Genomic DNA, 61,180 nt, shown 5'->3' with positions numbered 1-61,180 from the left:
AAATATTAAGCATTTAATCCGTATTCCGAATTACAATTAGTTGTATGATGTTTCGCGGTCCCCAATCCCTGCTTGGCCGTTGTTAAGAGTTTTTGTCTTGTGCGTCATTCGTTTGTTTCCAATTTACTTTCAAATGAGCGAGAGTTCAAATCAGTTAAACAATTGTCGTGGTGGCGGAAACAAGATAGACAGCAGCGTGTCCTGATCGTGAAACGGACGTGGAGTCCGCGTACATTATGTACGGAACTCGGCTCACGTAACCGCTTGGTCCAATCACAAAACAAGTTACATTTTTGTGGGTGTAACTTTGAAGCTGAAAAATGTTAAGCGAGCGCACGAGCGTAGCAGATCACAACAAATATGCGTTGTTATTTAGGAATCGTGTTTCTGCAACGCCTTTGTTCCTGTTTTGCCCACGACCGCGACGTCAGCACTCCGTTGTTGCGTCAATATTAAGGGTTTGAAGGGATTCGGGTTCATAAGTTCCAGACTTGTACTTGTTTTTGGCCTCTGACATGCGGAATCTTAAAAATCCTGCTTGCTGTTTTCGTTCAAAATAGATTTAACGAGCTTTGTTCTAAAATACCAAAGTGCGGTGAGAAACACCTTTTGTGATGACAGTGGCTGACATTTTCAGCAGAGAAGTGCTTGACAAAACAAAATAAACTCACTTACACGAGACAACACAAATATGTTTTTAGAATGACTAGGAGGTGATGAGTTTAAATCGTACACTTCCATGTTTTATACAAACTTCCTGGCCACAGGTTCCTTTTGTTTGAGGTTACGTTTGTTGCGCTATTGGAGTTTCAAATTTCATTTCCATTATAGTTTAATCACCGTAATAAGACGAATTTGTTTTTTTTTCATTGTCGGTGCGCATCACTAAACGACCAATAAGCTACATGCGGACACAGGAGAATTTTCCGTAACCGACGAGACAAGAAGTTCAGCTAAATACAGTACAGTTTACACATGTCAAATGGTTTCCAACAAGACAACTTACACGATTCTTTGCGTGGAAATTCCGACCGCCATCTACAAGTTGTGGTGGCAACTTCGCGTTGTTTTTTGTCGCGTAACCAATACAAAGATTACGTAAGGTTCCGGCCTTGAGAGTTGTACTGTCCTCGCTTTTGCACCTAATAAAAGTGTGTTCACAGTTTACAGAATACGCGTTTGCGAAATATTTGGACAAATATATAGAAAATAAGGGTAGTGAGAGTTTTTTTTAATTTGTACTCTTTCACTCGTTAAATGTACACTTACTTTTATTAGTTTTCGTTTCATACGAGCCGGAGTATGTAAGTTTATGCAGCCTCTGTTGTGCACATTTAGAATTTAAGTGCCCTTTCACAATCGTTAGACAGAGAGATAGCAAATCATATAACCGTATGTGATCATTTTATAATTTAAGGAAATGGTAGAACTCAAACCCAAACTTACTTAATGATTGTCGTACTAACCGACTTTCCAGATAGCATCAGCATGTAACAGCGACTAATATATTTTTCGCTTCCCCAATTAACAAAATTCTGCAGGGGTCCAACGATTTCTGCTCTGTCATTTGCCAAAACCACTGTGACGTCAAACACACGGTACCGCTGTTCCGAAAAAAAATGCCTTCGGTTGCATGCAAGCGGTTACTCTACCGGAGAATCCACTGACGGCGAGTCCCACGATTGTATCTTTTCGCTTCTACGGACGTTTTGAGGATTGGAGAGTTGAATTTTGGCATTTTTAACAAATACGCTATATGTTTTAGTTAAAGAAGCGTCTCGGGTGATAAGTATCTGTGGGTAGAGTAGTTACAACAAAATTAAATTAGTTGAGAGTCATGTAAAATGTTCAGAGATCTTGAAACTGACTATTGTAGTATAATGACAGAGAGTATGTTGTGAAGTGTTTTTTTGTAATTGCTAATATTGTGGATAGTTTTTTTTGATACGGCAAGCAAAATGAGGTCTTTTTGTATTATGTTGGTTGTACATAAGTTGATAGACGCCGTTTAGGATTTATACTGGTAAAACGTTACTTATAAATTAAGATATAAATATAACGATACATAAAAATAAGCATGTCAAGTCCAGCAACAAGGATGGCGGCTTTTGCGATGGGATATCTCAGCCACTGCGGAATGCTGGCAGCCACTGGATTACCGTACTGGTCGCAAAGCAACTGGCAGGTAAAAGGCGATATTTCGAATTTTACGCAAACATACTTTCGGTTTTAAGGTAATATGTGTTTTATTGTACGACATTTTTCCACGACGAAAACAGAATTTATCGTGTGTTGTTGTGTTTGGGATAAAATAACATAACTGGTGAGTGAAATTATACAGCGGCGTTGTTGTGGATTATGTTACAATGCATGTTGTCAATTTGCTACAACTATGTCGGCACGTCACTAGATTTCATTTTAAATAGGAAGTATATATGGGTAGGTAATTTTAAAGACATGTATCTGACGGTATGTGTCCTTGTGAGTGACACGAGCGCAAAATGTTACCCTGACTGGGGTGGTGCAAATAATTTATCGCAACACGTACTTTGGCCTTGGGTAATCGATATTTTTAATTGGTTCAGGCGAAACGTTGTTGACACATCTTTGCGCAAACACGCAGGTGCGATAATTGACCTTAAGTACCGTCACGACATTATTACAAATTAACCAGACTGCGCGTTTATTTAGGAAGCCTGGCGTTATGTGTTGTTAAAAGGGTACACATCCGTTATCGTTATCGGGCACAGCGTCTGTATGTTCGCATTGAGGCTAAGATGTTGCGCAATACCAGTTTTGTACCAAATGTATGCAAAATGCTCTTTTGTAATGTTAAAAAAGTCCGCAATTCAATAAAAATAACAAGGAAGTTGTAAATATGTGTCTAAAGATAAATATTTCAGTAAGTTTCCTTTGCTGCTCTTTTCTAGGATACCTGAAAGGAAATAAATAGATTAATGAGACCTAAAGGTCCGAGTAACAAAAACCTTTCTTCGTCTGCTATGAGTCGCAGCTATGATGTTTTATGTCACCGCTAGATGGGGCTATCAAGCGGCTGTATTGAGTGCGAGACTCTGATTCGCAAACATCGGTCATGATGTCAGATTGGGAATTTTGTGCCGAAAAGGTTCACCAAAAGATTATATTTTAGATTTCAAATCCTCTGTACGGACGGATGCCGACGTTTAACGGAATCTGGTGGCAGTGCATGTCGATGAAGACAGGAGGTTTCACATGTAACCATTACGGGAAACCGACTATTTTCGTTGAATGTAAGTGTAGTATGTTAAGCATTTTTAATTTGATAAATATAAGGTTGATAAGACTAAAATATTTTAAATGCTTTGTATGTAAAACGACAACAATTACAAAATATTTGGTAAACGCATTTTGCCAGCTTAGATGCTGGTTTCACGTTTTTAAATAAGGGAAATAAAACCCCGGCACTCTCCACCACAAGAAACCAAACCAAAGTTTAACACTTGACTCTCTTCAAACTTTGTCTTCGCTCTTCAAACTTTGAATTTTCTGCTGTCGCAGCGCCATCTCGTGGTCGATATCTTTAGCATGCAACAATTATTAGTTGACACACACACACAAAAAAAAATCTTCACTGACCACGCAAAATATCACAAACTAATTTAAAAATGTGGTTGCAATGCAAAACACTTTGAAGAAAATTACAAACAAGTGTCGTATCTTACAACAATATAACGTTTATCACATTTAAAAATTACAACGCCTCAACGTTTACAAATATAAAAGGGACCAATACCAGTCAAGTTTAATAAGATATAGCTTGTCTAAATCTCCCCTTTTCAGTCTGATTTCTACTATTCACCGAACATTTCTTGGATGATGATTGATTGCTGGGTTCTGTCACGGGCATTGCTGGGCAACCACCTTTTTATGGTGCAACTGACTGCGTGGTTGACATAGAGAAGTCTGCAGAAACCAAAATGGTGGCTACACCAAATGATTGACTAAAAACTGAAGTAGGCAGAGTAGCCTGGACGACTTTATGCTGGCGAAAGTCCTTACAAATAAAATAATTACTGGAAAGTGAGCATCTTTAGCTGTCGGAAAACATGTTACTAAATTAAGTTATTGCGCGATGGAAACAGAAGTTTTATTTTTCAAAATTTTTTGCAATCAAACATTTCGTTTGCAAATAAACATTCAGTGACGATGAACGCAAGTTGTATGACACAGAAGTTTTAGCACAATTTTTTTCCTCCACTTGCAGTTCACTGATACATCATTTTAAACAGTTCTGTGTTTATGCAGAAGGTAAAAGACTAGTGTAGCAGTAGTAGTAGTAGTATAGTAGGTCAGTTTTAGTGTTGCTTGTGTAGTGTTGGGATTTGCGCTGAAACTGAATGTTGGGTTATATAAACAGATACTGAGGTGTCGCCGAACCATGGTATTTGTTGATGATCCTGTAATAAGCTTACGAACCTAATTCTCTTGATGACGCACTCTTTCAAAAATACCGACTTTTGTATTCAAAAATGCACACTGTGATGCGCTTGTAACGGTTAAATTATAAATTCCATCTGCTACGACCTACAAGGTCTCATCAGTGCAGCTTGGTGTGACTATAAAGAATCTTGCCGGCCAAACGGTCAGGCAAAGACTTCCACTTTGTGGTGACTATACTTTCACTGTTATGTGCTCCAAACTATGTGAAACCATCAGGAAAAAAACAGGAGGAAACAGTATGGACAACCAAAAGCTATAGAAATAATGCCTCTAGGCCCCGTGTCACTATAATATACAAGCATGGGGCCAATAACATGTATTCAGTGATATGTATAAACAGTTGGATGCAGATGGCCACTGTTTCGACCTTTTCCAGTAAAATTATAGTTTAATGTTCAGTACTGTTGTTCTATTCAGAGGTGCCAGTTGTGTATTAAGAGTAAGATTGCTTCCAATACAATGACGTACGACCAAGGAAATGAGGACAAACACGGAGGAAAGAAAAAAGCCATCTGTGGTCTTGGACTCATGTGGGCGATGTTTTACTTTATCTGCTGGATGACTCTCTTTCCCGACTGGACTCATAGCGCTTGGCAGCTGGAGGAAAATCTGATGGGAAGAATGAAGAGATTCAATGGACTTTTCCTCCGCTGTGTGAGTCCTTCCGAGGGCGCCTTTAAATGCGATAACTACGGAAAACCTACAATGCAGTTGGGAGGTAAGTGAGAAAGTTGCAAGACTAAACGCGTGCCCGGCAGTTGTGGTGATCCTGCAGAGCAAAACATTGGTGGTTCCTTCACAGAACTGACACAGGGTGCATGGATTCAGTTGAAAATTGACGAAAAACTTCTTTGATAAAACCTTTGATCTACTTCTAAATTTTTCTTTTAGAGGATTAAACGTTTTAGAAGAAGTTTTGGATGATCATCTAACAACAATTTTTAAAAACCCTTATTCAGCTTTTATTGCTGTAAAAGTTCAAAATCTCTGTTAAAAAAAACAACTATATCCTGCATTATTAAAGTGGCAAAACGTGCCTAAAAATACAAAGAAAATGCTTTTGAAGAAAATGATTTTTCCATGGTGAAACTCGATTTTCTTCACGTCTGTCTTTATCTGAAGCTAGGCAAACAAAAGTAAAGATTTCTTCTCCGCAAAGCACACAATGAAAAGCAATAATCTTCCCCCAGTCGTGTTAAATCATTCGTTCTCCTGTTTCCCGGCAACTCCAACACGCCACTTCACCAAGCACGACACACTTCTAGAAAAAATATAACCGCTAAACAGACCGATTCAGTAGCTTCATTGAAACGATACCGACTCAACCGCCTGTGTGGGATATAATGAAAAAGGTATAGTACATAGATATTATTGGCGATTTCATGCTCTATGAGGGCAAAAAATAAGGTAGTGGATTTCCGAGTTTATAGTGGTTGGGTCTCATTACTCAGTATTGCTATGTGTAAATAACTCACATTTAAAATCGACAGGTTTGTTCATTTAGAGGCAGCAAATAATGTTACCACCAGAATATAACAGGCGAATAAGAAAACGTTGTTCATAGATGTAAGAAAATTAAAAATCCAGAAACAGTACTGCTTGTTGTTAAAAAATGACATAACTATATAAAAAATACGAATTGCGAGTGAATTCTCGCAGAAATTTCTTGTTTAACCCGCATCTGGTACTTTACGAGTCTTACGTGTTCGGTTTTTGCGAGAGAATTTCAAAATAATGTTTGGAATGTTCTGATAATGTTTAATATTTTATACTGCCACCCCCGTTTAAAATCTTTAGTTTCAGACAGCTAACAAATCAATAATATATTTTTTTAGTGAATTAGTGTTTAGGAAAAAAGAAAAGCTTGTATAAAGGTTTTGCATTTGTTGCTTTTGCCCTTAGTCAAACCCAAACATGGCAGGCGCGGCTTCCACAGCCTGCTACTTTCTTGTAGTTCCTTGTCACCTACTTATCATCTTCATCTGTGCCTTTCCTGATTGGTCGCACAGTAACAGGCAGATCTCGGACGGTTTGCTGGGACGTCTAGCCACATTCAATGGTGTCTGGTGGAGATGTTTCTCACCGAAATGGGGCATTTTTATTTGCAACAACTACGGAAAAGCTGCAATTTACACATCCAGTGAGTTCCGCTTAAATCAATTGTTTCAATCGATGTTTTCAAAATAACAGGGATTGTTTTTGTTGTTTCATGGTCAAGGTAAGTTTTACCGGTGTTGTTTTTTGACCACACCGGGATTACAACCCAGGATGTCCTGGACACGAATCCCGATCAGTTTTTTTACTTGGTATACGGGTGACCAATGCAGGGGTAAAACACTAAACCCCTGCACTCCAACAAGCTGCCAAGTTTTAGTGCAGGGGTTGCCAACGTATGGCGCATGCGCCAGCAGCAGTGGCTAATTGCACGTTTGAAAGTGGCCCACAACCCTGGAGGTAATAAAAGAAATATCAGACCTGCTAGAAAAAAAATACATCGTAAATTTGGGTCTCTTGTAGCTAGATATGGTCTCGCTGAAACTAAATTTAATATAAAATTAAAATACTTGAAATAAAAACAAGGGGATTAAAGTTGTGTCGCATCTGATGAGTTAAAAGTTAAAAAATTTTGTGCATAGAAGCAAAATGCCGTCCACCTCTGTTTTAATGCCACCAAGAAAACACAGCAGTCTGGTTCGTCGTTGCTACGTAACGCGGAACCTGCTGTGTGGCATTGCATTGACAGTGATGTCTTAGCCACGTATGCTAGACCAACGGAGACAAACTGTGCTACCTGCTCTTCGATGATGACTACCTCAAGATTTGCACCTTTTCTTACTCACAAAGCATTGTTTACGTTTCTTATCCTTTTCTTTGCTACTATTCTATTTCTGTTTATCAGCTATCGAAATAATGCATATTTTGTAACCACAGCACTAACATACATTTCAAATACGTAACCCCTGACAACAAGACAACGCACAAAACGATCAAATCTGCTTGAAAATCGATATCCCCAATACAAAACGAAAGCCTCCGAAAAATTACAATTTTCGTACATGAACTACACACATACATAACTTTCAAAACTTAGGCTCATCTGACAGCGAATACCAAGGCAAATTGAATACTTTTTCAAAATTGTCCTGAGTTATTCCCGCTGCAAACAAACAAAATCTTAATGCGGATTACGATTTACTAAATAATAAATGTGCGATTGCCGCATATTTTATTGTGGTCGTTGTGTTTGATCTCTTATGTTTATGTACAAGTAAGTTTCCTCCCTACTTACGTCATGCTTGCTTCAACTGTACCAGTGCTGAGTTCCTTGTTTACAAGGATAGCATTCCAAGCTATGTACGTCATTATGACACATAGGAAAAGTAAAACTCAGATAAACACCATTTTTGCGTAATAAACAAGTTGCAGAGGATCGGATCTTGTAGAAACTTGTCGGTGTGTCGCATACCGAGCTGTGGAAAATGTTGCTCGTACAAGAGCCGACGCAAGAGTTACTTATTAACAAACTCCGTCGATCGCGTACAACATATCAGGCACGTCGCAGTGTTTTGCGATGGATTAGGGGAAAATTTCGTTTGAAAGTAATGGTGGAGTTTGCCAGTTGTTGGCCAGCTATTGTGTATAGTAATATTGAATCAAAGTAACTGTAGAAGAAGAGTGATTTGGGAAGACCTAAACTAATTGGTGTGAAACAGGTTATGTACACGCTAATCAACCAGGCATAATTTATGTTATTTGAAACATTTGTTTGAGTGCGGTTTATTGTTTGCTGCACAACCAAACTCTGGCTTGCGTTTGCGTGATTTATGATGATTTTGGTAGAAACAAAATATCATTGCAGACACGTTGCAGACGGCAAACTTTAATTTATTTCACGGCAAGGCAAATTTTTTCTCAGTTCACGCTAACTACAATTTATTCCGCGCAGACAACAGTACTAAGCTTGTGCTATTTGTGCCAAGAACTCTGTTGGGTTGTAATAATTTTGTGAAAGAACAGGTTTTATTCAACGAAAAATGTCCGGGAATTTCGGTATCGTCGGCTTTCTGATTGGAGGTGTGTCTTTTTCGGGAATCATGTTCACAACAGCTTACTCTGAGTGGTCAAGAAACTCACAAGTAAGCTCTGAACAGTTCCTGCGGGGTCAGTACAGTTACCAAGGTCTCTGGTGGCGCTGTATAAGTCAAAGGGCCGGCTACTTTCAGTGCGACAACTATGATGTGAGCATCCTGGGCCTGGATTGTAAGTCTCATTGTTGTTTGTTGGTTTTTGTTAAAGGTCATTTGGTTTTCAAAATGCGAGATTGGTTGTTTGTTATAAAGGGTGTAAATTTCAAAATTACATTTCGAAAAAACATGTTTCTTGCTTTGAACAAATTACTACGACCGCAGCGGCGCCTTACAAATGCTGTTGCTGCATATCGTGTGAAAACATTTCGTTTAACGTTTACTTAGGGCAGAAATCTTTCTGGAGAGACGCCTTTTCAATCGGCGGTGTTTAACTCGCACATATTTAACCTATAATAATACCTTCACGATTTTTTGCATAGTTTGTTTCCGGGCCAATGAAGTGCAAAATTTAAAACAATGTGGCACTTGAACTTGCGACTGGAAATCAATATCGAGCTTTCAAGCGTGGGTGCTGGGTTATAGGATCGCATGACTCCAACAAAGAACGTATAAAGCTCTCCGTGGAGTGTTTGCACTCTGAGTACACAACTGTAGCGCGTGTACTCATCAAGCGGTCGGATAAGACTAACCGTAAGACATGTTTACCTTACCTGCTGTGAAATAGACGGTTTTCCGGGCTTCTCCTATTGGAGAACAATAACGGTTGGAAAGCAGGTTTCCCATAAAACCAAGCACTATTGTAGCGCGCTTTATTGCGATGGACGTTCCTGTGTAGGTTCTACAAAACAGGAGAAATTTATTGCCCAACTGAAAATTCCATCCACTTTTAAACACTCCCTGTTAATTCTTCAAAGAAATTGGCACGTTGCCGACTGTGCTTTCGTATGGCAACTTAACCTTATAATACACAGCTACGCGGGCGACTTTGACACAATTCGCAACACAGGCTAAATGTCAAAACAAACCGATGATGCACACAAAAACACTTTTACCATCCACACCTTAACCTTAAAAAACAAACAAAACAATGAAACAATGAAACTAACACCAAAAAAACACGAGTGAAAACGTTTTTTCCTCACACTTAATTTTTCGCATTTTCCTCTCAAACAGCTGAGATCCAGGCTTGCAGAGCGCTCATGTGCATCGCCTGCATCTTTTCCTTCTTCGGGGTGGTCATTTCTCTCATGGGTCTAGACTGTACCATAATGGTGGAACCAGGAACGAAGTCCAAGAACCGTGTGTCGCTCCTTGCCGGCGTTCTGTTTATGCTTGCCGGTTGGTTAGCGCATGTTTTTGATGTGATATTTGTCAGCTACGCCGGGCAGTGAGCAACTCTCCGGCGTAGAGACTCCTTCTGTCCACACCAAGTGCTTCAGGTATTTTGTTGCCATGTCTGGATGTAAAAAATGAGACCCGCATTATTTTTGGCAATAAATACGGAAAAAAGTAAAGCATGTAATTTAAAAGCGTTAAGTGCAACATATTTGCTAGAAATGCAAGGCATCCACGCTAGCCGCTAACGCACAAATTGGGTTGTAAAAACAAAACATGTTGATGGGCTTTAGACACATTAAACAAACCCCAGCCGAAAGGCTTGTAAAACTTGTGTGTGAGCACGGCAATTTTGATTGCTACATTTGGTGTTGACAGAAGCAGACGAGAGGTCGTTAGTTGGGCTGCTGGGTCGTCAAACTTATTGCTTTGTAGTGATGAATTTACAACTATACGTCATGGGCCAGGCGGGACTCCCGCTCCATAAAATTTTACCAGGTTATTGACGACCCTTGCACCACGACCTCTCTTTGCCATGACAGGCTGCTGGTGTTGGTGTAATTCTAATGTGAAAGTTATTTTGGAACTGAAAAACTGAAAGTTGTTCGATGTTAAAAAATGATTGTGTAAATTACACTTTCAGCGTTGACACCATGCAGCAGCTTGTCAGTCCATTTTTTAATACTTTGGCCGATTTAGTAATTTCCTTATCGTTTCCCTTCAGCTGATCTCCAAGCGCAACGTGCCCTTATGGTAATAGCCATTGTGACGTCCCTGTTTGGCCTCGTAGTCGGAATGGTCAGTTTAAGATGCACAACAATGGTTGATAACGAAGCCCGCTCCAAGTCCATTATTGGCATCGTGTCGGGGGCCTGTTTCCTATTGGCCGGTTAGAAAGTCACGTGTGGCATGGGATCCAATCCGATTTGGTTTTGCCGGTTTAAATATCTAAGCTCCGCCCGCAATATTTTGTATGTTAGAAAAGCATGGACAACCTTTTTCGGTTGCGTTTATCCCCTACGGAAGTTTGAGGCTTTTCAATCGTTGGCGAAATTTGTTTTTGAATTCCATGTTGCAAGGCAACTTCACTAATTTACGTTTGATTGTTCTGGGTATACGTAAGAACCGGTTTAGATTTTTTGCATATACAGCACAATTTGATGTTGCTGTCTATTTACTCCGAGTCGTATTCGTCTAAAAATGAAATACTATGTTTAATTGTTTACACATGGAATAACTCACTCCATGTAAGGGCACAATCACAGCCGGGGGGTCCTTTGAACATTAGCAAACACAAGGCTGCTTGTTACATTATGTTGCCGAAGGCTTATTCGCGTCTGGGAAATGATTTTGTTGACACTGGCTCGCCTTCTACTAGTGCGTCAGCGAATTCTTACCTCTGACTGAAATGTGTCAATAGTGGGTTTGCTGTATTTCTAAATTGAATTTTAAACATTCGCTCATAAGTATTTTTATACCCTGGTTTAAACTCTTGGACATTGTTAAATTTTTGTGCAAAAGGAAACAGATTATTTGTATTACGTGTAAAAAAAATTCTGTTTCAAATCTGATGCGATGGCAACAAAAGGAAATCACGTGTTGTTCTCGGACAATAATCGAGTCTTGTGCGAAAGCACTAAAAAAGTTTATGGGAATGCAGTAATTAACTTGGAACAAACATTTGTATAAAAACAAAATCGGCAAACCAAATCGGATTTGGAAGTTTTCTGTTTGACCCGGCTTAGCATGGCACACAATTTCAAACTTCGCTTGCGGCACAAACCTAATCGTAAGGGAAATTTCTGGAAAATGACAACATACAAAAAACAACTATTTATCGGATTAAATTTCGTAGAACTAAGTTTTGTTTTCAGCTTCCAGAAATTTCCTTCGATTCCCAGTTCGGTGTGAATTCTGTATCGTTGATCGTGATGTATTATTACACGTTCACACGTGGATTGGGTAATTTTTGAAACATTGCATGAATGCACTCTTTACAATCACTGCACAGGAGTGGCTTGTGGTGCTGCTGTTTCCTGGTTCGCTTGGAAAGTCACCATGGAGTTTTACAACCCACTCTATCAAAACCGCGAGTTTAAGTACGAGTACGGTGCCTGCTTGTACGTCGGCTGGGTTTGCATGGCTCTCGGTAAGTGTTTGTCTAATGTCACTGGTAACGTCATGCTCATTGTAACCTATCAGTTTATTGAGGAACAGGTAAGACAACGTTAAATGCTGGCCCTGGGGGTTTCATAAAAGTGTAAAATTACCACATGGTCAGGAATATCATTAAACTCGGCTCATTAAAATATGATCGTGCCATCAAAAGAATTGCTTTACCCAAACTCCTGCTTCAGTGTGTGCTTTCCAGACAGAGCGCTATTTCCAATAACTCTTGTGCCACGTTTGGTTAATCTTTGCATGCCCCGCTTTGTGTGGTTGTTGTCCTGCTTACACGAGTGAAACGTTCAATTGGATTGGCACGGCGTGTGTTAGCTGATCAGAGAAGGAATTTTTCGCGACTTTGCACGCGACTAAAATAACCTGGGACCCACTTTTGCGCAACTTAAGTTTCTTCCAAACACTGCTATGCAAAAAGCAAATCGATTTTGTAGTATTGATCATCAACAAAGTGAAATTACCACCTAAACATTTCATTTGCGGCATTTCAATATTTTGAAATCACAAGGTATACGAGTACTTTACTAAAAATGATTAGAACTACATTGTTTACATTAAAGCGAATGTAAAGCTTTGCTAAACAACAAGGACGCATCAAGCGATAATGCATTGTTACAAACCCATTTGTTTAAAATCGCCTTTAATTGTTTCTTTCAATGGTAACACGACATAAAACACCAGGTTTCTCGCATGTGCAAAGTCGCGACAAAATGTCCCCCACAAAAAACTTATTTGCCCCAAACAAACGGTCGCAGGTGCGTGCACACTCACCACAACCATCTGGTTTGCTGTGCAAGTAACGCAGGACTACTACGACCCGATGAAAGCCAGTAACTCGTTTAAATACGAATTCGGTTCCTGTCTCTACATTGGCTGGATTTGTGGGGGGATAAGTAAGTTCTAAAATTTCAAAGGGGAGGGGAATTTTTGCGTCGTCTTCCCAGAGCTTAAAACTATTAAATTTCACATTGACTACAGTGTTATCCGAATTTGGGTTTAAGATTTTTTTTTCTAATCTGGATATTTTATATTCTGGCTAAATGGACTAAAAATTGGTCTCAAATATGCCCAAAAATAAAATGGAAAGGTGACACGTCTGTAGATATTCGTAACGCTACCACAAGCTCCCCGAAAAACAAGCTAAACTATACTGAAGAAACCTTTGTTTGAACCGACCAATCAGATTTCATCCAGCAGTCACGTGTTGTTACAGCTATCTTAGCCGGTTTGCTGCTCACTTGCGGCGCATGCGGAAATTTGAGGAGCGAGCCAGAGGAATCTTACCCGTCATATTCGTACAAGCCACCCCAAAGGTTGTACAAAATTTCAAGCAATATAACGAAAATAATATTTTTGACATTAACTGCTACAAGCATAGCAGGTAAAATTGTAAACAAACTATTAACATAGTGGAAAACGTTTGTTAGCAATGCCGTAATATATTCAAAACACTTCTTTTTTAGCGGTATGAAGCCAAAAGACTCCGCTGCCAGGACGGAGTATGTCTGAAAAGTTTAGGAAGAATTTTGTAGTGTACAAATCACACCACTCCCTGTTATTAGATATTGTGTTTGTTTCTGACCCGCTCCATGCTCACATAGACATAGAGAAACATGCCACAGTTTTCGATAAAGTTTTTGGCACATCCGTAGTCTACGCATTGGTTTATGAGATTTGCTTCGAAAAATTATAAACCTGTTTGCCCTTGAGCGCATTGCCAACTTTAGATTTGAGGAGATTTGAAATGTTGTAAACCGGAAAAACAAAATTTGGGTTAAATTTCCTTCGCTTGAAGTGTGGTTGGCTCCATATCTATAAAGAACGTCATCACATTACCAGATTTTGTTTGAAAGCAAAAGCACATCATTAGAAATAAAATGTGAAGTGTTTCTAATTTCGCTTACATGTTGTTTTATGTGAATGTAGTTGCCTGAAAAAAGTTCATTACGCTTTTTCAAATTTTGAACCGTATTTTGATCTGTATTGTGCTTGACTTGCTTCGGATTTTGCAAATAATGCCCCATGCTGTTTTCAATGTATATTTTTGCAATACAGCCGTAAACGTTGCACCCACTGAATCGACAAATCGTGAAAAATGAAGAATAACTGTTTGTATTTCTTAATTTTTATACTTCTATGACACGGTTTGCTATTTTGCATCTTGTACATTATTCGCTTGCGTAGGTGACGACTTTGTTTAACAAATGCCTTTGAAATACAGTTTGTGACAACGTTTGCAAGCAATTTCAAATTAATTTCCTGGAAGATGATGCGTCGGGTGAATACCGCATCAATCTTATAGAAAGTTTAAGTCACCATAATGTTTATTATGAAGATATGAGATTCGAGTCCAAAGAAGTTTATTTAATTCGCTTGGCTTTATTTCACATTTCTAAAATATTTTGCCGCCCCTACACCAGGCAAATGTTGCTTGTTAAAAGATGAATGCTTGCAAAGGGTGCATGTAGCAACGCTTCTTAATATGATGCAATGTCACATACTGGAAGAAAAGTTACAACATTAGGGAGAATTATTAGAGGCCAACTGAAGATTTTCATTTAGTCTCACTCCCCGCCAAAAGATTCGTGTCGGACCGAACATGAAAACTGGCTCATTCACATCCAAACTCGCAACGGAAATTTGATGTTGCTGTACAAACAGCGTTTGTCTTAGTTTCCACCACTCATGCGGACTGTGCAGAGTATGCAAGAGGATGAAAACTGTGATCGGCGCTCGGATCGTAAATTTCACACGGAGCCACATTTCCGCTTCGACACCATTTCCGGTGATTCATATCCCGCGTTCATACATCGAGTTTTGCGTGGCTCTTGGTGTTGTGGCAATAGACGTATAACTGAAAGGCAAAAAAATAAACCTATCAACGCAAGTTGCAGGTTCAGTTAAACGGACAGAATCCAGTGGTTGTAATATGTTTGCATCTCGACTCTCGTAGACAAAGTTTGTATGCTATGACAGGATTGCTTCATCTACAGTTTAGAAAAAGTGTAACAGCAGAACTTTGAAGGCCTGGCACCTCACTGTCGCCATACAGTACGTCGTTGCAAACTGTTTTTTTTACTTCATACAACAAACGCGTGTATTCAGCATGCAGTTAAGAATACACTCACAAAGGGATCACGAACAGATCACGTGACTCGCATGGTGCAGTAGATTGCAAGCCAGAGTGCGAACACGGACACGACCTCGAACACGGTTTCCTATCAAGATAACATGCGTTTGTTGCCCAAGTTGTTGTTCACTGATATGTTAATATTACAAAGCAACTTTAAAAAATTGTGACGCTTTTCACATACTCAAATGTGATACCTGGCAAGACCTGCGCCCATCTATCACCACATATAAGGCGAGCTCTTCGCACAATGAGTAAATTATAACCTAGAATACAGTGAGTGTTTTGTGCGATGATATTTTTTTTAAAGTTGGCCTATTGAGAACCGTTTGGAATGCAAATTGGTTTATAAGAATTTATAAAGGAATATTCAGTTGTAGAAAGTTCTTGCTCTTTCATTTGTTTTTACCCGTGAATTATATTTGCCTTGTTCATAATTGGGGTAAGCATAATTCACTTATAACTGGTGTTTCTGTCTCCCAATAATCTTAAAACTTTTTCAGAAAAGGAAAAAATATAGTCCATGACTTAAGCAATCGTTTAAAGATAGCGCTCATTAAATGCATGTAGTGCTATATGTGTTAAAAATATAATTTACATAAAACTGTTACGTTTCGTCTGTATTGTTCTGAGGCAGTATTTAGCCACCTCCGCCCATAACGCGAAAAGTAGTGCGCGGTTCGACTGGACGCTGGTCACAAGTCTTTGACCTTCAACGAGTCGCGCAAGTTTGTCTGTGGCATTTACGGAATGAGTGGGTGGTGCCACGTTGATAGAAGCAAGTCACATTCAATAACAGTTTGATATTTTTGAACAGGGTACCTTCCGTCTCTTGACGTTTCCGATTTGAAAGCTTTGCGAGTCATTCCGACGCGCGGTACCTCCCACTTATGTTTAAAATTCGTGTGTTTTTTTGCATTCGTTACCTTGAACGATCTCTCCTCACAGGTTAGCTTCAAACCAATGATCATCAACTTTTAATTGTCACTTTAACCATAAACCATTTAATCACCAATTGGCAATTATACGTAAAAAAATATAAGTAAAAAAGGCAGGAAGCCAGAAATTAAATTGATGTTTCCCAACCAGGTGCGTTTGGCGATGTCCCAGAAAAAAACACACTACAACAATGTCGCTCTTGACAGAAAATAGTTTCCTTGCGTAGAAAAAGCAAATCGACATAACTTTTTAGAGATTATTTACAGCGTAGACGATTTTAAGGAGGAGCGAAAACTTTTGTAAGAACGAAATCGTGATAACATAATTGTTGGAAGGTCAGGCAGATTTTTAGTAAACGCCCCAGGACGAGGCAAATTGATTTGGACCAGACACGGGGCCTTTTGCATTAACAACGCTACTTTGTCGTCATCTGCGTCCTATGCAAAATGTTCCACGCTTATCGCTAGCTGTCTTGTGTTGATGTGTTCACATCAGCGTAACTCCCGATGCCCGCAGGGTGAAAAGTGTCTGATTCAGTTTTAAAGCAAATAGTTTGTAAGAATAGTTACTGAAATGGCATCAGTTATCGTCAGGTTTCACCGCAGGTTATTTGCAGGTTTAAGACACAAATACAAACGAGCAGAAGGCACGAGGTAATAGTTTATAGATTAACTACTTGTATTTACAATTTTGAAGTGAAAGAATTTAAACAATTTAGAAGCATCTCTGTGGTCGGAATGGGCCAAAAATGACATGTCCGATTGGGAGTTGTGGTTAATTAAACCACCTTTGAATTCAAACGTTTATGATTCAGGTTTGAAAAAATAACGATTAAAAAAGAGATCTAAATGGTGAATGTTGTTGCTACTTTATATGTGAAACGTGAATTCGCTCACGATTCTGCTCCACCACAGAACCGTAGCATATTCTCCCACTTGTCCCATGCTAAATGTTTGTATGTGTTTCCGTAAGGTTAGTTAACAGCAAAAGTTGTAGTGTTAAAGAGTCCCGCGGAGATCAGATGCCCGCCATGGCCGTAGATCGTTCTACATATATCCTTGCTATTGGAGTTGTTTACTTAAGTGGTTAATGTATTTCACATCTAATAATAGAAACAGAAACCAAAAACCTTTAGTTGAAAAAAGATATGGAATATTACGACGAAACAAAAAGGTTGTTTGAGACTTATTGGTCGAAAGTTTTGGATTTTGTTGATAACGACGAGAAGTTTGTCATATGCGTAGGTATGAAAACTGAATAAGTTATATACAAATAATTGAATAATAACTGCTTAAATTGAAAGAAAATTAGGATTTTGGTTGTGATAAACGATAAAGCATACATCACTAGTGTAAAAATATGTATATGTCATTGTTATCTTCTCTTATACTATGTTTCCATGTCGCGAGTTTTGTCCATGTATTTGGGCCATGTGACCAAATATGGAAGTGACGCAAATGACGCAGGCCGAGTACTTGGCCAAAACGGCTGAATTTTTGGGCCATCAAAATAGGTGGTCCTTAACTGACTTTGGCCAAGTAATTTTTCGGCCATGTAATGACTGCTGCAGGGTTTAGTAGTTTTTTGCGCAGTAAACAGCAGCTTTTTCGATTAATTTAACGCGCGTTTTGCACGGTATTTAAATGAATGTCCTCAGTTACTTACAGCCTCCGTTAATCGCTTTTATTGTGAATATATTTCTTTTTTGATGGGTAGCAAGGGGCGTTTTATTACTTTGCAAGTGGATTATATAGGCCTTTCTCATCCTTTTATGCATGGATGTTATGTTGAACTGCAGTTTTAAATGTAACATTTTGATGGTAAGTTTTGTGCATAAATTTAACTTAGAAAGTGGACAAGAGTGCTGTGGATGCATTGATAACCATATAAAAGTTTTTGCATGTTCATGCAATATATGGTATTACAAATTGGTGAACACAATAGCTTTTCCACATTCTAGATAACTGCATCAGATTAGGTACTTAATAGCTTTGGAGATAAAACACACAGAATGATTTTTTTGTGTCATTTTCCCAGATCCACAGCTAGCACAATGACCAACTGTTGTTGAAATACACTTATTAATTAGTTATGCAAGAAAATGAACTAGAAAATAGTTCTGGAAGTCAAAGTTCATTTAAATTGTTGAACATGCTACATTTCCATTACCCTTGTGAAGATGCACAAACACTCTTAAAAAAGCACCAGGATTAGAAGTTGTGGCCTGACAAGCAAGGACTGTGACAACATGTTCTGACCATTTTGTTTATTTTTTTTTGCAATAAAGCTTTGCCCATTCAACAAATCAACAAGTAAAGGACAATATAAAACATTCATAATTTTGTCCAGTTTTGCACTTGTATGGCAGTAATCATCTCTCTCCAGTGATTCTCAAATATCTGTAAGATTGACAGTGGTTGTTTTTTTCATTATTAGTAATAAAAGTCAAGTTAAACATACCTCTTGTGTTGTTTGGAAGAACTTTGCCAATCTGTTTTCAAGGTTGAACCATGGTTATTGTACTATGCACAAAATTGGAAAAAAACTAATTAAAAGTGCGGAAAGACACTAAAACAACTGCCACACAGTTCGAATCAAACTTTTTTGAGACACAAGCGTCCGATAGAGACGATTTGTCAGGTTTTCGCACTTTCAAAAACCCCGCGACACGATCAGTGAAGGGCGAAAAATTGTTACGCTTGAATGCGTACGCGACATGGAAACACGACCCGTTTTAGGACCAAAACGTAAAACATGGACCAAACATTTTGGGCTAAGCCAAATCGCGACATGGAAACATAGTATTATATGATAAAACTTCAATGAGTAATAACTGCATTGCAGGCACTACATTGGCTGTAATGCTTCCCTTTCTGGTAGTGAGTTTCTTTTTCATGATATTGGATCTCACAGGCAAACCGAGTTGTCTTCTCAAGTACAAAATTCAAAAAAGAAAGCAACAAGTAAATATGAGTAAAAAAGGGACTTTTTATATTCTTTTAGCTGCAAAAGTAACCTCATAACATCGATATATTTTCTTCAACGTACGCATGGTCACAAATACAGTTACATCATTAATCGCACCGCACGCATGCGATATTTCTTAACGCAATGATCGTCTTATCCATGAATCCAGCATTCATGGTCGTTACTTTGAGTAACAGCATGTTTTCCGATGTTGTAGATTGACAAGAAAAGCTACTTTCGCTGTGCGTTGCTCGCAACCTGCAACGAACTGATCACATGCTTCATCTTCTGCCTTTGTTATCCTTTGCTAAAAGCAAGGGGCGTCTCAGCTCTTAACCCACTTCCCGATATTTGGGTTCTGATCATCCAGTTTTATGTGATGAGTTACGCCGACGAAGCGACATTTTACTACGGTCACAGGTATTTGTGTAGAAACGCAATTGCATCAACAGACCACATTTTTACTTTTTTAATATTCGGTAAAATGAGCGCAAAAAGTCTTCCAGACAGGATAAACTTTGGTTTTAAATTTCTAGATTTCTTCACTTGCCTCCATTCTACAAACTCTTTCACAAACAGCATCACAAATGGACTACACCAATCTGTGTGAGCTCAGGTTACGCCCACCCGTTGGACAATTGTGTAAGTGAAAATTTTGAAAGTTACTTTAATTTCGAAGCGTGTGAATAAATGAACTCACTTCCACACGAGCAATTTATTTACCAAATCTTTGACTTGTATTTCCCAAATATTCACCCGCAGCTGCTTCGTTACACACGTTATTTTTCTGCAACGCAGTAAGTTGTGCGTTTTCACACCAGGCCCCATTATAATTGAAACACAGATATATGGAATTCTTGTGTCTTGTAGATCGAGGAGTTTGTCCCGTTTTTCGTGGGAACATTTCTTCTTGGCAACCACATCATACTTACATGGTATTACGTTGCTAAAGGCCAAACCAGCACATTGATTCATCACTCAGGCTACCACTTACCTTTCCTTAGCTCCCCACAGTTTCACGATTTCCACCACTATAAGTAAGTTTGAATCGAAACTATGCTGAAATAGAAAGTAAATCTAGATTGCACTAAAACTGTATCTTGAAGTGAAAGTCCTAACAATACTTGAAGCAACTTTTCTAACGAATTTTATGACGTAGAGTGACTTTTGTTTTTGGTAATGCTGCGGCATCACATTTTATTCATATTTTGGCAACTTTGGTGTTAACCTGTTCACAACCTGAAATGTTTTTTTGTGTGTTGATTCCAGTTTCAACGAGTGCTTTGGCTCAAGCGGATTTCTGGACGGTTTTCATCAAACCGACAAGAGGTTTAGGAAGTCTGTACATAGCAAACGTGACGTCACCTTCTACAGTTTTACGCCGATTGATGTTCTGTTACCTGACGACGAAAAGAAGCAATAGTTTACACAGCGACTTGGACGCGGTGTATAAATGCAACAAGTTACATACAACACTTTTTAACTTTACAATTTGCGGGTGCGACTGTTTTCTGTCTAATTTGTAAAAAAAATAATTTATTTTGAAAAAGGAAGCTTGTAGCAGAGCTGATAAAAGTAGCAAATAACTTTAAAAGTAAGCAATGTCACCAATTCGTCTGAAGTGTTGCGTTTGTTCAGCTTTTAGCTTCGGATTGAACATTTTTGTTGTCGAAAAAACGCTTTATCGAATAAAGTTTTTAATTTCACGCTTGACTTGAATCGTAGTAAATATTTAGCACATAAAGCTTGCTTTGTCCGTCTATTGAAGTGGATTCCCTTCGGCATGGGTGCTATTTGTTGTTTTATAATGCAGGCCTATGCTTATAGAAGGCACAAACTTTCAACGTGAAATATTTTCCAGTCATTGCTTCATTTGGCTTTTTGTACCGCAATTGATGCGAACCCTCGTTGGGATTCTAGTATTTCTAGCATTTTTGTCTTGCACCATGATGCAAGCATTTATAACTCTTTCTCGTTTTTTTAATAACAAACCCATTTCAACGATAAATTGCAAACGGCCCCCAATAGTGTATTAAGCATACGACCTGCTTTGTTTGCGTGTGGGTGACCGATTTATCATACATCTGAAACTACACAAACTTTAAACCACCAGGTATACTATTATACGCAATCGATGTAAAGAATGACATTTATGCAAACGTAGCAATTCTCTTGCCTTCTCCAGCAATACTTGCAACACATCAGTGTCTTTGCTAACCTGGTCACAAAACTATTGCAACAGGTTGAATTTGTTTTAAACCCTAAGTGCCGTAAAATTGAATTGTGTTTTGCTCGGTAGGGATTGGTATATATTGTTCTTATCTGTTCCATATCACAATGATTTTAATGAAGGCTATTCAGAGTAACTGTGCAGTCTTTTGCAAAAATATTTTACAAAGGAGAAAAGTCACTTTACTTATCATAACACGGCTTGCTTTTACGCCAGGTAACACAGTATTAGAAACTCGTTTTGCAGTTACACGCAAACGTAACAAGGCACGTGTGACAACAACGTCCTTACGTGTCAGAGGTAAAGTTGAATATATGCTTCAGGACATTTACGGTTGTTTTGTGTTCAAATTCAAAGTCACAATAATAGATTTTGTAAAGGAAATTATTAACATGTGCGCTACATACCATTTATAATTGTTGTTTTTCAGACGTTTTCCACATCGTTACATCTTGTTTGCCAGTAATTTGCCGATTTCTATGAATGCACATTTTTCTCTACACTAAGGCCGGGTCCACCACACTCACGCTTTGCGCCGGCGGATTGTTTGTTTGTTTGTTTCATTGTCCCGAGCGTACGCCCGCACGCCGGCGTATAATTAAACAAACAAAGAATCCGCCGGCGCAAAGCGTGAGTGTGGACTCGGCCTATGTGTGTTGCAATCCCATACGGTCTGTGACGTAATAATAGGAGTCCAAGTTTTAAGTGATAACGCAACGTGGTTCTGTCCTTTTTGTGTTCGACAACTGTGCAGCACAGTGCTACGTCATTTTTATTCTGCAAAAGGTTTTTTGTGTTGCGAACGAGCATTTTCTGGTGAGTCTATTTGTACATATGTGTGAAACGACTGAAGTACCAAATAAATGTGTAAATTGTAACTTTGGCAAAGTTAACGAGAAGGGGTTGTAACGTTACGGCCAACATAGGTTAGCGTCCAAGATCAGTAATCTGGATAAAATCGGTAACCTAAACACGTGACTGCAGCGGCAAACAGGGCGTGTACATATTTTCATCCAAGGAGGGTAATTGAAATCATTTACCCTATATATTGCACAGCGTCCACGATAGGTAACTTTGTAAACGTTAAGGTAGTCACACCATAGTATACTCTTATGGTAGTGCAACCATTGTCTCCGTCACGCATGACTTCCAGGAGATCAAATGCGACTTTTTGCATACGAAGAGATAGGAAACTAACAAATAAATTGGAATTACTTAAAACGTGGGTAGAGTTTCGAGCTGAATTTTTAGTATGTTAAAGTTAGTACTATATTGATTCCAATAATTAAAAATATTAAATATTTTCTACCCTTCTTTCCGAGGTACGGTGATGTTTTGTCGAACAGTTTTTGGACACCATGTGTAAATTGGAAATTTTAAAGTGCAAGTATACCACCTTATGTAATATTTGGCTTGAGTATGTATAAACATACCTGTGTTGACGTAATAAATCTAGTGACGTAATCATGACGTCAATTTATAGGCATAAATACGGTTATAATGTATCCTATCGTGTAAAAGATGCGTTTTTTTAGGTATTGTGATTTTCATGCAAGATTCAATTCCTAACTACTATGTACATCAACAAATGACCAAAGGTCGAAATGCTTTGGGGCTGCTTGCTCTGAAATAAACTTTGTGAAACTGGTAAAGTTAAGTAGCCTAGCTACCACAGGCAAAAATATTTTTTTGAAGAATATGCATACAAATTTATGTAATATGATATGTTTCATAATCACCTACAGGTTTTTCTATGTGAGTCAGTTTGTTATGTAGATGTAATCTTGTGTGTATTTGCCATACAGAAACATATTTTTGAATTCTTTTAGGTTGTTGTTTACAAAATTCACAGTGTGGAGAAACAAAACTAGATAAAAAAGTTAGCAATACATGATGTGCCTGTTAACTTAAGATTCAAAAATGTATTTTTCAAAGAAGCTTTGGGTTTCATGTTGTTGAAATATATTCTGATGCAAGCATGACATGAGTATTTCCTTTGCAATTGTACATAAATAAAGTATCCTGTTTACTTTTTGTGTGGTGATTGTTTTTTTCTAGACAGGAGTTAGTCATACATTTTGATTTATAATTTATTATCATACACTATAAAACTTACAATAATTTTATAATATTTGAACAAATTAAATGGTTTCATCAGAGACAGAATTCAAATGATATAAATTTGTGGAGATTGGTACAAAAATCTTGCTTCTTTCATCTGAGAATCCTGAAGATTGTCTGAAATATATTACTTCTGTCTTGTTCTGGCAAAATAGTATGTGATAATTTGGACTTACAAATTTAGGCAAGGAAGACAGATTAAGTGGAGTTTTACTTTAAACTGCAACATGCGAACCTGTGACATAATACCAAAATCTACTAACTTTGTTTGGTCACTTTTTAGTTTATGGAGTGCATTGATACATATCCAACACATAAAAATGGTCAAACCCTATTAAAATATTACATCAAGATATAAGATACATGCAAACATAGATTAGCAGCACATTTATAAATGTCTGAACACCCGGAATAACTTCAAAATATAGTCTACTTATGGCAGACTACGTTATTTTGCCTTAAAATGTCTTTCTACAACAAACAAAGCTGTTTTAGCCAGATTAGTACTCACAATCTGCGTCATGATTACGTCACAGTTAGATTACGTCAGCAGAGGCATGTTGAAACACACTTAACAAGAAAAACAAATGCAAAGTGGCATACTTACGCTTTTTCATTCCATTTGCACAAGGCCTTCAAAAATTTTTTCGGAAAAACGATGCGTTATTTCAAAAAAGGAAATGATTTATTTCTTATTTTTTTACCCATTCGAATCAGTATAATACTTGTTTTAACATACTGAAAATTCGTTTTAAAATTCTACCCACGTTTTAAGTAATTCCAATTTGTTTGCGTGTTTCCTATCTCTTCGTATGCAAAAAGTCGCATTTGATCTCCTGGAAATCATGCGTGACGGAGTTTCCCACAGACAATAAAACAAACAAAGAAAATAGGAGCCGTTGCACTACCATAAGAGTATACTATGGTCACACTATACCTTGCACTGTGTCCACGATAGGTAACTTTGTAAACGTTAAGGTAGTCACGCTATACCTTGCACTGTGTCCACGATAGGTAACTTTGTTAAACGTTAAGGTAGTCACGCAATACCTTACACTGTGTCCACGATAGTTAAACGTTAGAGTAGTCACGCTATACCTTGCATTATGTCTATGATAGGTGAGTTTGCTAATAGTTTAGGTAGTCACGCTATACCTTGCATTATGTCAATGACAGGTAAGTTTGCTAATCGTTTAGGTAGTCACGCTATACCTTGCATTATGTCTATGATAGGTAAGTTTGTTAAACGTTAAGGTAGTCACTCTATACCTTGCACTATGTCCATGATGGGTAAGTTTGTTAAACTTTAGAGTAGTCAGGCTATACCTTGCACTATGCCCATGATAGGTAAGTTTGTTAAACGTTAATGTAGTCACGCTATACCTTGCAATATGTCCATGATAGGTAAGTTTGTTAAACGTTAGGGTAGTCACGCTATACCTTGCAATATGACCATGATAAGTAAGTTTGTTAAACGTTAATGTTTATTAACGTGATGGACATAGTGCAATGTATAGCGTGACTACCCTAACAATGAACAAACTTACCTATCATGGACATAGTGCAAGGTATAGCGTGACTACCCTAACAATTAACGAACTTACCTATGATGGACATAGTGCAAGGTATAGCGTGACTACCCTAACAATTAAGAAACTTACCTATGATGGACATAGTGCAAGGTATGGCACACTTTTTTATGTGATGAAGTTTACACACGGTGTTGACGCTGTCGTTGTACTCACAGTGTCACTCTTGCATTTGTACACACGTGAAGCGTGGTGTATTCAATCTTCTGTCGCCCCAAGTTATCGGTAAGCATTGTGTGTGTTACGTCGTAGTGGCGCATTGTATTTTATGTTGCCTGTTTCATTTAGGTGTGCGACAGTAACTGCTTGGACCGTCTTTGTGGTCCAGAGTTTTCCCGGTTCCCAAATAGTTGGTGAGCCTTCTGTGTAGAAACCGTGTTCTAAGGGTCCACGTGTCCTACTTGTCTTTTCGTTTCCTCCCGACGTCTGTATCGTCTACACTTCGAATTCATTCTATCTTGCGTACGAGTGCGTACTGCACATTCCATAACAAGAATAACATCAACTGAGTGAGCGAGTTTGAGGCCCATTAAAGATACGCGTTTTAACTGCGGGAATTCCGCCTCGTGTGACGTTCCGCGCCAAGAACCGGGGCGCGTTCAACGGACGTTACACACATCATTTTGTGGATGTTGTTTAGGCCGACGAGTGTTTCCCAACCGGTGTTACGTTTACCACTAGTGGTATGCGACCGAATTCCAGGAGGTACGCGAGCACCTTTCTGCAATTTTCTCAGCTCTTACTCGGTGGAACGTGCGTTCAGCGCATTTACTACTATTTTGGATGGAAAGAGAAATCTCTTCTTGATATCGTCAATAGAGGACACTTACGATTGTTTTTTGCCCAACATGAAACCTGTTGAGAAATTGATGTCATTGCACCAACCTCACCCATCGCATAATTGAAAAGCAACAAATAAATTTGTTATGTTTTTTGTCCGTTCTGTTCGGTGTTGTTAAATGATTAAGGTATTTGGGGGGCGGTACAGAAAAAAAGATTGAGAAACACTGGTCTAGGTCGTTCTGAGGCAGTATTTAGCCACCTCCGTCCATAAAGCGATAAGTAGTAGTGGGCGGTTCGACTGAACTCGGGTCATTGACGTTCATCGATGTGCAATTTTGTCAGTGGCATTTACGGAATGAGCGGGTGGTGCCTTGACATTTTGGATTTGGAAGCTTCGCGAGTCATTGCGACGCGCGGTGTCTTCCACTTATATTTGAAATTCGTGTGTTTTTTTGCATCTGTTACTTCGAACGATCTCCTCCTAGCGTAGCTATACCAACCAATTAATTTGTCACTTTAACAATACAAAATTCAATGACCAATTAAGAATTATACGATGTGTAAAAGGCAGGAAGCGAGAAATTAAATTGATGTTTCCCGACCAGGTGCTTTTGGCGATGTCCCAGAAAAAAACACCACAACAATGTCGCTCTTGGTAGAAAATATTTTCCTTGTGAGGTAAAAGCAAATTGTCATAACTTTAGTTTAGAGAATATTTACAGCGTAGACGTTTTATAGGACGAAATCGTGATAGTACAATTGTTTTTGTATAAAAGTCTAACAGCTGAAAGGTCACGCAGATTTTTTGTGAACGCCCCAGGAAGAGGAAAATTGTGCGACGCCTCATTTAATGCGAAAAGCCTCGTGTCGGGTCCACGTCAACGATGTCAAACTAACATGCTATATTGGGCCAAATTGTTTTTTTCTTTTTCGAGAAGGGCCAAACTGTAAATGGAAATAGACACTTTAGTATTATAATTCGGGTTCATTGGGTTAGCGGGAAGAATGTGCTGGTACTCCTTGCTTTAACAACGCTACTTTGTCGTCATCTGCGTTGTGTGTGAAGTGTTCCACGTTTCTCGCTGACCACCTTGTGCTCTTGGGTTTACATCACCAGAACTCCCAAAACCCACAGGGCGAAAATTTATTTTTATTTGAATTAAAACCTGTCTGATTCAGTTTTGAAGCAAATGCTTTGTAAGAATAGTTACTGAAATGGCATCAGTTATCGTCAGGTTTCCCCGCATGTTATTTGCAGGTTTAAAACACAAATACAAACGAGCAGAAGGCACGAGGTAACAATTTTTTTCAGAAACCCGCGGAGATCAGATGCCCGCCATGGCCGTAGGTCGCCCACATATATGCCCTTGCTATTGGAGTTGTTTACTTATGTGGTTAATGTATTTCAAATCTAATAATAGAAACAGAAACCAAAAATCTTTAGTTGAAAAAAGATATGGAATATTACCACGAAACAAAAAGGTTATTCGAGACTTATTGGTCGAAACTTTTGGATTTTGTTGATAACGACGAGAAGTTTGTCATATGCGTAGGTATGAAAACTAAATAAGTTATATACAAATAATTGAATAACAACTGCCTAAATTGAAAAATAACTTTACGATTTTTTGGTTGTGATAAACGATAAAGCATACATTACTGGTGTAAAAATATGTAATGCCATTGTTAATTTCTCTTATATGATAAAACTTCAATGAGTATTAACTGCATTGCAGGCACAATATTGGCTATAATGCTTCCCTTTCTGGTAGTGAGTTTCTTTTTCATGATATTGGATCTCACAGGCAAACCGAGTTGTCTTCTCAAGTACAAAATTCAAAAAAGAAAGAAACAAGTAAATTTGTGTGAAAAAACGGGAACTTTTTGATATTGTTTCAGCTGCAAAAGTATCCTCATAACAGCGATGTATTTTCTTCAACGTACGCATGGTCACAAATACAGTTACATATAGTCGCACCTCACGCATGCGATATTTCTTAACGCAATGATCGTCTTATCCATGAATCCAGCATTCATGGTCGTTACTGTGAGTAACAGCATGTTTTCCGATGTGTTAGATTGACAAGAAAAGCTACTTTCGCTGTGCGTTGCTCGCAACCTGCAACGAACTCATCACATGCTTCATCTTCTGCCTTTGTTATCCTTTGCCAAAAGCAAGGGGCGTCTCAGCTCTTAACCCACTTCCCGATATTTGGGTTCTGATCATCCAGTTTTATGTGATGAGTTACGCCGACGAAGCGACATTTTACTACGGTCACAGGTATTTGTGTAGAAACGCAATTGCATCAACAGACCACATTTTTATTTTTTAAATATTCGGTACAATGAGCGCAAAAAGTCTTCCAGACAGGATAAACTTTGGTTTTGAATTTCTAGATTTCTTCACTTGCCTCCATTCTACAAACTCTTTCACAAACAGCATCACAAATGGACTACACCAATCTGTGTGAGCTCAGGTTACGCCCACCCGTTCGACAATTGTGTAAGTAAAAATTTTGAAAGTTACTTTTCTTTCGAAGCGTGTGAATAAATGAACTCACTTTCACACGAGTCAATTTGTTCACCAAATCACCAAATATTACCCACAGATTCAGCCGCAGCTGCTTCGTTGCCGACGTTATTTTTCTGCAACGCAGTAAGTTGTGCGTTTTCACAACAGGCCACAATATACCCCGTGAAACCACCGAGCTCCTGTAGTTTGGTTGGTAGAGCGTTGGGCCTGGTCAGCCCAGTTCGTGAGTTTAAACATCACCCGCAGTTTTTCAGATCTCGCTCCGACTTAATCCAAATTGGCTGCAATACATATATTTTACCTTTAGTTCCGTTATAATTCAAACACAGATATATGGAATTCTTGTGTCTTGTAGATCGAGGAGTTTGTCCCGCTTTTCGTGGGAACATTTCTTCTTGGCAACCACATCATACTTACATGGTATTACGTTGCTAAAGGCCAAATCAGCACATTGATACATCACTCAGGCTACCACTTACCTTTCCTTAGCTCCCCACAGTTTCACGATTTTCACCACTATAAGTAAGTTTGAATCGGAACTATGCTGAAATAAAAAGTAAATCTAGATTGCACTAAAACTGTATCTTGAAGTGAAAGTCCTAACAATACATAAAGCAACTTTTTTAACGAATTTTATGACGTAGAGTGACTTTAGTTTTTGGTAATGCTGCGGCATCACATTTTATTCATATTTTGGCAACTTTGATGTTAACCTGTTCACAACCTGAAATGTTTTTTTCTGTGTTGATTCCAGTTTCAACGAGTGCTTTGGCACAAACGGATTTCTGGACGGTTTTCATCAAACTGACAAGATGTTTAGGAAGTCTGTACATAGCAAACGTGACGTCACCTTCTACAGTTTTACGCCGATTGATGTTCTTTTACCTGACGACGAAAAGAAGCAATAGTTTACACAGCGACTTGAATGAGGCGTATAAATGCAACAAGTCACATACAACACTTTTTAACTTTACAATTTGCGGGTGCGACTGTTTTCTGTTTAATTTGTAAAAAAAATAATTTATTTTGAAAAAGGAGGCTTGTAGCAGAGCTGATAAAAGTAGCAAATAACTTTAAAAGTAAGCAATGTCACCAATTCATCTGAAGTGTTGTCTTTGTTCAGCTTCGGATTGAACATTTTTGTTGTCGGAAAAACGCCTTATCGAATAAACTTCACGCTTGACTTGAATCGTGTTAAATATTTACGAGTAGCACATAAAGCTTGCTTTGTCCGTCTATTGAAGTGGATTCCATCATTCGGTATGGGTGCCATTTGTTGTTTTATAATGTAGGCCTATGCTTATAGAAGGCACAAACTTTCATCGTGAAATATTTTCCAGTCACTGCTTCATTTTGTTATGTAAAAATGGAATTAGAAATTTAGCAAAAATTTATCGCACATTTCATTGTAATTAGGTAATTGCTATTGGCTTTTTGTACAGCAATTGATGCGGACCTTTCGTTGGGATGCTAGTATTTCCAGCATTTTTGCGACAAACCTATTTCAACGATATATTGCGAACGGCCCCCAATAGTGTATTAAGCATACGACCTGCTTTGTTTGCGTGTAGGTGACCGATTTATCATACATTTGAAACTACACAAACTTTAAACCACCAGGTATACTATTATGCGCAACCGATGTAAAGATTGACATTTACACAAACGTAGCAATTCTCCTGCCTTCTCCAGCAATGCTGGCAACACATCAGTGTCTTTAGCTAAGCTGGTCACAAAACTATTGCAAGAAGTTGAAGTTTTTTTTCACCCTTGGTGCCGTAAAATTGAATTGTGTTTTGCTCGGTAGGGATTGGTATATATTGTTCTTATCTGTTCCATATCACAATGTTTTTAATGAAGACTATTCAGAGTACCTGTGCAGTCTTTTACGAATAAATTTTATATAGAAAACACTTTTTATTATAACACGACTTGCTTTTTTGCCAGGTAACAAAGTATTAGAAACTGGTTTTGCAGTGACACGCAAACGTAACAAGGCACGTGTGACAACAACGTCCTTACGTGCCAGAGGAAAAGTTGAAAATATGCTTCAGGACATTTCCGGTTGTTTGGTGTTCAAATTCAAAGTCACAATAATAGATTTTGTAAAGGAAATTATTAACATGTGCGCTACATACCATTTATAATTGTTGTTTTTCAGACGTTTTCCACATCGTTACATCTTGTTTGCCAGTAATTTGCCGATTTCTATGAATGCACATTTTTCTCTACACTAAGGCCGGGTCCACACTCACGCTTTGCGCCGGATTGTTTGTTTGTTTCATTGTCCCGAGCGTACGCCCGCATTCCGGCGTATAATGAAACAAACAAAGAATCCGCCGGCGCAAAGCGTGAGTGTGGACTCGGCCTAGGTATGTGTGTTGCAATCCCATACGGTCTGTGACGTAATAATAATAGTCCAACTTTTAAGTGATAACGCAACGTGCTTTTGTCCTTCTTGTGTCCGACAACTGTGCAGCACAGTGCCACGTCATTTTTATCCTGCACAATGTTTTTTTGTGTTGCGAGCGAGCATTTTCTGGTGAGTCTATTTGTACATATGTGTGAAACGACTGAAGTACCAAATAAATGTGTAAATTGGTAACTTTGGCAAAGTTAACTGCGATGACTTAGAAGTCAGTTCGCTGAACAGTATATAGCTGCCCTTGTTTATGTGATTAGGTTTACACACGGTGTTGACGATGCCTGTATACTCACAGTGTCTCTCTTGCATCTGTACACACGTGAAGCGTGGTGTATTCAATCTTCTGTCGCCCAAAGTAATCGGTAAGCATTGTTTGTGTTACGTCATAGTGGCGCATTGTAGTTTATGTTGATTGTTTCGTTTAGGTGTGCGACAGTAACTGCTTGGACCGTCTTTGTGGTCCAGAGTTTTCCCGGTTCCCAAATAGTTGGTGGTTATGCTGTACTTTGCTACGTGTGAAGTGTACTTGTTTGACACATTGCCTTCTGTGTAGAAACCGTGTTCTAAGGGTCCACGTGTCCTACGTGTCTTTTCGTTTCCTCCCGACGTCTGTATCGTCTACACTTCGAATACATTCTATCTTGCGTACGAGTGCGTACTGCACATTCGATAACAAGAATAACATCAACTGAGTGAGCGAGTTTGAGGCCCATTAAAGATACGCGTTTTAACTGCGGGAATTCCGCCTCGTGTGACGTTCCGCGCCAAGAACCAGGGCGCGTTCAACGGATGTTACACACATCATTTTATGGATGTTGATTTGGCCGACGAGTGTTTCCTAACCGGTGTTACGTTTACCACTAGTGGTATGCGACCGAATTCCAGGAGGTACGCGAGCACCTTTCTGCAATTTTCTCAGCTTTTACTCGGTGGAACGTGCGTTCTGCGCATTTACAACTCTTTTGGATGGAAAGAGAAATCTCTTGCGGTTCGACTGGACTCGGGTCATTGACGTTCATCGATGTGCAATTTTGTCAGTGGCATTTACGGAATGAGTGGGTGGTGACGTCCCTTGACATTTTGGATTTGGAAGCTTCACGAGTCATTGCGACGCGCGGTGTCTTCCACTTATGTTTGAAATTCGTGTTTTTTTGCATTTGTTACTTCGAACGATCTCCTCACAGCGTAGCTATATCAACCAATTAATTTGTCACTTTAACAATACAAAATTCAATGACCATTTGAGAATTATACGATCTGTAAAAAGCAGGAAGCGAGAAATTAAATTGATGTTTTCCAACCGAGTGCCCTTTTGGCGATGTCCCAGAAAAAAACACCACAACAATGTCGCTCTTGGCAGAAAATACTTCCGTTGTGAGGAAAAAAGCAAATTGTCATAACTTTAGTTTAGAGATTATATACAGCGTAGACGTTTTATAGAACGAAATAGTGATAGTGTAATTGTTTTTTATATAAGTCTAACAGCTGAAAGGTCACGCAGATTTTTAGTGAACGCCCCAGGAAGTGGAAAATTGTGCGACGCTTCATTTAATGTGAAAAGCCTCGTGTCGGGTTCACGTCAACAGTGTCAAACTAACATGCGATATTGGGCCAAACTGTTTTTTTCTTTTTCGAGAAGGGCCAAACTGTAAATGGAAATAAGCACTTTAGTATTATAATCCGGGTTCATAGGGTTAGCGGGAAGAATGTGCTGGTGCTCCTTGCTTTAACAACGCTACTTTGTCGTCATCTGCGTTGTATGTGAAGTGTTCCACGCTTCTCGCTGACCACCTTGTGCTCTTGTGTTTACATCACCGGAACTCCCAAAACCCACAGGGCGAAAATTTATTCTTATTTGAATTAAAACTTGTCTGATTCAGTTTTAAAGCAAAGGCTTTGTAAGAATAGATAATGAAATAGCATCAGTTATCGTCAGGTTACCGGTCGCAGGTTATTTGCAGGTTTGAGATACAAATACAAACGAGCAGAAGGCACGAGGTAACAGTTTTTTTCAGAATCCCGCGGAGATCAGATGGCCGTAGGTCGTCCACATATAAACCCTTGCTATTGGAGTTGTTTACTTATGTGGTTAATGTATTTCACATCTAATAATAGAAACAGAAACCAAAAATCTTTAGTTGAAAAAAAACATGGAATATTACCACGAAACAAAAAGGTTGTTCGAGACTTATTGGTCGAAAGTTTTGGATTTTGTTGACAAAGACGAGAAGTTTGTCATATGCGTAGGTATGAAAACTAAATAAGTTATATACAAATAATTGAATAAGAACTGCCTAAATTGAAAAATAACTTTACGATATTGGTTGTGATAAACGATAAAGCATACATTACTGGTGTAAAAATATGTAATGTCATTGTTAATTTCTCTTATTTGATAAAACTTCAATGAGTATTAACTGCATTGCAGGCACAATATTGGCTATAATGCTTCCCTTTCTGGTAGTGAGTTTCTTTTTCATGATATTGGATCTCACAGGCAAACCGAGTTGTCTTCTCAAGTACAAAATTCAAAAAAGAAAGAAACAAGTAAATTTGTGCGAAAAAGAACGGGAACTTTTTGATATTGTTTCAGCTGCAAAAATAACCTCATAACAGCGATGTATTTTCTTCAACGTACGCATGGTCACAAATACAGTTACATACAGTCGCACCTCACGCATGCGATATTTCTTAACGCAATGATCGTCTTATCCATGAATCCAGCATTCATGGTCGTTACTGTGAGTAACAGCATGTTTTCCGATGTGTTAGATTGACAAGAAAAGCTACTTTCGCTGTGCGTTGCTCGCAACCTGCAACGAACTCATCACATGCTTCATCTTCTGCCTTTGTTATCCTTTGCTAAAGGCAAGGGGCGTCTCAGCTCTTAACCCACTTCCCGATATTTGGGTTCTGATCATCCAGTTTTATGTGATGAGTTACGCCGACGAAGCGACATTTTACTACGGTCACAGGTATTTGTGTAGAAACGCAATTGCATCAACAGACCAAATTTTTATTTTTTAAATATTCGGTACAATGAGCGCAAAAAGTCTTCCAGACAGGATAAACTTTGGTTTTAAATTTCTAGATTTCTTCATTTGCCTCCATTCTACAAGCGGTTTCACAAACAGCATCACAAATGGACTACACCAATCTGTGTGAGCTCTGGTTACGCCCACCCGTTCGACAATTTTGTGAGTGAAAATTTTTTAATTTTTGCTTTTATTTCGAAGCGTGTGAATAAATGAACTCACTTTCACACGAGTTAATTTATTCACCAGATCTTTGACTCACAATACCCACATATTCAACCGCAGCTGCTTCGTTGCACACGTTATTTTTCTGCAACGCAGTAAGTTGTGCGTTTTCACACCAGGCCACAATATAGACCTCCTGTAATTCGGTTGGTAGAGCGTGGGGCCTGGTTAGCCTAGAGTCGTGAGTTCAAACCTCACTGGGAGCTCCGATTTGATCCAACTAGGCTGCAATGTCTGGGATGCGAAGCTTGTTAACCTTTTTTTTCTTTCTGTGTTTTCTCTAGGCTTCAAAGAAATTATCTAATCTTAACTGCCGGATGTTTTACTTTTAGTTCCGTTATAATTCAAACACAGAAAAATGAAATTCTTGTGTCTTGCAGATCGAGGAGTTTGTCCCGCTTTTCGTGGGAACATTTCTTCTTGGCAACCACATCATCCTTACATGGTATTACGTTGCTAAAGGCCAAATCAGCACATTGATTCATCACTCAGGCTACCACTTACCTTTCCTTAGCTCCCCACAGTTTCACGATTTCCACCACTATAAGTAAGATTGAATCAAAACTATGCTGAAACAAAAAGTAAATCTGGATTGCACTAAAACTGTATCTTGAAGTGAAAGTCCTAACAATACATGAAGCAACTTTTTTAACGAATTTAATGACGTAGAGTGACTTTAGTTTTTGGTAATGCTGCGGCATCATATTTTATTCATATTTTGGCAACTTTGGTGATAACCTGTTCACAACCTGAAATGTTTTTTTCTGTGTTGATTCCAGTTTCAACGAGTGCTTTGGCACAAACGGATTTCTGGACGGTTTTCATCAAACTGACAAGAGGTTTAGGAAGTCTGTACATAGCAAACGTGACGTCACCTTCTACAGTTTTACGCCGATTGATGTTCTGTTACCTGACGACGAAAAGAAGCAATAGTTTACACAGCGACTTGGACGAGGCGTATAAATGCAACAAGTTACATACAACACTTTTTAACTTTACAATTTGCGGGTGCGACTGTTTTCTGTCTAATTTGTAAAAAAAATAATATATTTTAAAAAAGGAGGCTTGTAGCAGAGCTGATAAAAGTAGCAAATAACTTTAAAAGTAAGCAATGTCACCAATTCATCTGAAGTGTTGTCTTTGTTCAGCTTCGGATTGAACATTTTTGTTGTCGGAAAAACGCCTTATCGAATAAACTTCACGCTTGACTTGAATCGTGTTAAATATTTACGAGTAGCACATAAAGCTTGCTTTGTCCGTCTATTGAAGTGGATTCCATCATTCGGTATGGGTGCCATTTGTTGTTTCATAATGTAGGCCTATGCTTATAGAAGGCACAAACTTTCATCATGAAATATTTTCCAGTCACTGCTTCATTTTGTTATGTAAAAATGGAATTAGAAATTTAGCAAAAATTTATCGCACATTTCATTGTAATTAGGTAATTGCTATTGGCTTTTTGTACAGCAATTGATGCGGACCTTTCGTTGGGATGCTAGTATTTCCAGCATTTTGCGACAAACCTATTTCAACGATATATTGCGAACGGCCCCCAATAGTGTTTTAAGCATACGACCTGCTTTGTTTGCGTGTGGGTGACCGATTTATCATACATCTGAAACTACACAAACTTTAAACCACCAGGTATACTATTATGCGCAATCGATGTAAAGATTGACATTTATACAAACGTAGCAATTCTCCTGCCTTCTCCAGCAATGCTTGCAACACATCAGTGTCTTTTGCTAACCTGGTCACAAAACTATTGCAAGAAGTTGAAGTTTTTTTTCACCCTTGGTGCCGTAAAATTGAATTGTGTTTTGCTCGGTAGGGATTGGTATATATTGTTCTCATCTGTTCCATATCACAATGTTATTTAATGAAGACTATTCAGAGTACCTGTGCAGTCTTTTGTGAATTTATTTTATACAGAAGAAAAATCACTTTACTTATTATAACATGACTTGCTTTTTTGCCAGGTAACAAAGTATTAGAAACTGGTTTTGCAGTGACACGCAAACGTAACAAGGCACGTGTGACAACAACGTCCTTACGTGCCAGAGGAAATGTTGAAAATATGCTTCAGGACTTTTACGGTTGTTTTGTGTTCAAATTCAAAGTCACAATAATAGATTTTGTAAAGGAAATTATTAACATGTGCGCTACATACCATTTATAATTGTTGTTTTTCAGACGTTTTCCACATCGTTACATCTTGTTTGCCAGTAATTTGCCGATTTCTATGAATGCACATTTTTCTCTACACTAAGGCCGGGTCCACACTCACGCTTTGCGCCGGATTGTTTGTTTGTTTCATTGTCCCGAGCGTACGCCCGCATTCCGGCGTATAATGAAACAAACAAAGAATCCGCCGGCGCAAAGCGTGAGTGTGGACTCGGCCTAGGTATGTGTGTTGCAATCCCATACGGTCTGTGACGTAATAATAATAGTCCAAGTTTTAAGTGATAACGCAACGTGCTTTTGTCCTTCTTGTGTCCGACAACTGTGCAGCACAGTGCCACGTCATTTTTATCCTGCACAATGTTTTTTTGTGTTGCGAGCGAGCATTTTCTGGTGAGTCTATTTGTACATATGTGTGAAACGACTGAAGTACCAAATAAATGTGTAAATTGGTAACTTTGGCAAAGTTAACTGCGATGACTTAGAAGTCAGTTCGCTGAACAGTATATAGCTGCCCTTGTTTATGTGATTAGGTTTACACACGGTGTTGACGATGCCTGTATACTCACAGTGTCTCTCTTGCATCTGTACACACGTGAAGCGTGGTGTATTCAATCTTCTGTCGCCCAAAGTAATCGGTAAGCATTGTGTGTGTTACGTCATAGTGGCGCATTGTAGTTTATGTTGCTTGTTTCATTTAGGTGTGCGACAGTAACTGCTTGGACCGTCTTTGTGGTCCAGAGTTTTCCCGGTTCCCAAATAGTTGGTGAGCCTTATGCTTTAATTAACTACGTGTGAAGTGTATTTGTTTGACACATTGCCTTCTGTGTAGAAACTGTGTTCTAAGGGTCCACGTGTCCTACGTGTCTTTTCGTCTCCTCCCGACGTCTGTATCGTCTACACTTCGAATACATTCTATCTTGCGTACGAGTGCGTACTGCACATTCGATAACAAGAATAACATCAACTGAGTGAGCGAGTTTGAGGCCCATTAAAGATACGCGTTTTAACTGCAGGAATTCCGCCTCGTGTGACGTTCCGCGACAAGAACCTGGGCGCGTTTAACAGACGTTACACACATCATTTTATGGATGTTGTTTTGGCCGACGAGTGTTTCCTAACCGGTGTTACGTTTATCACTAGTGGTATGCGACCGAATTCCAGGAGGTACGCGAGCACCTTTCTGCAATTTTCTCAGCTTTTACTCGGTGGAACGTGCGTTCTGCGCATTTACAACTCTTTTGGATGGAAAGAGAAATCTCTTGCGGTTCGACTGGACTCGGGTCATTGACGTTCATCGATGTGCAATTTTGTCAGTGGCATTTACGGAATGAATGGGTGGTGACGTCCCTTGACATTTTGGATTTGGAAGCTTCACGAGTCATTGCGACGCGCGGTGTCTTCCACTTATGTTTGAAATTCGTGTTTTTTTGCATCTGTTACTTCGAACGATCTCCTCACAGCGTAGCTATATCAACCAATTAATTTGTCACTTTAACAATACAAAATTCAATGACCATTTGAGAATTATACGATCTGTAAAAAGCAGGAAGCGAGAAATTAAATTGATGTTTTCCAACCGAGTGCCCTTTTGGCGATGTCCCAGAAAAAAACACCACAACAATGTCGCTCTTGGCAGAAAATACTTCCGTTGTGAGGAAAAAAGCAAATTGTCATAACTTTAGTTTAGAGATTATATACAGCGTAGACGTTTTATAGGACGAAATAGTGATAGTATAATTGTTTTTGTATATAAGTCTAACAGCTGAAAGGTCACGCAGATTTTTAGTGAACGCCCCAGGAAGTGGAAAATTGTGCGACGCTTCATTTAATGTGAAAAGCCTCGTGTCGGGTGCACGTCAACAGTGTCAAACTAACATGCGATATTGGGCCAAACTGTTTTTTTCTTTTTCGAGAAGGGCCAAACTGTAAATGGAAATAAGCACTTTAGTATTATAATCCGGGTTCATAGGGTTAGCGGGAAGAATGTGCTGGTGCTCCTTGCTTTAACAACGCTACTTTGTCGTCATCTGCGTTGTATGTGAAGTGTTCCACGCTTCTCGCTGACCACCTTGTGCTCTTGTGTTTACATCACCGGAACTCCCAAAACCCACAGGGCGAAAATTTATTCTTATTTGAATTAAAACTTGTCTGATTCAGTTTTAAAGCAAAGGCTTTGTAAGAATAGATAATGAAATAGCATCAGTTATCGTCAGGTTACCGGTCGCAGGTTATTTGCAGGTTTGAGATACAAATACAAACGAGCAGAAGGCACGAGGTAACAGTTTTTTTCAGAATCCCGCGGAGATCAGATGGCCGTAGGTCGTCCACATATAAACCCTTGCTATTGGAGTTGTTTACTTATGTGGTTAATGTATTTCACATCTAATAATAGAAACAGAAACCAAAAATCTTTAGTTGAAAAAAAACATGGAATATTACCACGAAGCAAAAAGGTTGTTCGAGACTTATTGGTCGAAAGTTTTGGATTTTGTTGACAAAGACGAGAAGTTTGTCATATGCGTAGGTATGAAAACTAAATAAGTTATATACAAATAATTGAATAAGAACTGCCTAAATTGAAAAATAACTTTACGATATTGGTTGTGATAAACGATAAAGCATACATTACTGGTGTAAAAATATGTAATGTCATTGTTAATTTCTCTTATTTGATAAAACTTCAATGAGTATTAACTGCATTGCAGGCACAATATTGGCTATAATGCTTCCCTTTCTGGTAGTGTGTTTCTTTTTCATGATATTGGATCTCACAGGCAAACCGAGTTGTCTTCTCAAGTACAAGATTCAAAAAAGAAAGAAACAAGTAAATTTGTGCAAAAAAGAACGGGAACTTTTTGATATTGTTTCAGCTGCAAAAATATCCTCATAACAGCGATGTATTTTCTTCAACGTACGCATGGTCACAAATACAGTTACATACAGTCGCACCTCACGCATGCGATATTTCTTAACGCAATGATCGTCTTATCCATGAATCCAGCATTCATGGTCGTTACTGTGAGTAACAGCATGTTTTCCGATGTGTTAGATTGACAAGAAAAGCTACTTTCGCTGTGCGTTGCTCGCAACCTGCAACGAACTCATCACATGCTTCATCTTCTGCCTTTGTTATCCTTTGCTAAAGGCAAGGGGCGTCTCAGCTCTTAACCCACTTCCCGATATTTGGGTTCTGATCATCCAGTTTTATGTGATGAGTTACGCCGACGAAGCGACATTTTACTACGGTCACAGGTATTTGTGTAGAAACGCAATTGCATCAACAGACCAAATTTTTATTTTTTAAATATTCGGTACAATGAGCGCAAAAAGTCTTCCAGACAGGATAAATTTTGGTTTTAAATTTCTAGATTTCTTCATTTGCCTCCATTCTACAAGCGGTTTCACAAACAGCATCACAAATGGACTACACCAATCTGTGTGAGCTCTGGTTACGCCCACCCGTTCGACAATTTTGTGAGTGAAATTTTTTTAATTTTTGCTTTTATTTCGAAGCGTGTGAATAAATGAACTCACTTTCACACGAGTTAATTTATTCACCAGATCTTTGACTCACAATACCCACATATTCAACCGCAGCTGCTTCGTTGCACACGTTATTTTTCTGCAACGCAGTAAGTTGTGCGTTTTCACACCAGGCCACAATATAGACCTCCTGTAATTCGGTTGGTAGAGCGTGGGGCCTGGTTAGCCTAGAGTCGTGAGTTCAAACCTCACTGGGAGCTCCGATTTGATCCAACTAGGCTGCAATGTCTGGGATGCGAAGCCTGTTAACCTTTTTTTTTCTTTCTGTGTTTTCTCTAGGCTTCAAAGAAATTATCTAATCTCAACTGCCGGATGTTTTACTTTTAGTTCCGTTATAATTCAAACACAGAAAAATGAAATTCTTGTGTCTTGCAGATCGAGGAGTTTGTCCCGCTTTTCGTGGGAACATTTCTTCTTGGCAACCACATCATCCTTACATGGTATTACGTTGCTAAAGGCCAAATCAGCACATTGATTCATCACTCAGGCTACCACTTACCTTTCCTTAGCTCCCCACAGTTTCACGATTTCCACCACTATAAGTAAGATTGAATCAAAACTATGCTGAAACAAAAAGTAAATCTGGATTGCACTAAAACTGTATCTTGAAGTGAAAGTCCTAACAATACATGAAGCAACTTTTTTAACGAATTTTATGACGTAGAGTGACTTTAGTTTTTGGTAATGCTGCGGCATCATATTTTATTCATATTTTGGCAACTTTGATGTTAACCTGTTCACAACCTGATTTTTTTGTGTGTTGATTCCAGTTTCAACGAGTGCTTTGGCACAAACGGATTTCTGGACGGTTTTCATCAAACTGACAAGAGGTTTAGGAAGTCAGTACATAGCAAACGTGACGTCACCTTCTACAGTTTTACGCCGATTGATGTTCTGTTACCTGACGACGAAAAGAAGCAATAGTTTACACAGCGACCTGGACGCGGTGTATAAATGCAACAAGTTACATAAAAAACTTTTTAACTTTATAATTTGCGTGTGCGACTGTTTTCTGTCTAATTTGTAAAAAAAATAATTTATTTTGAAAAAGGAGGCTTGTAGCAGAGCTGATAAAAGTAGCAAATAACTTTAAAAGTAAGCAATGTCACCAATTCATCTGAAGTGTTGCCTTTGTTCAGCTTCGGATTGAACATTTTTGTGGTCGAAAAAACGCCTTATCGAATAAACTTCACGCTTGACTTGAATCGTGGTAAATATTTACGAGTAGCACATAAAGCTTGCTTTGTCCGTCTATTGAAGTGGATTCCGTTCGGAATGGGTCCCGAAGGCACAAACTTTCATCATGAAATATTTTCCAGTCATTGCTTCATTTTGTTATGTAAAATTGGAATTGAAATGTTAGCAAAAATTTATCGCAAATTTCATTGTAATTAGGTAATTGCTATTGGCTTTTTGTACAGCAATTGATGTGGACCTTTCGTTGGGATGCTAGTATTTCCAGCATTTTGCGACAAACCTATTTCAACGATAAATTGCAAACGGCCCCCAATAGTGTATTAAGCATACAACCTGCTTTGTTTGCGTGTGGGTGACCGATTTATCATACATCTGAAACTACACAAACTTTAAACCACCAGGTATACTATTATGCGCAATCGATGTAAAGATTGACATTTATACAAACGTAGCAATTCTCTTGCCTTCTCCAGCAATGCTTGCAACACATCAGTGTCTTTAGCTAACCTGGTCACAAAACTATTGCAACAGGTTGAATTTGTTTTAAACCCTAAGTGCCGTAAAATTGAATTGTGATTTGCTCGGTAGGGATTGGTATATATTGTTCTTATCTGTTCCATATCACAATGATTTTAATGAAGACTATTCAGAGTACCTGTGCAGTCTTTTACGAATAAATTTTATATAGAAAACACTTTTTATTATAACACGACTTGCTTTTTTGCCAGGTAACAAAGTATTAGAAACTGGTTTTGCAGTGACACGCAAACGTAACAAGGCACGTGTGACAACAACGTCCTTACGTGCCAGAGGAAAAGTTGAAAATATGCTTCAGGACATTTCCGGTTGTTTGGTGTTCAAATTCAAAGTCACAATAACAGATTTTGTAAAGGAAATTATTAACATGTGCGCTACATACCATTTATAATTGTTGTTTTTCAGACGTTTTCCACATCGTTACATCTTGTTTGCCAGTAATTTGCCGATTTCTATGAATGCACATTTTTCTCTACACTAAGGCCGGGTCCACACTCACGCTTTGCGTCGGCGGATTGTTTGTTTGTTTGTTTGTTTCATTGTCCCGAGCGTACGCCCGCACTCTGGCGTATAATGAAACAAACAAAGAATCCACCGCCGCAAAGCTTGAGTGTGGACTCGGCCTATGTGTGTTGCAATCCCATACGGTCTGTGACGTATTAATAGGAGTCCAAGTTTTAAGTGATAACGCAACGTGGTTCTGTCCTTTTTGTGTTCGATAACTGTGCAGCACAGTGCCACGTCATTTTTATTCTGCAAAAGGTTTTTTGTGTTGCGAGCGAGCATTTTCTGGTGAGTCTATTTGTACATATGTGTGAAACGACTGAAGTACCAAATGAATGTGTAAATTGGTAACTTTGGCAAAGTTAACTGCGATGACTTAGAAGTCAGTTCGCTGAACAGTATATAGCTGCCCTTGTTTATGTGATTAGGTTTACACACGGTGTTGACGCTGTCTTTGTACTCACAGTGTATCTCTTGCATTTGTACACACGTGAAGCGTGGTGTATTCAATCTTCTGTCGCCCCAAGTTATCGGTAAGCATTGCGTGTGTTACGTCGTAGTGGCGCACTGTAGTTTATGTTGCTTGTTTCATTTAGGTGTGAGACAGTAACTGCTTGGACCGTCTTTGTGGTCCAGAGTTTTCCCGGTTCCCGAATAGTTGGTGAGCCTTCTGTGTAGAAACCGTGTTCTAAGGGTCCACGTGTCCTACTTGTCTTTTCGTTTCCTCCCGACGTCTATATCGTCTACACTTCGAATACATTCTATCTTGCGTACGAGTGCGTACTGCACATTATAACAAGAATAACATGAACTGAGTGAGCGAGTTTGAGGCCCATTAAAGATACGCGTTTTAACTGCGGGAATTCCGCCTCCTGTGACGTTCCGCGCCAAGAACCGGGGCGCGTTCAACGGACGTTACGCACATCATTTTATGGATGTTGTTTAGGCCGACGAGTGTTTCCCAACCGGTGTTACGTTTACCACTAGTGGTATGCGACCGAATTCCAGGAGGTACGCGAGCACCTTTTTGCAATTTTCTCAGCTCTTACTCGGTGGAACGTGCGTTCAGCGCATTTACTACTCTTTTGGATGGAAAGAGAAATCTGTTCTTGATATCGTCAATAGAGGACACTTACGATTGTTTTTTGCCCAACATGAAACCTGATGTTGAGAAATTGGTATCATTGCACCAACCTCACCCATCGCATAATTGACAAGCAGCAAATAAATTCGTTATGTTTTTTGTCCGTTCTGTTCGGCGTTGTTAATTGACTAATGTATTTGGGGGGGGGCGGTACAGAAAAAAAGTTTGAGAAACACTGGTCTAGGTCGTTCTGAGGCAGTATTTAGCCACCTCCGTCCATAAAGTGAAAAGTAGTAGTGCGCGGTTTGACTGGACTCGGGTCATTGACGTTCATCGATGTGCAATTTTGTCATTGGCATTTACGGAATGAGCAGGTGGTGCCGTCCCTTGACATTTTGGATTTGGAAGCTTCGCGAGTCATTGCGACGCGCGGTGTCTTCCACTTATATTTTGAATTCGTGTGTTTTTTTTGCATCTGTTACTTCGAACGATCTCCTCACAGCGTAGCTATACCAACCAATTAATTTGTCACTTTAACAACAGAAAATTCAATGACAATTTGAGAATTATACGATCTGTAAAGACAGGAAGCGAGAAATTAAATTGGTGTTTTCCAACCGAGTGCGCTTTTGGCGATGTCCCAGAAAAAAACACCACAACAATGCCGCTCTTGGCAGAAAATACTTTCCTTGTGAGGAAAAAGCAAATTGTCATAACTTTAGTTTAGAGATTATATACAGCGTAGACGTTTTATAGGACGAAATAGTGATAGTATAATTGTTTTTGTATATAAGTCTAACAGCTGAAAGGTCACGCAGATTTTTAGTGAACGCCCCAGGAAGTGGAAAATTGTGCGACGCCTCATTTAATGCGAAAAGCCTCGTGTCGGGTTCACGTCAACGGTGTCAAACTAACATGCGATATTGGGCCAAACTGTTTTTTTTTCTTTTTTGTGAATGGCCAAACTGTAAATGGCAATAGACACTTTAGTATTATAATCCGGGTTCATTGGGTAAGCGGTAAGAATGTGCTGGTGCTCCTTGCTTTATGTGAAGTGTTCCACGTTTCTCGCTGACCACCTTGTGCTCTTGTGTTTACATCACCGGAACTCCCAAAACCCACAGGGCGAAAATTTATTCTTATTTGAATTAAAACCTGTCTGATTCAGTTTTAAAGCAAATGCTTTGTAAGAATAGTTACTGAAATGGCATCAGTTATCATCAGGTTACCGGTCGCATGTTATTTGCAGGTTTGAAATACAAATACAAACGAGCAGAAGGCACGAGGTAACAGTTTTTTTCAGAATCCCGCGGAGATCAGATGCCCGCAATGGTCGCAGGTCGTCCACATATATCCTTGCTATTGGGGTTGTTTACTTATGTGGTTACTGTATTTCACATCTAATAACAGAAACAGAAACCAAAAATCTTTAGTTGAAAAAAGATATGGAATATTAACACGAAACAAAAAGGTTGTTGGAGACTTATTGGTCGAAAGTTTTGGATTTTGTTGATAACGACGAGAAGTTTGTCATATGCGTAGGTATGAAGACTAAATAAGTTAAATACAAATAATTGAATAACAACTGCCTAAATTGAAAAATAACTTTACGATTTTGGTTGTGATAAACGATAAAGCATACATTACTGGTGTAAAAATATGTAATGCCATTGTTAATTTCTCTTATATGATAAAACTTCAACGAGTATTAACTGCATTGCAGGCACAATATTGGCTATAATGCTTCCCTTTCTGGTAGTGAGTTTCTTTTTCATGATATTGGATCTCACAGGCAAACCGAGTTGTCTTCTCAAGTACAAAATTCAAAAAAGAAAGAAACAAGTAAATTTGTGAGAAAAAGAACGGGAACTTTTTGATATTGTTTCAGCTGCAAAAATATCCTCATAACAGCGATGTATTTTCTTCAACGTACGCATGGTCACAAATACAGTTACATCATTAATCGCACCTCACGCATGCGATATTTCTTAACGCAATGATCGTCTTATCCATGAATCCAGCATTCATGGTCGTTACTGTGAGTAACAGCATGTTTTCCGATGTGTTAGATTGACAAGAAAAGCTACTTTCGCTGTGCGTTGCTCGCAACCTGCAACGAACTCATCACATGCTTCATCTTCTGCCTTTGTTATCCTTTGCTAAAGGCAAGGGGCGTCTCAGCTCTTAACCCACTTCCCGATATTTGGGTTCTGATCATCCAGTTTTATGTGATGAGTTACGCCGACGAAGCGACATTTTACTACGGTCACAGGTATTTGTGTAGAAACGCAATTGCATCAACAGACCAAATTTTTATTTTTTAAATATTCGGTACAATGAGCGCAAAAAGTCTTCCAGACAGGATAAACTTTGGTTTTAAATTTCTAGATTTCTTCATTTGCCTCCATTCTACAAGCGGTTTCACAAACAGCATCACAAATGGACTACACCAATCTGTGTGAGCTCTGGTTACGCCCACCCGTTCGACAATTTTGTGAGTGAAAATTTTTTAATTTTTGCTTTTATTTCGAAGCGTGTGAATAAATGAACTCACTTTCACACGAGTTAATTTATTCACCAGATCTTTGACTCACAATACCCACATATTCAACCGCAGCTGCTTCGTTGCACACGTTATTTTTCTGCAACGCAGTAAGTTGTGCGTTTTCACACCAGGCCACAATATAGACCTCCTGTAATTCGGTTGGTAGAGCGTCGGGCCTGGTTAGCCTAAAGTCGTGAGTTCAAACCTCACTGGGAGCTCCGATTTGATCCAACTAGGCTGCAATGTCTGGGATGCGAAGCCTGTTAACCTTTTTTTTCTTTCTGTGTTTTCTCTAGGCTTCAAAGAAATTATCTAATCTTAACTGCCGGATGTTTTACTTTTAGTTCCGTTATAATTCAAACACAGAAAAATGAAATTCTTGTGTCTTGCAGATCGAGGAGTTTGTCCCGCTTTTCGTGGGAACATTTCTTCTTGGCAACCACATCATCCTTACATGGTATTACGTTGCTAAAGGCCAAATCAGCACATTGATTCATCACTCAGGCTACCACTTACCTTTCCTTAGCTCCCCACAGTTTCACGATTTCCACCACTATAAGTAAGATTGAATCAAAACTATGCTGAAATAAAAAGTAAATCTGGATTGCACTAAAACTGTATCTTGAAGTGAAAGTCCTAACAATACATGAAGCAACTTTTTTAACGAATTTAATGACGTAGAGTGACTTTAGTTTTTGGTAATGCTGCGGCATCATATTTTATTCATATTTTGGCAACTTTGGTGATAACCTGTTCACAACCTGAAATGTTTTTTTCTGTGTTGATTCCAGTTTCAACGAGTGCTTTGGCACAAACGGATTTCTGGACGGTTTTCATCAAACTGACAAGAGGTTTAGGAAGTCTGTACATAGCAAACGTGACGTCACCTTCTACAGTTTTACGCCGATTGATGTTCTGTTACCTGACGACGAAAAGAAGCAATAGTTTACACAGCGACTTGGACGAGGCGTATAAATGCAACAAGTTACATACAACACTTTTTAACTTTACAATTTGCGGGTGCGACTGTTTTCTGTCTAATTTGTAAAAAAAATAATATATTTTGAAAAAGGAGGCTTGTAGCAGAGCTGATAAAAGTAGCAAATAACTTTAAAAGTAAGCAATGTCACCAATTCATCTGAAGTGTTGTCTTTGTTCAGCTTCGGATTGAACATTTTTGTTGTCGGAAAAACGCCTTATCGAATAAACTTCACGCTTGTCTTGAATCGTGTTAAATATTTACGAGTAGCACATAAAGCTTGCTTTGTCCGTCTATTGAAGTGAATTCCGTTCGGTATGGGTGCCATTTGTTGTTTTATAATGTAGGCCTATGCTTATAGAAGGCACAAACTTTCATCATGAAATATTTTCCAGTCACTGCTTCATTTTGTTATGTAAAAATGGAATTAGAAATTTAGCAAAAATTTATCGCACATTTCATTGTAATTAGGTAATTGCTATTGGCTTTTTGTACAGCAATTGATGCGGACCTTTCGTTGGGATGCTAGTATTTCCAGCATTTTTGCGACAAACCTATTTCAACGATATATTGCGAACGGCCCCCAATAGTGTATTAAGCATACGACCTGCTTTGTTTGCGTGTGGGTGACCGATTTATCATACATCTGAAACTACACAAACTTTAAACCACCAGGTATACTATTATGCGCAATCGATGTAAAGATTGACATTTATACAAACGTAGCAATTCTCTTGCCTTCTCCTGCAATGCTTGCAACACATCAGTGTCTTTTGCTAACCTGGTCACAAAACTATTGCAAGAAGTTGAAGTTTTTTTTCACCCTTAGTGCCGTAAAATTGAATTGTGTTTTGCTCGGTAGGGATTGGTATATATTGTTCTTATCTGTTCCATATCACAATGTTTTTAATGAAGACTATTCAGAGTACCTGTGCAGTCTTTTACGAATAAATTTTATATAGAAAACACTTTTTATTATAACACGACTTGCTTTTTTGCCAGGTAACAAAGTATTAGAAACTGGTTTTTGCAGTGACACGCAAACGTAACAAGGCACGTGTGACAACAACGTCCTTACGTGCCAGAGGAAAAGTTGAAAATATGCTTCAGGACATTTCCGGTTGTTTGGTGTTCAAATTCAAAGTCACAATAACAGATTTTGTAAAGGAAATTATTAACATGTGCGCTACATACCATTTATAATTGTTGTTTTTCAGACGTTTTCCACATCGTTACATCTTGTTTGCCAGTAATTTGCCGATTTCTATGAATGCACATTTTTCTCTACACTAAGGCCGGGTCCACACTCACGCTTTGCGTCGGCGGATTGTTTGTTTGTTTGTTTGTTTCATTGTCCCGAGCGTACGCCCGCACTCTGGCGTATAATGAAACAAACAAAGAATCCACCGCCGCAAAGCTTGAGTGTGGACTCGGCCTATGTGTGTTGCAATCCCATACGGTCTGTGACGTATTAATAGGAGTCCAAGTTTTAAGTGATAACGCAACGTGGTTCTGTCCTTTTTGTGTTCGATAACTGTGCAGCACAGTGCCACGTCATTTTTATTCTGCAAAAGGTTTTTTGTGTTGCGAGCGAGCATTTTCTGGTGAGTCTATTTGTACATATGTGTGAAACGACTGAAGTACCAAATGAATGTGTAAATTGGTAACTTTGGCAAAGTTAACTGCGATGACTTAGAAGTCAGTTCGCTGAACAGTATATAGCTGCCCTTGTTTATGTGATTAGGTTTACACACGGTGTTGACGCTGTCTTTGTACTCACAGTGTATCTCTTGCATTTGTACACACGTGAAGCGTGGTGTATTCAATCTTCTGTCGCCCCAAGTTATCGGTAAGCATTGCGTGTGTTACGTCGTAGTGGCGCACTGTAGTTTATGTTGCTTGTTTCATTTAGGTGTGAGACAGTAACTGCTTGGACCGTCTTTGTGGTCCAGAGTTTTCCCGGTTCCCGAATAGTTGGTGAGCCTTCTGTGTAGAAACCGTGTTCTAAGGGTCCACGTGTCCTACTTGTCTTTTCGTTTCCTCCCGACGTCTGTATCGTCTACACTTCGAATACATTCTATCTTGCGTACGAGTGCGTACTGCACATTATAACAAGAATAACATGAACTGAGTGAGCGAGTTTGAGGCCCATTAAAGATACGCGTTTTAACTGCGGGAATTCCGCCTCGTGTGACGTTCCGCGCCAAGAACCGGGGCGCGTTCAACGGACGTTACGCACATCATTTTATGGATGTTGTTTAGGCCGACGAGTGTTTCCCAACCGGTGTTACGTTTACCACTAGTGGTATGCGACCGAATTCCAGGAGGTACGCGAGCACCTTTTTGCAATTTTCTCAGCTCTTACTCGGTGGAACGTGCGTTCAGCGCATTTACTACTCTTTTGGATGGAAAGAGAAATCTGTTCTTGATATCGTCAATAGAGGACACTTACGATTGTTTTTTGCCCAACATGAAACCTGATGTTGAGAAATTGGTATCATTGCACCAACCTCACCCATCGCATAATTGACAAGCAGCAAAAAAATTCGTTATGTTTTTTGTCCGTTCTGTTCGGCGTTGTTAATTGACTAATGTATTTGGGGGGGGGCGGTACAGAAAAAAAGTTTGAGAAACAGTGGTCTAGGTCGTTCTGAGGCAGTATTTAGCCACCTCCGTCCATAAAGTGAAAAGTAGTAGTGCGCGGTTTGACTGGACTCGGGTCATTGACGTTCATCGATGTGCAATTTTGTCATTGGCATTTACGGAATGAGCAGGTGGTGCCGTCCCTTGACATTTTGGATTTGGAAGCTTCGCGAGTCATTGCGACGCGCGGTGTCTTCCACTTATATTTTGAATTCGTGTGTTTTTTTTGCATCTGTTACTTCGAACGATCTCCTCACAGCGTAGCTATACCAACCAATTAATTTGTCACTTTAACAACAGAAAATTCAATGACAATTTGAGAATTATACGATCTGTAAAGACAGGAAGCGAGAAATTAAATTGGTGTTTTCCAACCGAGTGCGCTTTTGGCGATGTCCCAGAAAAAAACACCACAACAATGCCGCTCTTGGCAGAAAATACTTTCCTTGTGAGGAAAAAGCAAATTGTCATAACTTTAGTTTAGAGATTATATACAGCGTAGACGTTTTATAGGACGAAATAGTGATAGTATAATTGTTTTTGTATATAAGTCTAACAGCTGAAAGGTCACGCAGATTTTTAGTGAACGCCCCAGGAAGTGGAAAATTGTGCGACGCCTCATTTAATGCGAAAAGCCTCGTGTCGGGTTCACGTCAACGGTGTCAAACTAACATGCGATATTGGGCCAAACTGTTTTTTTTTCTTTTTTGTGAATGGCCAAACTGTAAATGGCAATAGACACTTTAGTATTATAATCCGGGTTCATTGGGTAAGCGGTAAGAATGTGCTGGTGCTCCTTGCTTTATGTGAAGTGTTCCACGTTTCTCGCTGACCACCTTGTGCTCTTGTGTTTACATCACCGGAACTCCCAAAACCCACAGGGCGAAAATTTATTCTTATTTGAATTAAAACCTGTCTGATTCAGTTTTAAAGCAAATGCTTTGTAAGAATAGTTACTGAAATGGCATCAGTTATCATCAGGTTACCGGTCGCATGTTATTTGCAGGTTTGAAATACAAATACAAACGAGCAGAAGGCACGAGGTAACAGTTTTTTTCAGAATCCCGCGGAGATCAGATGCCCGCAATGGTCGCAGGTCGTCCACATATATGCCCTTGCTATTGGGGTTGTTTACTTATGTGGTTACTGTATTTCACATCTAATAACAGAAACAGAAACCAAAAATCTTTAGTTGAAAAAAGATATGGAATATTAACACGAAACAAAAAGGTTGTTGGAGACTTATTGGTCGAAAGTTTTGGATTTTGTTGATAACGACGAGAAGTTTGTCATATGCGTAGGTATGAAGACTAAATAAGTTAAATACAAATAATTGAATAACAACTGCCTAAATTGAAAAATAACTTTACGATTTTGGTTGTGATAAACGATAAAGCATACATTACTGGTGTAAAAATATGTAATGCCATTGTTAATTTCTCTTATATGATAAAACTTCAACGAGTATTAACTGCATTGCAGGCACAATATTGGCTATAATGCTTCCCTTTCTGGTAGTGAGTTTCTTTTTCATGATATTGGATCTCACAGGCAAACCGAGTTGTCTTCTCAAGTACAAAATTCAAAAAAGAAAGAAACAAGTAAATTTGTGTGAAAAAAACTATTGTTTTGATATTGTTTCAGCTGCAAAAGTATCCTCATAACAGCGATGTATTTTCTTCAACGTACGCATGGTCACAAATACAGTTACATATAGTCGCACCTCACGCATGCGATATTTCTTAACGCAATGATCGTCTTATCCATGAATTCAGCATTCATGGTCGTTACTGTGAGTAACAGCATGTTTTCCGATGTGTTAGATTGACAAGAAAAGCTACTTTCGCTGTGCGTTGCTCGCAACCTGCAACGAACTCATCACATGCTTCATCTTCTGCCTTTGTTATCCTTTGCTAAAGGCAAGGGGCGTCTCAGCTCTTAACCCACTTCCCGATATTTGGGTTCTGATCATCCAGTTTTATGTGATGAGTTACGCCGACGAAGCGACATTTTACTACGGTCACAGGTATTTGTGTAGAAACGCAATTGCATCAACAGACCACATTTTTATTTTTTAAATATTCGGTACAATGAGTGCAAAAAGTCTTCCAGACAGGATAAACTTTGGTTTTAAATTTCTAGATTTCTTCATTTGCCTCCATTCTACAAACTCTTTCACAAACAGCATCACAAATGGACTACACCAATCTGTGTGAGCTCAGGTTACGCCCACCCGTTCGACAATTGTGTAAGTAAACATTTTGAAAGTTACTTTTCTTTCGAAGCGTGTGAATAAATGAACTCACTTTCACACGAGTCAATTTGTTCACCAAATCACCAAATATTACCCACATATTCAGCCGCAGCTGCTTCGTTGCCGACGTTATTTTTCTGCAACGCAGTAAGTTGTGCGTTTTCACAACAGGCCACAATATACCCCGTGAAACCACCGAGCTCCTGTAGTTTGATTGGTAGAGCGTTGGGCCTGGTCAGCCCAGTTCGTGAGTTTAAACATCACCCGCAGTTTTTCAGATCTCGCTCCGACTTAATCCAAATTGGCTGCAATACATATATTTTACCTTTAGTTCCGTTATAATTCAAACACAGATATATGAAATTCTTGTGTCTTGTAGATCGAGGAGTTTGTCCCGCTTTTCGTGGGAACATTTCTTCTTGGCAACCACATCATACTTACATGGTATTACGTTGCTAAAGGCCAAATCAGCACATTGATACATCACTCAGGCTACCACTTACCTTTCCTTAGCTCCCCACAGTTTCACGATTTTCACCACTATAAGTAAGTTTGAATCGAAACTATGCTGAAATAAAAAGTAAATCTAGATTGCACTAAAACTGTATCTTGAAGTGAAAGTCCTAACAATACATAAAGCAACTTTTTTAACGAATTTTATGACGTAGAGTAACTTTAGTTTTTGGTAATGCTGCGGCATCACATTTTATTCATATTTTGGCAACTTTGATGTTAACCTGTTCACAACCTGAAATGTTTTTTTCTGTGTTGATTCCAGTTTCAACGAGTGCTTTGGCACAAACGGATTTCTGGACGGTTTTCATCAAACTGACAAGAGGTTTAGGAAGTCTGTACATAGCAAACGTGACGTCACCTTCTACAGTTTTACGCCGATTGATGTTCTGTTACCTGACGACGAAAAGAAGCAATAGTTTACACAGCGACTTGGACGCGGTGTATAAATGCAACAAGTTACATACAACACTTTTTAACTTTACAATTTGCGGGTGCGACTGTTTTCTGTCTAATTTGTAAAAAAAATAATATATTTTGAAAAAGGAGGCTTGTAGCAGAGCTGATAAAAGTAGCAAATAACTTTAAAAGTAAACAATGTCACCAATTCATCTGAAGTGTTGTCTTTGTTCAGCTTCGGATTGAACATTTTTGTTGTCGGAAAAACGCCTTATCGAATAAACTTCACGCTTGACTTGAATCGTGTTAAATATTTACGAGTAGCACATAAAGCTTGCTTTGTCCGTCTATTGAAGTGGATTCCATCATTCGGTATGGGTGCCATTTGTTGTTTTATAATGTAGGCCTATGCTTATAGAAGGCACAAACTTTTATCATGAAATATTTTCCAGTCACTGCTTCATTTTGTTATGTAAAAATGGAATTAGAAATTTAGCAAAAATTTATCGCACATTTCATTGTAATTAGGTAATTGCTATTGGCTTTTTGTACAGCAATTGATGCGGACCTTTCGTTGGGATGCTAGTATTTCCAGCATTTTTGCGACAAACCTATTTCAACGATATATTGCGAACGGCCCCCAATAGTGTATTAAGCATACGACCTGCTTTGTTTGCGTGTGGGTGACCGATTTATCATACATCTGAAACTACACAAACTTTAAACCACCAGGTATACTATTATGCGCAATCGATGTAAAGATTGACATTTATACAAACGTAGCAATTCTCTTGCCTTCTCCTGCAATGCTTGCAACACATCAGTGTCTTTTGCTAACCTGGTCACAAAACTATTGCAAGAAGTTGAAGTTTTTTTTCACCCTTGGTGCCGTAAAATTGAATTGTGTTTTGCTCGGTAGGGATTGGTATTATTGTTCTTATCTGTTCCATATCACAATTTTTTTAATGAAGACTATTCAGAGTACCTGTGCAGTCTTTTACGAATAAATTTTATATAGAAAACACTTTTTATTATAACACGACTTGCTTTTTTGCCAGGGAACAAAGTATTAGAAACTGGTTTTGCAGTGACACGCAAACGTAACAAGGCACGTGTGACAACAACGTCCTTACGTGCCAGAGGAAAAGTTGAAAATATGCTTCAGGACATTTCCGGTTGTTTGGTGTTCAAATTCAAAGTCACAATAACAGATTTTGTAAAGGAAATTATTAACATGTGCGCTACATACCATTTATAATTGTTGTTTTTCAGACGTTTTCCACATCGTTACATCTTGTTTGCCAGTAATTTGCCGATTTCTATGAATGCACATTTTTCTCTACACTAAGGCCGGGTCCACACTCACGCTTTGCGTCGGCGGATTGTTTGTTTGTTTGTTTCATTGTCCCGAGCGTACGCCCGCACTCTGGCGTATAATGAAACAAACAAAGAATCCACCGCCGCAAAGCTTGAGTGTGGACTCGGCCTATGTGTGTTGCAATCCCATACGGTCTGTGACGTATTAATAGGAGTCCAAGTTTTAAGTGATAACGCAACGTGGTTCTGTCCTTTTTGTGTTCGATAACTGTGCAGCACAGTGCCACGTCATTTTTATTCTGCAAAAGGTTTTTTGTGTTGCGAGCGAGCATTTTCTGGTGAGTCTATTTGTACATATGTGTGAAACGACTGAAGTACCAAATGAATGTGTAAATTGGTAACTTTGGCAAAGTTAACTGCGATGACTTAGAAGTCAGTTCGCTGAACAGTATATAGCTGCCCTTGTTTATGTGATTAGGTTTACACACGGTGTTGACGCTGTCTTTGTACTCACAGTGTATCTCTTGCATTTGTACACACGTGAAGCGTGGTGTATTCAATCTTCTGTCGCCCCAAGTTATCGGTAAGCATTGCGTGTGTTACGTCGTAGTGGCGCACTGTAGTTTATGTTGCTTGTTTCATTTAGGTGTGAGACAGTAACTGCTTGGACCGTCTTTGTGGTCCAGAGTTTTCCCGGTTCCCGAATAGTTGGTGAGCCTTCTGTGTAGAAACCGTGTTCTAAGGGTCCACGTGTCCTACTTGTCTTTTCGTTTCCTCCCGACGTCTGTATCGTCTACACTTCGAATACATTCTATCTTGCGTACGAGTGCGTACTGCACATTATAACAAGAATAACATGAACTGAGTGAGCGAGTTTGAGGCCCATTAAAGATACGCGTTTTAACTGCGGGAATTCCGCCTCGTGTGACGTTCCGCGCCAAGAACCGGGGCGCGTTCAACGGACGTTACGCACATCATTTTATGGATGTTGTTTAGGCCGACGAGTGTTTCCCAACCGGTGTTACGTTTACCACTAGTGGTATGCGACCGAATTCCAGGAGGTACGCGAGCACCTTTTTGCAATTTTCTCAGCTCTTACTCGGTGGAACGTGCGTTCAGCGCATTTACTACTCTTTTGGATGGAAAGAGAAATCTGTTCTTGATATCGTCAATAGAGGACACTTACGATTGTTTTTTGCCCAACATGAAACCTGATGTTGAGAAATTGGTATCATTGCACCAACCTCACCCATCGCATAATTGACAAGCAGCAAAAAAATTCGTTATGTTTTTTGTCCGTTCTGTTCGGCGTTGTTAATTGACTAATGTATTTGGGGGGGGGCGGTACAGAAAAAAAGTTTGAGAAACAGTGGTCTAGGTCGTTCTGAGGCAGTATTTAGCCACCTCCGTCCATAAAGTGAAAAGTAGTAGTGCGCGGTTTGACTGGACTCGGGTCATTGACGTTCATCGATGTGCAATTTTGTCATTGGCATTTACGGAATGAGCAGGTGGTGCCGTCCCTTGACATTTTGGATTTGGAAGCTTCGCGAGTCATTGCGACGCGCGGTGTCTTCCACTTATATTTTGAATTCGTGTGTTTTTTTTGCATCTGTTACTTCGAACGATCTCCTCACAGCGTAGCTATACCAACCAATTAATTTGTCACTTTAACAACAGAAAATTCAATGACAATTTGAGAATTATACGATCTGTAAAGACAGGAAGCGAGAAATTAAATTGGTGTTTTCCAACCGAGTGCGCTTTTGGCGATGTCCCAGAAAAAAACACCACAACAATGCCGCTCTTGGCAGAAAATACTTTCCTTGTGAGGAAAAAGCAAATTGTCATAACTTTAGTTTAGAGATTATATACAGCGTAGACGTTTTATAGGACGAAATAGTGATAGTATAATTGTTTTTGTATATAAGTCTAACAGCTGAAAGGTCACGCAGATTTTTAGTGAACGCCCCAGGAAGTGGAAAATTGTGCGACGCCTCATTTAATGCGAAAAGCCTCGTGTCGGGTTCACGTCAACGGTGTCAAACTAACATGCGATATTGGGCCAAACTGTTTTTTTTTCTTTTTTGTGAATGGCCAAACTGTAAATGGCAATAGACACTTTAGTATTATAATCCGGGTTCATTGGGTAAGCGGTAAGAATGTGCTGGTGCTCCTTGCTTTATGTGAAGTGTTCCACGTTTCTCGCTGACCACCTTGTGCTCTTGTGTTTACATCACCGGAACTCCCAAAACCCACAGGGCGAAAATTTATTCTTATTTGAATTAAAACCTGTCTGATTCAGTTTTAAAGCAAATGCTTTGTAAGAATAGTTACTGAAATGGCATCAGTTATCGTCAGGTTACCGGTCGCATGTTATTTGCAGGTTTGAAATACAAATACAAACGAGCAGAAGGCACGAGGTAACAGTTTTTTTCAGAATCCCGCGGAGATCAGATGCCCGCAATGGTCGCAGGTCGTCCACATATATGCCCTTGCTATTGGGGTTGTTTACTTATGTGGTTACTGTATTTCACATCTAATAACAGAAACAGAAACCAAAAATCTTTAGTTGAAAAAAGATATGGAATATTAACACGAAACAAAAAGGTTGTTGGAGACTTATTGGTCGAAAGTTTTGGATTTTGTTGATAACGACGAGAAGTTTGTCATATGCGTAGGTATGAAGACTAAATAAGTTAAATACAAATAATTGAATAACAACTGCCTAAATTGAAAAATAACTTTACGATTTTGGTTGTGATAAACGATAAAGCATACATTACTGGTGTAAAAATATGTAATGTCATTGTTAATTTCTCTTATATGATAAAACTTCAACGAGTATTAACTGGATTGCAGGCACAATATTGGCTATAATGCTTCCCTTTCTGGTAGTGAGTTTCTTTTTCATGATATTGGATCTCACAGGCAAACCGAGTTGTCTTCTCAAGTACAAGATTCAAAAAAGAAAGAAACAAGTAAATTTGTGTGAAAAAAACGGGAACTTTTTGATATTGTTTCAGCTGCAAAAGTATCCTCATAACAGCAATGTATTTTCTTCAACGTACGCATGGTCACAAATACAGTTACATATAGTCGCACCTCACGCATGCGATATTTCTTAACGCAATGATCGTCTTATCCATGAATCCAGCATTCATGGTCGTTACTGTGAGTAACAGCATGTTTTCCGATGTGTTAGATTGACAAGAAAAGCTACTTTCGCTGTGCGTTGCTCGCAACCTGCAACGAACTCATCACATGCTTCATCTTCTGCCTTTGTTATCCTTTGCTAAAGGCAAGGGGCGTCTCAGCTCTTAACCCACTTCCCGATATTTGGGTTCTGATCATCCAGTTTTATGTGATGAGTTACGCCGACGAAGCGACATTTTACTACGGTCACAGGTATTTGTGTAGAAACGCAATTGCATCAACAGACCACATTTTTATTTTTTAAATATTCGGTACAATGAGCGCAAAAAGTCTTCCAGACAGGATAAACTTTGGTTTTAAATTTCTAGATTTCTTCATTTGCCTCCATTCTACAAACTCTTTCACAAACAGCATCACAAATGGACTACACCAATCTGTGTGAACTCAGGTTACGCCCACCCGTTCGACAATTGTGTAAGTAAAATTTTTGAAAGTTACTTTTCTTTCGAAGCGTGTGAATAAATGAACTCACTTTCACACGAGTCAATTTGTTCACCAAATCACCAAATATTACCCACATATTCAGCCGCAGCTGCTTCGTTGCCGACGTTATTTTTCTGCAACGCAGTAAGTTGTGCGTTTTCACAACAGGCCACAATATACCCCGTGAAACCACCGAGCTCCTGTAGTTTGGTTGGTAGAGCGTTGGGCCTGGTCAGCCCAGTTCGTGAGTTTAAACATCACCCGCAGTTTTTCAGATCTCGCTCCGACTTAATCCAAATTGGCTGCAATACATATATTTTACCTTTAGTTCCGTTATAATTCAAACACAGATATATGGAATTCTTGTGTCTTGTAGATCGAGGAGTTTGTCCCGCTTTTCGTGGGAACATTTCTTCTTGGCAACCACATCATACTTACATGGTATTACGTTGCTAAAGGCCAAATCAGCACATTGATACATCACTCAGGCTACCACTTACCTTTCCTTAGCTCCCCACAGTTTCACGATTTTCACCACTATAAGTAAGTTTGAATCGAAACTATGCTGAAATAAAAAGTAAATCTAGATTGCACTAAAACTGTATCTTGAAGTGAAAGTCCTAACAATACATAAAGCAACTTTTTTAACGAATTTTATGACGTAGAGTGACTTTAGTTTTTGGTAATGCTGCGGCATCACATTTTATTCATATTTTGGCAACTTTGATGTTAACCTGTTCACAACCTGAAATGTTTTTTTCTGTGTTGATTCCAGTTTCAACGAGTGCTTTGGCACAAACGGATTTCTGGACGGTTTTCATCAAACCGACAAGAGGTTTAGGAAGTCTGAACATAGCAAACGTGACGTCACCTTCTACAGTTTTACGCCGATTGATGTTCTGTTACCTGACGACGAAAAGAAGCAATAGTTTACACAGCGACCTGGACGAGGCGTATAAATGCAACAAGTTACATACAACACTTTTTAACTTTACAATTTGCGGGTGCGACTGTTTTCTGTCTAATTTGTAAAAAAAATAATTTATTTTGAAAAAGGAGGCTTGTAGCAGAGCTGATAAAAGTAGCAAATAACTTTAAAAGTAAGCAATGTCACCAATTCATCTGAAGTGTTGCCTTTGTTCAGCTTCGGATTGAACATTTTTGTTGTCGAAAAAACGCTTTATCGAATAAAATTTTTGACTTCACGCTTGACTTGAATCGTGGTAAATATTTACGAGTAGCACATAAAGCTTGCTTTGTCCGTCTATTGAAGTAAATTCCGTTCGGTATGGGTCCCATTTGTTGTTTTATAATGTAGGCCTATGCTCATAGAAGGCACAAACTTTCATCGTGAAATATTTTCCAGTCATTACTTCATTTTGTCATGTAAAATTGGAATTGAAAAGTTAGCAAAAATTTATCGCACATTTCATTGTAATTAGGTAATTGCTATTGGCTTTTTGTACAGCAATTGATGCGGACCTTTCGTTGGGATGCTAGTATTTCCAGCATTTTTGTCTTGCACAATGATGCAAGCATTTGTAACTCTTTCTCAAGTTTTTTTAATAACAAACCTATTGCAATGATAAATTGCAAACGGTCCCCAATAGTGTAAAGCATACGACCTGCTTTGTTTGCGTGCAGGTGACCGATTTATCATACATCTGAAACTACACAAACTTTAAACCACCAGGTATACTATTATGCGCAAACGATGTATAAGAATGACATTTATACAAACGTAGCAATTATCTTGCCTTCTCCTGCAATGCTTGCAACACATCAGTGTCTTTTGCTAACCTGGTCACAAAACTATTGCAAGAGGTTGAAGTTTTTTTTAAACCCTTAGTGCCGAAAAATTGAATTGTGTTTTGCTCGGTAGGGATTGGTATTATTGTTCTCATCTGTTCCATATCACAATGTTATTTAATAAAGACTATTCAGAGTAACTGTGCAGTCTTTTGCGAAGATATTTTATAAAGAAGACGCTTTTTATTATAACACGACATGCTTTTTCGCCAGGTAACACAGTATTAGAAACTCGTTTTGCAGTGACACGCAAACATAACAAAGCACGTGTGACAACAACGTCCTTACATGTCAGAGGAAATGTTGAAAATATGCTTCAGGACATTTAGCCTACGGTTGTATTTTGTTCAAATTCAAAGTCACAATAATAGATGTTGTAAAGGAAATTATTAACATGTGCGCTACATACCATTTACAATTGTAGTTTTTCAGACGTTTTCCACATCGTTACATCTTGTTTGCCAGTAATTTGCCGATTTCTATGAATGCACATTTTTCTCTATACTAATGTGTGTTGCAATCTCATACGGTCTGTGACGTAATAATAAGAGACCAAGTTTCAAGTGACAACGCAACGTGGTTTTGTCCTTCTTGTGTCCGACAAATGTGCAGCACAGTGCTACGTCATTTTTATTCTGCAAAAGGTTTTTTGTGTTGCGAGCGAGCATTTTCTGGTGAGTCTATTTGTACATATGTGTGAAACGACTGAAGTACCAAATGAATGTGTAAATTGTAACTTTGGCAAAGTTAACTGCGATGACTTAGAAGTCAGTTCGCTGAACAGTATATAGCTGCCCTTATTTATGTGATTAGGTTTACACACGGTGTTGACGCTGTCTTTGTACTCACAGTGTCTCTCTTGCATCTGTACACACGTGAAGCGTGGTGTATTCAATCTTCTGTCGCCCAAAGTTATCGGTAAGCAGTGTGTGTGTTACGTCATAGTGGCGCATTACAGTTTATGTTGCTTGTTTCATTTAGGTGTGCGACAGTAACTGCTTGGACCGTCTTTTGGCCCAGAGTTTTCCCGGTTCCCAAATATTTGGTGAGCCTTATGCTGTACTTTACTACGTGTGAAGTGTATTTGTTTGACACATTGCCTTCTGTGTAGAAACCGTGTTCTAAGGGTCCACGTGTCCTACGTGTCTTTTCGTTTCCTCCCGACGTCTGTATCGTCTACACTTCGAATACATTCTATCTTGCGTACGAGTGCGTACTGCACATTCGATAACAAGAATAACATCAACTGAGTGAGCGAGTTTGAGGCCCATTAAAGATACTTGTTTTAACTGCGGGAATTCCGCCTCGTGTGACGTTCCGCGCCGAGAACCGGGGCGCGTTTAACGGATGTTACGCACATCATTTGATGGATATTGTTTAGGCCGACGAGTGTTTCCCGACCGGTGTTACGTTTACCACTAGTGGTACGCGACCGAATTCCAGGAGATACGCGAGCACCTTTCTGCAATTTTCTCAGCTCTTACTCGGTGGAACGTGCGTTCAGCGCATTTACTACTCTTTTGGATGGAAAGAGAAACCTCTTCTTGATATCGTCAATAGAGGACACTTACGATTGTTTTTTGCCCAACATGAAACCTGATGTTGAGAAATTGGTGTCATTGCACCAACCTCACCCATCGCATAATTGACAAGCAACAAATAAATTCGTTAAGTTTTTTTTTTCTGTTCTGCTCGGCGTTGTTAACTATTTACTGAGTGACGCCCACCGCCACACCCACATGTGTTTGATTCTTGAACAAATTGCATGAATATGCTTCCATATATGATGCTTTGACAGCAAATTATGCATGAGAGATGTGACTGTGACATGACCAAATCATCATCATGGAACTTTTGGATATGTTTTGGATATACCCTTCCGAAAACCATTGGCGATTGTTATGCTGAGGAAAGAATTACTCAATTGTCTATTGTTAGGAAGCAAAACCAGTGTTATGGAACCAGAATAAAAA

At 39.0% G+C, this 61,180-nt stretch overlaps 6 protein-coding genes across 7 annotated transcripts; all 6 read left to right on the top strand.

The window, feature by feature from the left end:
* Positions 1-2,000: 2,000 nt before the first annotated feature.
* LOC145909036 (claudin-7-like) lies at positions 2,001-14,272 on the top strand. Of its 2 annotated transcripts, XM_082996361.1 has the most exons (6): positions 2,001-2,185; positions 3,152-3,272; positions 9,744-9,908; positions 11,917-12,054; positions 13,300-13,399; positions 13,550-14,272. In XM_082996361.1, exons 1-6 carry the CDS (start codon positions 2,078-2,080, stop codon positions 13,593-13,595), a joined length of 678 nt encoding a protein of 225 aa, XP_082852487.1. In that variant the 5' UTR covers positions 2,001-2,077; the 3' UTR covers positions 13,596-14,272. The 2 variants fall into 2 exon arrangements, with proteins under 2 accessions (XP_082852487.1, XP_082852493.1); XM_082996367.1 differs by lacking the exons at positions 2,001-2,185; positions 3,152-3,272 and adding an exon at positions 8,454-8,742.
* Positions 14,273-17,302: 3,030 nt separating this feature from the next.
* LOC145888994 (fatty acid hydroxylase domain-containing protein 2-like) lies at positions 17,303-20,545 on the top strand. The gene is made up of 6 exons (XM_082979866.1): positions 17,303-17,399; positions 19,000-19,118; positions 19,340-19,542; positions 19,659-19,764; positions 19,993-20,159; positions 20,392-20,545. The coding sequence occupies exons 1-6, from the start codon at positions 17,303-17,305 to the stop codon at positions 20,543-20,545; spliced, it is 846 nt and encodes a 281-aa protein (XP_082835992.1).
* Positions 20,546-27,559: 7,014 nt separating this feature from the next.
* On the top strand, positions 27,560-29,286 carry LOC145888984 (fatty acid hydroxylase domain-containing protein 2-like). The gene is made up of 5 exons (XM_082979855.1): positions 27,560-27,700; positions 27,924-28,126; positions 28,243-28,348; positions 28,734-28,900; positions 29,133-29,286. The coding sequence occupies exons 1-5, from the start codon at positions 27,560-27,562 to the stop codon at positions 29,284-29,286; spliced, it is 771 nt and encodes a 256-aa protein (XP_082835981.1).
* A 3,634-nt stretch (positions 29,287-32,920) lies between these two features.
* LOC145888974 (fatty acid hydroxylase domain-containing protein 2-like) lies at positions 32,921-34,996 on the top strand. Its single transcript, XM_082979845.1, has 6 exons — positions 32,921-33,050; positions 33,232-33,350; positions 33,576-33,778; positions 33,895-34,000; positions 34,444-34,610; positions 34,843-34,996. Exons 1-6 carry the CDS (start codon positions 32,954-32,956, stop codon positions 34,994-34,996), a joined length of 846 nt encoding a protein of 281 aa, XP_082835971.1. The 5' UTR covers positions 32,921-32,953.
* Positions 34,997-38,674: 3,678 nt separating this feature from the next.
* Positions 38,675-40,714, top strand: LOC145888963 (fatty acid hydroxylase domain-containing protein 2-like). Its single transcript, XM_082979835.1, has 6 exons — positions 38,675-38,771; positions 38,953-39,071; positions 39,297-39,499; positions 39,616-39,721; positions 40,166-40,332; positions 40,561-40,714. Exons 1-6 carry the CDS (start codon positions 38,675-38,677, stop codon positions 40,712-40,714), a joined length of 846 nt encoding a protein of 281 aa, XP_082835961.1.
* Positions 40,715-56,638: 15,924 nt separating this feature from the next.
* LOC145888953 (fatty acid hydroxylase domain-containing protein 2-like) lies at positions 56,639-58,327 on the top strand. The gene is made up of 5 exons (XM_082979825.1): positions 56,639-56,740; positions 56,965-57,167; positions 57,284-57,389; positions 57,775-57,941; positions 58,174-58,327. Exons 1-5 carry the CDS (start codon positions 56,639-56,641, stop codon positions 58,325-58,327), a joined length of 732 nt encoding a protein of 243 aa, XP_082835951.1.
* The last annotated feature ends 2,853 nt before the right edge of the window (positions 58,328-61,180 follow it).

The sequence above is a fragment of the Ascidia mentula genome, chromosome 1, assembly GCF_947561715.1.
Source record: "Ascidia mentula chromosome 1, kaAscMent1.1, whole genome shotgun sequence".
Classification (NCBI taxonomy): domain Eukaryota; kingdom Metazoa; phylum Chordata; class Ascidiacea; order Phlebobranchia; family Ascidiidae; genus Ascidia; species Ascidia mentula.
The sequence above is the reverse complement of the archived record's forward strand: the minus strand, read 5'-3'. Positions and strand labels throughout refer to the sequence as shown.

What these genes read in the sequence shown, in the direction of transcription:
- LOC145909036 (XM_082996361.1), top strand. Translation starts at nt 2,078, where the DNA reads ATGTCAAGTCCAGCAACAAGGATGGCGGCTTTTGCGATGGGATATCTC. An exon ending in GGTCGCAAAGCAACTGGCAG is followed by an intron (nt 2,186 to 3,151) that starts GTAAAAGGCGAT and finishes ATTATATTTTAG; the next exon opens with ATTTCAAATCCTCTGTACGG. An exon ending in CTGGGTTTGCATGGCTCTCG is followed by an intron (nt 12,055 to 13,299) that starts GTAAGTGTTTGT and finishes GTGTTGTTACAG; the next exon opens with CTATCTTAGCCGGTTTGCTG.
- LOC145888994 (XM_082979866.1), top strand. Translation starts at nt 17,303, where the DNA reads ATGGAATATTACGACGAAACAAAAAGGTTGTTTGAGACTTATTGGTCG. An exon ending in GAAGTTTGTCATATGCGTAG is followed by an intron (nt 17,400 to 18,999) that starts GTATGAAAACTG and finishes ACTGCATTGCAG; the next exon opens with GCACTACATTGGCTGTAATG. An exon ending in CACGATTTCCACCACTATAA is followed by an intron (nt 20,160 to 20,391) that starts GTAAGTTTGAAT and finishes TGTTGATTCCAG; the next exon opens with TTTCAACGAGTGCTTTGGCT.
- LOC145888974 (XM_082979845.1), top strand. Translation starts at nt 32,954, where the DNA reads ATGGAATATTACCACGAAACAAAAAGGTTGTTCGAGACTTATTGGTCG. An exon ending in TTCAAAAAAGAAAGAAACAA is followed by an intron (nt 33,351 to 33,575) that starts GTAAATTTGTGC and finishes CCGATGTGTTAG; the next exon opens with ATTGACAAGAAAAGCTACTT. An exon ending in ACATTTTACTACGGTCACAG is followed by an intron (nt 33,779 to 33,894) that starts GTATTTGTGTAG and finishes TTAAATTTCTAG; the next exon opens with ATTTCTTCATTTGCCTCCAT.
- LOC145888963 (XM_082979835.1), top strand. Translation starts at nt 38,675, where the DNA reads ATGGAATATTACCACGAAGCAAAAAGGTTGTTCGAGACTTATTGGTCG. An exon ending in GAAGTTTGTCATATGCGTAG is followed by an intron (nt 38,772 to 38,952) that starts GTATGAAAACTA and finishes ACTGCATTGCAG; the next exon opens with GCACAATATTGGCTATAATG. An exon ending in CCCACCCGTTCGACAATTTT is followed by an intron (nt 39,722 to 40,165) that starts GTGAGTGAAATT and finishes TGTGTCTTGCAG; the next exon opens with ATCGAGGAGTTTGTCCCGCT.
- LOC145888953 (XM_082979825.1), top strand. Translation starts at nt 56,639, where the DNA reads ATGCTTCCCTTTCTGGTAGTGAGTTTCTTTTTCATGATATTGGATCTC. An exon ending in TTCAAAAAAGAAAGAAACAA is followed by an intron (nt 56,741 to 56,964) that starts GTAAATTTGTGT and finishes CCGATGTGTTAG; the next exon opens with ATTGACAAGAAAAGCTACTT. An exon ending in ACATTTTACTACGGTCACAG is followed by an intron (nt 57,168 to 57,283) that starts GTATTTGTGTAG and finishes TTAAATTTCTAG; the next exon opens with ATTTCTTCATTTGCCTCCAT.
- LOC145888984 (XM_082979855.1), top strand. Translation starts at nt 27,560, where the DNA reads ATGAGTATTAACTGCATTGCAGGCACAATATTGGCTATAATGCTTCCC. An exon ending in ACATTTTACTACGGTCACAG is followed by an intron (nt 28,127 to 28,242) that starts GTATTTGTGTAG and finishes TTGAATTTCTAG; the next exon opens with ATTTCTTCACTTGCCTCCAT. An exon ending in CCCACCCGTTCGACAATTGT is followed by an intron (nt 28,349 to 28,733) that starts GTAAGTAAAAAT and finishes TGTGTCTTGTAG; the next exon opens with ATCGAGGAGTTTGTCCCGCT.